General features: G+C 30.7%; 3 protein-coding genes, 2 non-coding genes and 1 pseudogene across 6 annotated transcripts in view; 1 reads left to right on the top strand and 5 right to left on the bottom strand.

The window, feature by feature from the left end:
• Positions 1 to 4,910: 4,910 nt before the first annotated feature.
• Positions 4,911 to 6,556, bottom strand: LOC118048738 (7-deoxyloganetin glucosyltransferase-like; annotated as a pseudogene).
• Positions 6,557 to 26,996: 20,440 nt separating this feature from the next.
• LOC118048767 (small nucleolar RNA R71) lies at positions 26,997 to 27,103 on the bottom strand. Its single transcript, XR_004687522.1, has one exon. It is a non-coding gene; the product is annotated as a small nucleolar RNA R71 (small nucleolar RNA).
• Positions 27,104 to 35,725: 8,622 nt separating this feature from the next.
• Positions 35,726 to 39,441, bottom strand: LOC118048737 (uncharacterized). Of its 2 annotated transcripts, XM_035058544.2 has the most exons (7): positions 39,129 to 39,441; positions 37,987 to 38,199; positions 37,542 to 37,637; positions 36,917 to 37,062; positions 36,595 to 36,814; positions 36,273 to 36,484; positions 35,726 to 35,936 (listed from the first exon to the last, which is right to left on the bottom strand). In XM_035058544.2, the coding sequence occupies exons 1-6, from the start codon at positions 39,261 to 39,263 to the stop codon at positions 36,296 to 36,298; spliced, it is 999 nt and encodes a 332-aa protein (XP_034914435.1). In that variant the 5' UTR covers positions 39,264 to 39,441; the 3' UTR covers positions 35,726 to 35,936; positions 36,273 to 36,295. The 2 variants fall into 2 exon arrangements, with proteins under 2 accessions (XP_034914435.1, XP_034914434.1); XM_035058543.2 differs by lacking the exon at positions 35,726 to 35,936 and having other exon boundaries at positions 35,996 to 36,484.
• Positions 39,442 to 49,459: 10,018 nt separating this feature from the next.
• TRNAL-AAG (transfer RNA leucine (anticodon AAG)) lies at positions 49,460 to 49,540 on the bottom strand. The gene has a single exon. It is a non-coding gene; the product is annotated as a tRNA-Leu (tRNA).
• A 19,191-nt stretch (positions 49,541 to 68,731) lies between these two features.
• On the top strand, positions 68,732 to 69,964 carry LOC118048736 (protein EXORDIUM-like 2). Its single transcript, XM_035058542.2, has one exon. It carries the CDS (start codon positions 68,820 to 68,822, stop codon positions 69,708 to 69,710), a length of 891 nt encoding a protein of 296 aa, XP_034914433.1. The 5' UTR covers positions 68,732 to 68,819; the 3' UTR covers positions 69,711 to 69,964.
• Positions 69,965 to 72,025: 2,061 nt separating this feature from the next.
• The window catches only part of LOC118048735 (polyadenylate-binding protein 2), a 2,768-nt gene continuing 2,704 nt past the window's right edge, over positions 72,026 to 72,089 (bottom strand). The window contains exon 6 of the mRNA XM_035058540.2: positions 72,026 to 72,089. This exon is cut by the window's right edge and continues 300 nt beyond it. The gene's annotated coding sequence lies outside the window, so the exon portion shown is untranslated.

Below are 72,089 nucleotides of genomic sequence, written 5' to 3'. Positions count from 1 at the left end.
TACCATCAAGAATATCATAAAGAAGAGGAAGAAATTGGCGAAGAGGAAGACAAAAGAGAGAAGGGAGACAAAATCCGATATGATCTCCCTTTTTCTCCTTTACACATTTTTTTTGTTTCCTCTTTAGAAGCCTACAAAATCTTCTAAAATACTCTCTAGTAATAACTACCAATCTAAATATTCAATGGAATTATTAAATAATAAAATAGAGTTATAATATAACAAGAAAAGTGATGTCTTCATCTATAATTCATGCATCAAGTTTGGAAGCTTCCGAAAATAAATATCATCATATTAGATTTGCATGCTTAAGGACATTCCAGCATGTTGGCAACATAGGTGCAACGTCTTTATAGAATTTGATCCAAATTTGTGGATGGAGGTTGGATTGTCTGGTGGACCCGAAAAAAATCGGCTGATAACTTGCAAGCGGCTAGTAGTGTTTCAACCGTTGGGAGCTCCCAATCAGTATCAAGCACCCAATTTACAGAGTTCGTGGCCTTGTAGCAACACACGGCATAACTCACCGAAAAATACGACCATCTATTAGCGGAGTATGCACAACTTAAAGCGAAGCATGCACAACAAAAAGCGAATCATGAACAGCTTCGTGAAATGATCATGAACATGGCATCACAGAGTGGAACATGTGTGCCTAATTCTTTTTTGTCGTATAACCACCAGCCTCCTCCTCCTCCAGCTCCATCTTTATATTAATTTGTAATTAATATTATTTACCTTTAATATTTCATTTAATATTTTTTTTTAAACACATTCAGTTTGTAATGAATATTATTTAATTTTATTGTTTTGTTTTTTGATGTTTAATAGAAATTTTATTTGTATAATTAGTTTTTATTACTATTAATTTATATAATTTTATATTATGTATTCTAAATATTTTTAAAAAAAAAAATTTAAAAATATTACAAAGGGTTTTACCGACGAAATTAATCCGTCGGCATTTAACAATAGCTGCCACATTCATCAATGAATTTACAAACGGATATATTCGGTCGGTATTTCATACACTCACCGATAGATTTACCGACGGAATTAATCAGTCGGCATTTGACAGTAGCTGCTGCCATAATGATCGATGAATTTACAGACGGATACTTTGGTCGGTATTTCAACCACTCACTAACAAAGTTACTGACGGTATGTGTCCGTCGGTAAATCATGCTATCACCGATGGGATAAAATCCGTTGATATATTTCAAGTGGGAAACTTTTTTTTTTTCGCGAAATTTCCGTCTGTAAAACCATCGGCAAATTTTTTTTGTGTTGCCAACCGATATAGCGACGGAATGTGGAATTACTGATGAAAGGAAAGCCAATGGCGTATTCCGTTGGTGAAGATGTTGGTAAATAAATTACCGACGAGCTCGTAATCACACACCAACATAATATTTCCGTCGGTAAAACTATAAAATCTTGTAATGTATTTTTTAGTGTAAATTCCGAGGGATTTATTCAACCTTAAAGACCAGGTAAAAAGGGAATGAATTTAGCATTATGAAGACTCTTGATCAACTTAAGAAAACTTGACGATTTTGGTAGCAAATGGAAAGGTAAAAAGAGCATAAAACAACTCAAACAAGGTTTCAGAAAAAAAAAAAAATGTTTCTCTGCTTTTGTCAATCTTACGAACATGAGCTAAACTCCTACACTCAGTTCAAAAAAGGTATACACCGTCTCCAACACGTGGAGTTCAAAATTGAGTAACAACAAACGTAATGGATACACTAATAGAAATAGAAATACCATTATATTATAGCAACCATAAATAAAGAAAAACAATGCAGCTTATCTCAAGAAAGGCATACTAGAGGTGTTAATACCATCCCATTACACAACTAATCCCTTGCCTATAATTTCTAAAGACCAATTAGGGTTTTTAGTAACCATAATACTAGATGGCGACTTCTTATTCAACCATATACCTCTCAACTCGTTTGGGAATGGTTGCCGCAATGTCATGCTCTCACGAAGGGTATGACAACCCTAATTCATATTTTATTTTTGAATATTTTCTGTAATTAGATTTTTTTTTATGAGGTTTACAACTATTTAATGATGCCAAATTCTAACATTTATAATGTTAGAAAGTTAGAATCCTAATTTAAATAGAAAATACAACATAAAAAAAATAGCTAAAAACTTGAAGATAAAAAGAAAAAATAAAGAAATTGACTCAACAACATCTTCCACTCCTAATTTGATTATCTTTCAAAGCTCAACTTGTTACAACAATTTAACCCTCTATAAAACTAATCCAGTGATGAGATCTGAAATTATGGGCTCTTTTTGTTAGGCTATTCATAATGAGTGTACTAAACTTTCTGTATAATTCACTAATATTAGATCCATAATTATCTATCCAGAACTATTAGATTTTTCAAACCCAACTAACTCACTATCGGAGTGTCTTTGTCACAACTAACTCGAATGCCAAGTACAAGAGGGAAGAGGTCATATCACATCTATATATATATTCAAGTATAAATACAATTTCCTATTGTCCGGGTTTGCACAAGGTTTGTTCCTTCTTTACAATATACGTTACAGACACTTGAATGAGTGGGCCACCCTAGATGCCTTTGAGAGCTACATGAGACAGTATGGGAAAGAGTCATTTCTATATCCGGGAGTGAAAGTGGGCCACCCGAATTTATGGCCTATCTCTATTCGAATGTATCTTCGTGACCAATCATCACTAATAGTTAAGACATATCTCATAATCAATCTCTATTTCACATGAATTGCAACACCAATGGTGGAGGTTTTTATGTGGCTGATGCTTTTTCAAAAGAAAGACTTCTAGGATTTCTTATGGAGGAAAGGCGTGATTGATGCGACAACAAATTTTAGCATGGAATTCTGCACATAAGGAGTTATAGCTTGATTTTGAATCTGTATTTCTTTGTTATTCTTAATGGTTTCTGGGTCATTAGTCTTGCTTGTTATTAGTTGCTTGTCTTTAGTTTTCTTTTTGGATCTTATATATTTGTTTTGATTTTGAAACATAAAAATAAATTGAAATGAAATATTAGGGGATAAAATTAAAAATAAAATCTAATTAATTAAAGGATTAAAAAAATAATAAAAAGAATCATAATAAGGAATGAGATTGAAGAAAAAAAATAATTAAAAGAAGATAAAAAAAACAAAACAAATAGCTATCAACAAACAAACCAAGAAGAATAAAATTTGATATGAAAAACAATTGGCATGACACTCCCATACTTTGGCATCTTTTTTTTATTTTTATTAATGAATACTTTATATTTATCAAAAGATTAAGTTGCCTCTAACTCAACATGAATATATCAACAAGACCGAAGAAAAATATAAATAAATACACTAGAAAAAAAATATTTTTTAATTTGCTTTTCATTGCAATTAAGTAATTTTATTAGGCTTAAAAAATAAAATTGTCTGCAAGGCTCCTAATGCAAGTTAATTTTTTTTTTCGTTTAATGTTAGTTCAGTCATTGTATTATTTATAATAAAAGTTAAAAGTTAGATTTGCCCCTAATAACAAATGTATCCCTATGAAAAGATTATAACACCCTTTATTTTCTAGGTAAATGAAATTTTTAATTGGGAAAAGTTGAGGAAAGTATTGTTCATTATTATAGTACTTTCCCTAAATAATTTAGTTTATGTTAATTAATAATAATAATAATTAATTCATCATATATTGATTCTGACCTTTTAATTATTATTATTCAATTTTCTTCCCATGCTCATGTTATTCGAGTGAGGTTAGGCTTACTGTTTATTTACGAAGGAAGAGATGAAAAGGAAGAAAATTATTGGGGTAACTTTTTTGAAATATCAAATCTAATATCAGGACGGACGGCTATTCCCAATTTGTTAGACACTCCAATCCAGTTGGACCATCTCTTTGTATTAAACACTTATTCTATGTACGCTGAATTAAGCACTGCCATCAGCTGCGTTGGGAATATAATATCAAGAACTTCCAGAAATTTTGCTTGATTAGTCTAACAAGCAATCCATGTCTGGGTCAATGAAACTGCGATTAAGTGTAGAGTACAATTTTGTTACGGATTGTTTTGAAATTATGAAGGTCAAGGGTGGCAATGTAATTGCTTTTTAATGTTAGAATAATAAACAATCAATAGACAATGTAAGAAAATTCTGAATATCAATGTAAGAAAATGTCAAAACGTAAAGACTTAAGAGCAGAAACTTCTCGTTAGTGACAAGCTGACAAAACTAGTCAGCTGTTGTTAGTGAATATTGACGACAACAGGTTAATTACCTGGTTGTTCCAAGTAATGTGGTGAGATTACTTTGTTGTTTAGGAGCTCGTGAATGCCTGTAGTTGCTCAACAATTCATAAAAAATGACCATGGTTTTCATCTGAAAATGTCATTCAAGAAAACAATTATGGTGTTTTCATCTGAAAAATGTCATTCAAGAAAACAATTATGGTAATAAAGTCATAACTATTAATACTTAAAATATTTAAAAATATATAGATATAAGAACAAAAGAGAAATTCAAGTGAGAAAATTATATATTATCCCAAAAAAAAATGATAAGAATTCTTTTTTCATATTTATCTCTTCTTCTTATATATCTATTGTAATACTATATAGTATAGCAAAGTACTATATACTATATAGAAAAGTTTCTCGTTGGCATTAATGTTTCAATCAACGCGTGAAAGGTCACACACAGCTTATGGACATATTTTCCTGCTAAGATCTTAGCCAAAATTATGTTGAATGTAATAGAAGCAAATTAAATTAAGAAAATGTACCAAATAATAGATGATTTTATTATATCAAGATATTTTTTTAAGAGATTATATTTCTCTGCCAAAAATAATACAGTAGGTTACTCAATGCTTGAAAGTTATTTGCCATTCAGGCTTCTAACGTATTTGCTCGCTTGCAAGAACTTTTACCAATCGATCCAGATTCCGATGAGAAGCATCACCGGTCCAAGCTGCCTCCTCTGCCTTGGTTTTCCATTCCATTGCCTTCCTTTTCATATCTTTTCCCTTCTCTCCCTCCATTAACTCCCTCACAAGTTTTTCCACTTCATCTCTTTTCACGTTGCTTTCTAACTCCATTCCAATACCCCACTTAGTACAAGCAAACCAACAGTTGGTCTGTTGCTCACCGAAAAATGGCCAACAAACCATTGGGACACCGCCACAGATACTTTCCAATGTCGAGTTCCACCCCATGTGACTTACAAACCCTCCTATGGAAGGATGCTTCAAGACTTGTTCTTGAGGACACCAGCTTACTAGCATACTTCTATCCTTTGTTACAGATAAAAATTCAGGTGGGAACATCCCGGCTTCACCTTCAATAAGATCAGGCCTTATTATCCATAAGAAAGGTTTGTTGCAGTTGGCTAGTCCCCAAGCAAATTCAATCATTTGCTGTGCAGTTTATTACAGTGATGCTACCAAAAATTTACATACACCACGGAGTTTGGTCCTTTTGAATCAAGCCATTCAATGCACTCTGGATGATCTTTCCAAAGATTGGAGCCAATATTTTTCAGATTACCATTTGGAATCTGATCAACAAGCAACTGGAGAGGACCAAGTGTGTAAATTGGAGGAAACATTGGGGATAAAGCATCCAAAACATCTTGTTCGAAGGAGTCAAAGGTGTTAATAATGACAGCAGAAGCTTTTGAGGTTCTGTCTATTTCTCTTATCAGGAAGTGAAGCATGAAGTCGTTTATGTCTGTAGTTCTGACAAAACTTGGAAGATCCCTCAAACGGATATTTTTCATTCCTGGAATCCAATCTATGGATGTTTCTAAGTACCCATTTGTTAGATCGGTCGCGTCTGCAAAAAAAAATTACAAATGAAGATTAATTTTCATTCTTGGTAAATTATGCAGGCTCTGACCTTCCGAGTCTTGGTAAAATTTTAACTTCTAATGAACTAAAAAGAAAAGGAAAACTTGATCATAAATTCATGCACCCACATTTTGAATTTTCCGTTTTAAAAAGCTGTGTACCTTTCAGAGGTGTCAAGCCTCTTTCGATAAGAGAAAAATATTGTGCGTAGCCCAAAACACCACAGGCGCTAGGTGTCCAAAACAGCGCTTCAGGAATTCCGAACTCTTCAGCTGCGTCAAGAGTGAAGCTCATGCAAGCATCAGAGATAATACATGTCACCTGGGGCACAATACTGGAGGAGTTGAGGTTGGCAATAAGATCACGAAATGGGGCTAAGCAAGTCGTGGAGGTGCAGTCACAGAGAGATGGGATGTCTTGAGTGGCATCAGCAATATGTGATGGTGGAAGACCATCAGGAATGGTCTTAAACTGGAAGTCTGGCAAGCCATCAAGAGAGCTGCTGCGTCTAGACTTGAGTAAGCGTCTGTGGTTATACTCCGTATTAACAAAGGTTATGTGAAAACCTTTGAAGTGGAGTAGTTTTGCTAGTTTTAGCATTGGGTTTATGTGACCCTGGGCTGGAAAAGGGATACACACGGCATGGGGTTTATTTGCCAAGTCTATGGACACCATCTCTCCGATCACACACAAAAAGATTGGATGTTGAGGAAGGAGAGAAAGCCGTGCCCCTTCTTATAGATATAAAAATGGTGAGTGCCCCCTTTTGGGAATATTATTATTACTACAAGATTTCATAGTTTTACCAACGGAACTATTCTGTAGATCTGTGATTCAGAGTTTGTCGATGATTTTTTTACCATGACATCACCGATAGAAATCGTCTATTTGATTTCCTTTCGTCGGTAATACCTATATCCGTCGCTAAATTGGTCGCTAAAAAACAAACAATTATCGATGCATGCAAAGAAAAAAATTCTCGCTTGAAATATACTTATGGAATTGATAGTGGCATATCCAGTAAAAAAATTTCAGCTCCTGGTTTAATGCCAACAGACTACAACCCTCGGTAACTTTGTCAGTGAGTGTGTGAAATACCAACAGAATATATCCGTTTGTAAATTTATCAGTGATTGTGGCATTTTTCCCAAGCTACTGTGAAATGCCAACGGAAACACTCCGTTTGTAAATTCGTCAGTATGATTGGCATTTCCCGCTCTCTTTCAAATGCCAACGGATACAGTCCGTCGGTAAAAATCCTTGGTGATTATTTTAAAAAACATTATTTAGAATACATAATATAAAATTATATAAATTAATTGAAAAAAACCAATTATGCAAATAAATTTTTATTAAACATCAAAAACAAAAAAAATAAAGCTAAATAATATTCATTATAAATTGAATATGTTTCAAAAAAAATATTAAATTAACTATTAAAGTTAAATAATATTCATTACAAGTTAACATAATGGTGGAGCTGGAGGAGGAGGAGGCTACTTGTTATACGGCCAAAAAGAAGGAGGAGCACATGTATTACCAATCTGTGATGCCATGTTCATGACCATTTGGCAAAGCTGTTCATAATTAACCGAGAGTTGTTCATAAGTCGTCGATAGGTGCTCGTATTTTTTGGTGAGCTGAGTCATGTGTTGTTGCAAGGCCATGAACTCTTTAGATTGGTGAGCTCCTAATGGTTGAGACACTACGGGTCGCACGCAAGTTCTCGGCCTTAGTGTTAGAGAGCCTATACACCTGATTTTTATCGAGTCCATCGAACGATCCAACCTCCATCCACAAATTCGGATCGAAATTGAGATGGGTCGAAGGATTGTCCCCATATCTCTTTCGTCTCTCCCTCAACCGGTTATTATAGGTCTCTTGAAATGAAAAAAGAAATCATCATATTCAATTCAATAAAAATAATAACTCCCAAAATAAAATGGTTGAACAAACATACCATAAAGTGTTAAGCAAGGTTATCAACGAACTGTTGCCCCCTTTTTTGGCGGTCTTGACTGCGCACTTGCGTCTCAACAAACAACTCCATTGGGCTCGGCTCACGTCCAAGAGACGTAGCTTGTAATGAAAAACATTAATTAACAACAAATAAATTTAATGATATATTTTATTTAAAGTAATCTTACCATTTGTTTCGCATGTGCAGCAAACGGAATAGAGCAGCCGGTATGCATTGTCACCGAGCCATGAATTGGCCGATTCTGGTTGCCAGCATCAAACTGTGAGTGTTGTCTGAACCGCTCAGACATCACGTGCTCAAGATATTGCAGCCAAATATCTTCCTGGATGTATATCAGTTTGAAATCCCTCCAAACCGCCACATCATTCTAGCTTTGGAGACCATTATATCTCGCATTTGTTTTTGCCTTTTTTTGTGTTTCATATCAAAAATCACGCAACCTACTTCCGTAGTGAGAAATTAGATTTTGAAACAGAAATTAGAAATTAGATCTTGTATTATTTTTTATGTTACCTAGTTGTCGCGTGATTTTCCCACACCCTCCTCACAACAGTGTCATGCATACTATCCAGCGCACAAAACAATAACAACTATGCTTAAACAATACAAACTTATAAAATAACTATTTCATGTTACAAAATATATCATCCATAATATATATTACATGAAAAAAAAATATTTTACACATGGCTTCATTCTGATAGTTAGTCAGAATTTTCTTCTTCTTTGTCGTCAATTGAATAGTCATCACCTTCATCGCAATCTTCAATATGGATATCATCATCTTCATCGACATTTGTGGAGATTGAAACAACATTCAACTCCTCCGCGTCAACATCAACAAGACTATCATCGAAAACACAAAATTTGAATTTTCTTCCAAGTTAATCGAAGGAGTAACTATATATGGTCTAACCAACTCACTAACTTGAAATACTTCATCTCGCACACTTGTGTCTTCGTTCTCATCCTAAAAACCTCGACACAATCCCTAGTTTTCATTTTTAAAACAGATAATCAATCAACTATTGATTGATCCTTTCTAAAGGAAGGGGTGTATATGTAATAAACTTGTTGACATTACTTTGCGATAACAAAGACATCGTTTACGTTGCGGAGTTTAGCTTTTGAGTTGATTTCAACCAGACCAGAGTGCGGATCAACTCTAATTTCTCTGTCAGTCGTGTCATACCAATAGCATTTGAATAAAAACACTCTATCCTGCTCGCTATAATATTGCAGTTCTACGACTTCTTCTAATCTACCATAGTAGTCAACTTTTAACTCACTACTAGTCGATCCCTTAACACAAACACTGTTGTTGTATGTCTTTCTTCAATGCCTATATTCTTCAATATGGAACACATATCCATTGACAAAATACCCGTTGTAGCACTTAAATTTTCTTTCAAGGCCCGGGCGTAATGAAGACAATAATGACTTAGCAACATTCCTTCCCATTTGATAAACCTTGTATGTAATATACATCAATGAATAGTAAACAAGAATCTCGTAATGACATTCTACAATAATTTTGCAAGTAATAATAAGTTTGTGATAGTACTTACATGTGTTCTGAACCATGGGGCAAATTGTTCATCTTGAAATTGAAAGATCTAGGATTCGATCAGCTGTGAGTTATTAGACAACAAATATTGTTGATGTTGCCTATAAGTGATAATAAGTGTATGATATTACAATATATAAACAATATATTATTAATAAAGTTTAATTATTATTATATATATGTATATACACACACTCACACTTACTGAATAAAAGGTCTCAACTCATCATAGTTAAATAGAACATAATTGTGTGCTTGTTTGAACTCTATTTCCGATAAATATCTTCCTCTTATGGCATTTTTAGGTATGGGTCGTCCAGGATTGGAGAATATTGACAAGTTCCCACTAAAAGGCATTTCACTGCCATCATCATGCCATGAAACGCGATTGATTCTTGTTCTCATATGAGGCTCGAAATAGTACGAGATAAATGTTGAGATCTCCTCAACAATATAGTCCTCACATATCAAAGCTCAACATGCACCTTGTTCTTAACCTTTTTCTTGAGATTGAACATGTTCTTGCATTGAAATAATCAAATATTTTCAATTAAGAAAAACAAAGAAAATACTTTTATATATGAATTACATTGCAACTATAATATCTAACCATTCAAATGAGTACATCCATCTATACTAGATTGGTCCTCCAACTTTTGCCTCGAACGATCGATATATGAGGAGATGCTCCATTAAGTCAAAAAAAATGATGGAGGGAATATCATCTCAAGTTTGCATAATGTCTTGACGATATTCATTTCAAGCCTCTCAATGTGATCAACATTCAACTTGTTGGACCATATATCTCTAAAGAAATTATTGATCTCTGTGAGTGCATCTCATATCCCCTTTGGCAACAAATCACAAAAAACTAATGGGATGAGTGTTTGCATAAACAAGTGGCAATCATGACTCTTCATTCCATACAATCTGTATTCCTCCATATTAACCAGTCTTGATTGTTCAAGGCATATCCATTGGAAAACCATAGACTCTTAAGCCACTTGTAGACTAGTAGTTGTGCGTTTTTCTCTAACACGAAGATTGCTCTTGGTTTTGCGACCCATGACTTATCACAAACCAACTCCATATTTTTACGGTTATAGAACAAAGTTATATCCAATCTAGCCTTGATGTTGTCCTTTGTATTCCCCTTCACATCCATGACGGTATTGAAAATGTTCTCAAACACGTTCTTTTCAATGTGCATGATGTCAAGGTTATGGTGGAGGAGATTGGTCTTCCAAAAAGGAAGCTCCCAAAAGATACTTCGCTTTACCCAATTATGGGTCAAATCAAAACTAGGAAACTTCCGCTTACTTGATTGAAGATCAAACACAATGTCACCGTACTCTGATACAACATCATGCAATTCTTCACCAGAAAGACGCGGGGGTGCAACATCCTTTTCAACTCTACCAACAAATAAATCTTTTCTGTTCTTTTTGTACCTGTGATTTGATGGCAAGAAACGATAGTGACAGTAAAAAAAAAAGAAGCTTTACCTCCGTTTGTTAGCGTGAATGCCTTGTTGTTTTCCATGTTGTATGGACAAGCTAGTTTTCCATGCGTGTTCCAACCATAAAATATTCCATAAGCTGAAAAATCATTAATAATCCACATCAAAGCCGCCCTCGTAACAAAATTATATTTCCTCGATATATCTCATAAGTCAAAGCTTCAGAGGACCAATACCGCGTCAACTCATCAATCAATGGTCGAAGACAAACATTTACATCATGGCCCAGGCTGCTTGGACCGAATATGATAGTAGATAAAAACATGAACTCTGGCCTTAACACATTCTCAGTGGCAAGTTATAAACCATGAGTATGATTGACTAACAAGAATAAAGAGCAGCAAATGACCCAAATGGGTTAAATCCATCTATATATAACCCTAGACACACATTCCTTGATTTAGCTAAAAAGTGAGGATGCACACTACATAAAAGTATGACACAAATACCAACAGTGATACCAACGGTTGTGGCCTTCAGTATTTTACCGAGAGTTGCAAAATATTTATTGCAAAACATGTAAGAGAACTTATATGCTGCAAAGTTCATAATAAAACCCCTCGGTTTAGGATACTAGAAAATTGACATGTGCCATAACTTCTGCATGTTATACTACCTTGAAAATGCTGAGCTAACCGAGCAGATGACATATAGGCATTCTCGTTGCAAAATCAGAACTGGCAGGGGAAAGACTCACTTGGCATATAAAAAACTTAGATATATCCCAATCACACCTAGACTACAAAGGTTATTCATGTCACCAAAGACTGCTAAGCACATGACAAGGCACTAATTATATAAAGCGATTGATGGAGTGATGGTGCAACCTTCTGACAGTGAAATATAGAAGCACTTTAACAATGTGCATCCTCACTTTTCAACTAAATCAAGAAAAGTGCATATTGGGTTATGTACAAACGAATTTAACCCATTCAGGTCATTTGTTGCTTCTTATTCTTGTTGGCCAGTCATACTCACAATTTATAACTTGCCATCAGAGATGTGTATGAGGCTGGAGTTCATGTTTTTATCTATTGTCATACTTGGTCCGAGTAGCCCAGGCCAGAATGTAGATGTTTGTCTTTGATCGTTGATTGATGAGTTGACATGATAGTGGTCCTCAAGAGCTTTGACTTTTGATATATCGAGAAAACATAATTTTGTTATGAGGGTGGCTTTTATATGGACTATCAATGATTTTCCAGCTTATGGAATGTTTTATGGTTAGAGCACGTATGGAAAACAATAAGGCATTCACGCTAATAAACGGAGGTAAAGCTTCTTTTTTTTACTGCCACTGTCGTTTCTTGCCACCAAATAACATGTACAGAAAGAAAAAAAAGGATTTCTTTGTTGGTATAGTTGAAAAGGATGTTGCACCACTGTCTCTTTCTGGTGAAGAATTGCATGATGTTGTATCAAAGTACAGTGATATTATGTTTGATCTCCAATCAGGTAAGTAGAAGTTTCCTGGTTTTGGTTTAACCCACAATTAGGTAAAGCAAAGTATCTTTTTGGAACTTCCTTATTGGATGATCAATCTCCTCCGCCATAACCTTGACGTCATTCACATAAAAAAAAACATGTTTGAGAATATTTTAAACACCATCATAGATGTGAAGGGGAAGACAAAGGACAACATCAATGCTAGATTGGATATAACTTTGTTCTGTAACTGTAAAAATATGGAGTTGGTTTGTGATGGGTTACAGGTTACAAAACCAAGAGCAAGCTTCGTATCAGAGAAAAATGCATAACTACTAGTCTACAAATGGCTTAAGAGTCTAGAGTCTGCCTTTTCCAGATGGACATGCCTTAAACTTGATCATGCCTTGAACATATCAAGGTTGGTTAATACAGATGAATGCAGATTGTATGGAATGAAGAGTCATGATTGTCACGTGTTTGTGCAAACACTCATTCCATTTGCTTATTGTGATTTGTTGCCGAAAGGGATATGGGATGCACTTACAGAGATCAATCATTTCTTTATAAATATATGCTCCAACAAATTGAATGTTGATCATATTGAGAGGCTTGAAACAAATATCATCGAGACACTATGCAAACTTGAGATGATATTATGTTCATCATTTTTTGACTCAATAGAGCATCTCCCAATACATTTACCGTTCAAGGAAAAAGTTGGAGGATTGGTCGAGTATAGATGGATGTACCCATTCGAACAGTTAGATATTACAGTTGCAATGTAATTCATAGATAAAAGTATTTTCTTTTTTTATTATTAATGAAAAATATTTGATTAATTCAATGTAGGTACTTGTTCAATTTCAAGAAAAAGGTTAAGAACAAGGTGCACGTTAAGGCATCAATATGTGAGGCCTATATTGTTGAGGAGATTTCAACATTTATCATTTAAGAACGAGAATCAATCACGTTCTACAGCAAGATGATGGTGATAAAATGTCTTCCAATGGGAACTTATCAATATTCTCCAATCATGGATGATCCATAACTAAAAATGCCATAAAAGGAAGATATTTGTCGGAAATAGAGTTCAGACAAGCACACAATTATGTTCTATTTAAATGTGATGAGCTGAGACCATTTATTCAATTAGTATATGTACTACTAATTAAACTTTGTTAAGAATGTACTATTTATATATTGTCATATCATAAACTCATATAATTTGGAACAATCTTATAGGCAACATCGATATATTTACTGTCCAATAACTCACAGCTGACCGAATCTCAAATCTTTCAATCACAAGATGAACAATTTGCCATGTGGTTCAAAACACATGTAAGTACTATCACAAATTCATTATCTCTTGTAAAGTTACTATATGTCATAACAAAATTCTCGTTTACTGTTTATTGTTGTACATTATATACAAGGTTGATCAAATAGGAATAAGTGTTGTTAAATCATTGTCTTCACTAAGCATGGGCCCTAAAACAAAAGTTAAGTGTTACAACGGGTATTTTGTTAATAGATATGTGTTCCATACTAAAGAATACGAGCCTGGAAGAAAGACATACAACAACGGTGTTTGTGTTAAGGGATCGACTAGTTGTGAGTTAGAAGTTGACTACTATGGTAGATTAGAAGAGGTCGTCGAACTGCAATATCATAGCGAGCAGAATAGAGTGTTTTTATTCAAATGCTATTGGTATGACACCACTAACAGAGGAATCAGAGTTGATCCTCACTATGGTCTTGTCAAAATCAACTCAAAAGCTAAACTCCGCAACATAAACGATGTCATTGTTTTCACAAAACAATGTCAACAAGTTTATTACACATACACCATTTCCTTTAGAAATGATCGATCAAGAGTTGATTAGTTATATTTTTAAAAAACAAAACTCATGGGTCGTGTCGGGGTTATTCAGGATGAAAACAAAGACACAATTGTGCGAGATAAAATCTTTCAAGTTAGTGAGTTAATAAAAAAATTACCGACGGAGTCTGAATCTTATACTGACAAATTATATTTGTTGGTAAAACTGTGAAATTTTATAGTGGTAATTATATTGCACTGAATTATTTATCATATAAGTTTATGCAATCAAGGTAATGAGGAGGAATCCTCACCAATATCTATGTCCTGGCAGGTGATTTGCATCATATATAATCAAGTGACTTTTTTTCCCCATATTTTCCGGTGGATATACTAGAAGAGCACTCGAAATAAGGTGGATAAATTATTGTTACTCTTATCGTTACTCTAATATAATAAAATAAAATAAGAGCTTGTAAATTATTGTTACTCGTAAGAGAATAAGGTGGATAAATTTGTAGCCTGTAACATTCCACGTTATCAAACTTTTAACAACATGAGGTGGATAATTTATAAAATCGTGAAGGCAAAATTATGCTGACGTTTGATGGAAGAGAGAATAGTGTTGGTCTGGGTTTTTGTGGTTGATATCTTGTTTATTATTTTTGTATTTTAAAAATATTTTTAAATAAATTTAAAAAATTTTATTTTTTTCTTTGCTTGAAATTTATATTTATTGGTATTTTCAAATATTTTAATGTATTGATATTAAAAATAAAAAAATATTATATTAATATATTTTTAAATAAAAAATACTTTAAAAATAATTATAATCACACTTTTTAAATACGCTCAAATAAGAGTTAATTAATTTGATAAAAATAATAAAATTTTAAAAATTATATATTTTTTTATTTTTTATAATAATAATAATTTATAATGAACTCGTTTATGTCGTCGAATTGTTTTTGGTTGCTGGGGACCTTCCAGCCACTCACTGCTCTCCTAAACGTCAAAGCAAGCTCACCTAAAAATTGGGAACTACCTGCCAGGACGTTCCTGGTAACCTGCTATCGTTTCAATTCACTAACAACAGCTGGCTAGTTTTTGTCGCTAGCTACTACATGACCTCTATAATTTCAAAAGAATTAATTTCACGTGCTTTACAGCTATTTATTTTTTATTTTAAAAATATTTTACAAAAAATTTAAAAGTTTTTTGTTTTTTAATTTTAAATTAATATTTTTTTAGTATTTTCAAATTATTTTGATATATTGATATCAAAAATAATTTTTTAAAAATAAAAAAATATATTATTTTAATGTATTTCTGAGTTTAAAAGCATTTTGAAAAGTAATCACAACCATACTTCCAAACAACTCTTAAAACAGTTTATTATTCATTATAATTGATCCTATATTGTTTTTTAGTTAATTTATCTATGGTTTTGTTTCAAGATAGGGTGATCTTTTTTCCATAAAATAAATGTCTTTTAAAATTGAACAGGATTATTTTAGTAATTGTATTTTAAAATGTTAGCTTTGAATAAAATAATTCAATGCTTTCTATACAAGGGTATTTTTACATTTTCATGTTTGATAGAACAATGGAATTACAACATTACACATGTCATTCTAGCTTTTTAGCTATGGATTTAGGGGTTTGATTGTAATTTTCTCATGGTTTATATGTTATTGTTGATTGGTCTTAGGGGCATTTTTGGTTTTGTCAAAATAAAAAGAAAAAAAAAAAGTTAGCATGTCAATGCTCCATCAATTTTGGATGGCACATGCAACTGACTCTGGTGATTGTAATGGTGCTTCTGTCACATTATTTGAATTGTCTCAGCGTCCTTTTCTTTCCTGGATTGAACATATTTGGTGGTTCGACAAGGTTTGACTAGAATTTACTTTGTTTTTTTTCTTTCTTTTCCTTCTTTTTCTTCCTAAAATCACGTGTTGGCCATGCAAAAAGTCATATAAGCCTTTCAATTTAATTTATTTCTTTGGATTTAGTCATTCTTCTTTTATTTGTATTTTTTTGTATTTACATTGATTATCTCTAATTGGATTTTACATTTGATTTAATCATTGGTCATTTGATTTTTGAATTTATTTTTTAAATTTGGTACTCATTCTTTGAATTGCTATTTATTTTATTTTGAATCATTTTCTTGATTGATTTTATTTTACAATTCTACCCCTAGCTATTTATTTTCATTTACGTTTTGCGTCAAATTCAGTCATGCTTTTTTCTAATTATTTTCTTAAAGGGTTGGTTTTTTAGAATTCCATCCATGAATATGTAATTTCATTTGATTTTTATGTTGAATTTCGTTCTAATTAATTTAATTGCTATTTTTTTTTGCATCGTTCTTTTTTATTGATTTTTTTTTCAATTTCATGCTTCGATATTTGTTTGGTTAAGAACCTGGCTTCTTTTTGTTTTGGGTTTGCATTTAATGAGGTCACACCAGTCTCATGACCTGATTCATAAATCCAAAAGATTAGCCGAAGTCGACTTTTGTCTTTTTTTAAAGCATTTTTTTTAATTTTTTAACTGGTATTTTTTAAGCTTTTGTGTTTATTCTAAGTCACATGTTCTCGGTCATGTATTGGGTTTGTTAGCCTGGGTTGGCTGTCAGGTTCGCTTTAGGTTTTTTTTTTTGTTTTTGGCTTTGACAAGTTATTCAACTTTATATTTTAAAATTTGCAATTAATAAAAATTTTAATAGGATTTGGATTCAATTTTAATAGGATTTGACCGTATTTAAGATGTTTCTCTAGGTTTGCTTGGCTTGGCTTTTATATATGTTTTCAATTTCACCCTTTATGAATTTTGTTATCTTTAAAAGTTGACTCTAAGCCCCTTTTTTTTTGTTACTTTTGCAGGTTTTTTAATTAATATATTTCTAACAATCTCATCCTTTATAATTAAAGGGGTGTTTGTTTGATGGAAAGTGATTTCATGGAATTGATAAAACATTTTAGTTTGTTTTCAATAATTTTTTTCTATTTCACCCCCTTTTATTTTTTAATTTATAAATAATCAATCATATTACAAATGATTTTTTATTTCACCCCTATGATCGTTTAATTGCAATTTTTTAGGGATATTTTTAATTTCATCTTTAATGGGGTTTTTTAAATTTGACTTTAAGCCCATTCTTTTTCCCTTTTTTTTTTCCTACTTCTTTTTATTTTGCAAGTTTTTTTATTAGCATTTTTTTTCAACGATTCTATCATTTAAAATTAAATTGGATGACATTTAAGTTTTTTTTTATTGAACTCAACTTCATAATCTAACAAGTTGTAGGTTTTTAGATTAGATTAGGTTTAGGAGGTTTGTCTAATATTGCTTTGTTTTTACCCCCTTTTTAAAGCTAATATTATCTTTTCGTTTTTTCTTTTGATGTTTAACTCTATTTTTTCATGTTTTTCTTTGTTTAGGTTAGCATCGATTTGTTTGATAATCCAGATAGGCTCATGTATGTTTGTTTCTATCGTTTTTTTATTGTTTTTGTGTTCAATTTATTTATTTACTTATTATGGTCGTATTTTTTTTATTATTATTATTTAAATGACCACATTAACCAATAACTTGAGACATGAATGTTTTTTTACCCATCACTTTTTTTACATAAAAAATATTGTTCCACCTGCAACGAAGCGCGAGTAACATGTCTAGTGTTAGACTAATCAAGCAAAATTTCTAGAAGTTCTTGAGATTGTGTGTGTGTGTGTGTGTGTGTGATGTTTAGTATTTTATACTTATTTTGTCGATACACGACATTGCTTGGTGGCTCCACTTTTTTCCTTATTAACAAAAAGATTAATTGGAGAAAATGAAAATTTTATTGGAGTCGCCATCTAGTAATTTGAAGGAACTATAAATCCCAAATTAAATACTGGTTCCAAAGATTCAGGTACTAAGTTATAATTAAGGGAAGATAGACATCACCCTTAAAACATCATTTCAAGAGAAATATTACCCTTGTGTTTTTATTTTATTTTATTTGGTACTAAGTTATAATTAAGGGAAGGTAGACACCACCCTTAAAACATCCTTTCAAGAGAAAGATTACCCTTGTGTTTTTATTTTATTTTATTTAAATGCTATAATATTTTGAGTTTATTTGTAATTTGTTCTGTAAGAGGGTTAATGATAGTCCTTAAAAAATAAAAGACATGTCAAAAAATGATATCAGTTCTTAAAAATAGAAGACTCGTCTAAAATATTGACATTTAATCCTAAAAAGGAGAGTTATGTCCAAGTTACAAAAAGAAACAATGGACATAATCCATATTTGTTTTTAAACCTTTGACATCGTTCTTTTTATATAAAAGGAGACGTGTCAATGAATAATATTCATTCCTAAAAAAGATCATGATGAAAATGCTAAAAAGGCATAACCTATATTTGAGAATTGGTCTTTGGACGAGATAAAATAGGTGTTAGACCCGCATCGTCATTCTTCTTTATATTTATTTCGGGTATTTTACAAAATACAAATAAAATTTTACAAATACTTGTATTAAAAAACCAAATAAATACCCCAAAATTACATGACTAGCAATGTATATGAAAAAAACTGAAATACCCCTGAAATTATGAAAATATCCCTAGTGACGCATGTAGTTCATGTGCGGCCTTGTTGGAGGAGTGAAATTATTCAGCGAGATTCCAAGCCAAAAAAGGCAGCTTTTGGTAGATCTAGCGGAGAGGATGATGAGAGAGAATCCACAATTTGAAGCTTCGGGTGTCCGAAGATGTTGCGGCCTTTTTCTGGAATGATAAAGTGGATAAGTCGATGCAAACCACCTAAGGCTTGCTCGTGAGGAGAAGATGAATGTTTCTATGGTGATCCAACAACTTGATGTGGCCGAAGTTGGGAGATCAGAGGAGAGAAGGAATTGCTAACATGAGTAGAGAGGGAATTGCTAACGAGAGGAGAGAGAGATCTCTAAGATTTGCTATAGTGCGAACGCAAGCATAGTAAGCCGATGCACCTAAAGCTTGTGGATCGCTGATTGCTTATGAATTGGTCCTTTGGCTGCAATTGGCTTGATCTGACGGTCTTGATTAAGATATATTGACTTCGATGTGATAAGCTGCATTGTGTGCTTGGTACACTCTGTGTCGTGGTAAGATTGGATCAAAGAACAAATGTTTTCAAGGTCTGAGATAGATTTGGATTTTAATCTAGTGTAGTAAGTTGTATTATATCAAATCCAATCAAGGACTCTAGAACTAAATACTATTAGATTTAACTATAAGGATATTTTTGGTATTTTTTTAATTATTTTTTTAAAAAAATCAAAATCTTACTCCCATGAAGAAAAACTAAAAAAAAAAAAAAACATGAATAGTTATTAACATTCGTATTCATTTCTTCTATTCTCTTCTTTCTTCTTTTTTTTTTTTCCTTTTTTTCAATGGATTTTATAGCAAGTCGAGAGGATACACAATATTTATGTCCAGGAAACACAACATGACACACATAGTTGTCCTGAAGAAGAATTTCACCTGCACCAACTACTCCGTTGACAAAAAAACTTCTGCATTATTAATTTTGTTTTATTATTTATATATGGGTAAAACTAAAAACTCAAATTAGTTTTAGAAAAAGTTCGTTTTAATCGCTAAAAAATCAATTTTGATTACTAAAACATTAATTCCAAACATCAAAAAATATTTTTTAACCAATATCAACCTAGTGGATCGGGTTTTCACCGAAAAATAACAGTTTTGACCTAAAATGGCTTGAAACTCATTTTTTATCCTAGTCGACATGGTTTGACCGGTATTAACTCAGTGGAATCAGTTTTGATTGAAAAATGACTAGTTAGAACAAAAATGGCCTAAAACTTGTTTTTTACCCTAGTTGACATGATTTGACCTATATTGTTTGGTGGGATTAGTTTTCATAAAAAATGACAGTTTTAACTCAAAATGGCCTGAAACTCTTTTTTTACCTCGATCGACAAGTTTGACCCATATGGATCTAATGAGCTTGTTATTGTTTTATGGAAAAAGGTGGTTGGCACGAGAAAAATATATTTTTGAATTTTAAACTTTTTCTTATTTTTTTTTGGATTTTTATGAATAAAAATAAAAATAAAATAACATTCAAGAAAAAATTAGAGAATCCAAAATTGAGCTATTACAATTGCTCTCTCTTTACAACGCTTACAATGCAAAGTCTTGAAAAAGACTTTGCATAGGAAGCTTGTAAGTAAAAGAAAACGATGGAGTTAAGAAATGTTTTATATACTTGAAAATGAGATACTATCGATCCACTAATCTACCTGGATTGAGACAATATCGTATCATCTGAGTGATTTACCATGATAAAAAATAAACAAAAAATCAAGAAAAGAGTCGTATCATCTTAGTGATTTTTTTTCGTTGATCTAAATATCATGGGCGACCTGCCTAGGAGTTGAAAAAATACAAAGATTTTTTAGTTAGTCTAATTCTTATAAGCAACCTGCCCAGGTGAAAAGAATGAAAGTGTTTTCAGCATTGCTCTTATTTTCCAAGTGACCGACTCGTTTATGAAATACATGAAAATGATTCTAACATTGGTCTTATTTTCCAGGTGACCAACCTGTTTGTGAAATACATGAAAGTGATTTCAACATTGGTCTTATGAAATACATGAAAGTGATTCCAAGATTGGTTTTATTTTCTAGGTGGGCAAACCATTTATGAAGTACATGAAAGTGATTTCAACATTGATTTTATTTTCTAGGTGACCAACTTGTTTATGAAATACATGAAAGTGATTCCAACATTGGTCTTATTTTCCAAGTGACCAACCCATTTGTGAAATACATGAAAATGATTCTAACATTGGTTTTGTGAAATACTTGAAAGTGATTCCAACATTGATATTATTTTCCAGGTGACCAATCCGTTTGTAAAATACATGAAAGTGATTTCAACATTGTTCTTATTTTCCAAGTGACCAACCTGTTTATGAAATACACGAAAGTGATTCCAACATTGGTTTTGTCAAATACATAAAGCTTTAACCATGTCTTCCTTTTCTTCCAATGCTAACCCAAACCTTGTTCTTGTAGTTGAGCCTACAATTTAGCACACTACCTCTGAAGTGAATGATCGTCTAGTTACAATAGAGGATACTGTAATGGCAATAAAGATACTGCAGTGGTCGTTGCTAGAGGCATGGTCCTTTCCTTTGATGAAACAATGCTAGCAACCAAGACCAACATTGAAATAGTGAATCAATCACTTGCTCTTAGTATTATAGCCACATCGTCTTTGGTTACCATTGTAGAGCGTCTTCATGCCAAAAGACTTAAGTTGAACACTCAGGTTCATGATCTCCATCATTAGATATAGAATTTAAGGAATAGACTCTATGATGAGAGATGTCATAGAAACAACTTGGAGAGGAGAAACCAAGAGCTAAATGCACATGTTGATTTTTAGAGGGACTATGTTCACACAAGACACCACGAGTTTGAGGAAGAGATGGAGTGAATGCATAAACAATTTGAGGAATTTCAAGGCATGATTGATTATCATGATGGAAATGTCCCTAATCGTCCTCACATTGTTCAACATTTATACTTGTAAACCCTTTTTTCATGAATAAATATCCATCTTTCTTGTCTTCATTTATTATGAATTTTTCTTTTTGTAGAATTGCCATATTTGATGTGAATTAGAAGAACTTTAATTCATTTGATTCTCGTTGGATTCCATTGGGAATTTGTTTTTCCTGAAATATCTACAAAACAAATATACAATGCTCATTGGGTTAAATGACATGCAATGCATCTTACCTATTTTTAAAATATAGATATCCATTTCTCCTCAATCTCCTCATTGATGAAGTCTTGCCACTTTTGATTTGGAGTCCTTTTTATCATTTGGATTCTAACCTATTCGAGTTGGCTTATATAGGTCTTTTACAAGAATATTTGCAATTATTACCCAGCTCAACTTTTATGGTGCCCATCACGACCCATTTACTTGCTAGATATTCTTTATCTCTTTGATCATTTTGTGAAGATCATTTATTACTCCTTTGTCTCTCTGCTAAAAACATTCAATGTCACTTGTTGAAAGGATTAATGGCGACATGAAATCCCTCCAAACCTTCACGTTATTCCAGCCTGGTAAAAGCGTTATCTCTAGCATATTTTTTTTAGCTTTTTTATGCGCTTCATACCAAAAGTCATGTAACCTACATGATATAAATTTATTTTATATGAGTTAATGACAAATTAGATTTTAATAATATATATATATATATATATATATATAATTTATTTTCTAACTATTTTTATTTTATATTGAAATTATTGATTTATTTTTTATAAATTGTTTATACATAGAACAAATTTTGAGTGGGATAGCGCAAATGATAATGTTGCGAGAAAGGTGCGGGAGATCGTATTGTTTTCGATGTTACTTGGGTTCAGGTAACATCAAAAGTGAGTTATGACAGTTGCCCCCTCTTTATAATGCTTACAGAGCAAAGACTTGCATAGTAAGTTTTGTAAAGATAAACAAAACTGAACTTTCAAAATTGATCTTCTTAAAGCTTGGTTGATCTGAAACTCTGTCTTTACAACAATTCCTTTCAACCAGAAACCAATGATCAAAACCATAAACAACTTGGTTATTTTGAGATCCCGATATGGCGATCCTCTAAATTCTATCTTCGGTTGGTTTAACCTAAAATTCATCTAGCGATTCCCTTTAACCAAAACCTAAAATTGGTCTTCAAGATGGCAGGGCCTTCTTTTTTCTTTCTTTCTTTTGAGAATTTCCTAATGGTAGGGTTTTTCTCTTCTTCTTTTTTCAACTTAGATAACGTTGGCGACTCGGTTAACCTGAGATTTCATATGGCGATCCTTTTTTACCAAAACCAAAGTCAATGTGTAGCTCAATCATTTTGAAATCCCATCTAGCGACTCCATTCAACCAAAGCTGGAATTTATGTGTGGTTGAGCTAACCAGAGATCCTTTGTGGCAATCCCCTTTAACTAGAACCAAAATCTGTGTGTAGTTGGGCTAACTTGAGACCCCTTCCAGCGATCCCTTTTAACTAGAACCAAAGTCTATTTGTAGTTGGGCTAACCTCAAATCCCTTCCAGCGATCCCTTCAACCAGAACCAAAGTCTGCACGGAAAGTAATCTCATTGTAATAGGTGACCTACCTAGATGGAAAAAATATGATGGTTTTGAAAGTGGTCTCATTGTAATGGGTGACCTACCCAAGGGGAAAACAAGAAAAGTGGTCTCATTGTAATGAGTGACCTATCCAAGTGGAAGAATGGTCTCATTGTAATGGGTGACCTAGCCAAGTAAAAGAAACATAGAGAACGGTCTCATTCTAATGGGTGACCTACCCAGGAGGGAAAAGGGAAGAGTGGTTTCATTTTAATAGATGACCTACCTAGGTGGAAGAATGGTCTCATTGTAATGGGTGACCTGCCGAGGTAAAATAAACATGGAGAATGGTCTCATTGTAATGGGTGACCTACCTAGAACAAATTATGGTCTCATTGTATGGGTACTAACCTACCTAAAAGGAAAAAACAAAAGAGTGGTCTCATTGTAATGGGTGACCTACCCAAGTAAAAAAAAACATGGAGAATGGTCTCATTCTAATGTGTGACGTACCCAGAAAAAATAATGGTATCATTGTAATAGGTGACCTACACAAGGAAAAAAAGGAAAGAGTGGCCTCATTTTAATGAGTGACCTGCCCAGGTGGAAGAATGGTCTCATTGTAATGGGTGACATACCCAAGTTTAAGAAAAAAATGGAGAATGGTCTCATTATAATGGTAAATCTTCCCATAAAAAATGATAGGCTCATTGTAATAGGTATTGAACTACCTAAAAGGAAAAAAGGAAGAGTGGTCTCATTGGAATGGGTGACCTACCCAAGTAAAAAAAAAACAAGGAGGATGGTCTCATTCTAATGGGTGACCTATCCCAAGTGGAAGAATGGTCTCATTGTAATAGGTGACCTTCCCAGAAAAAATGATGATCTCATTATAATGGGTACTAATCTACCCAAAGGGAAAAGGAGAAGAGTGGTCTTATTTTAATAGGTGACCTACCCAAGTGGAAGAATGGTCTTATTATAATGGGTGACCTATCCAAGTAAAAAAAACATGGACAATGGTCTCATTCTAATGGGTGACCTACCTAGAAAAAATAATGGTCTCATTGTAATGAGTGACCTATCCAAGAGAAAAAAGGGAAGAGTGGTCTCATTTTAGTGGGTGACCTACCCAGGTGGAAGAAGGGTCTCATTGTAATGAGTGACCTACCTAGAAAAGATAATGGTCTTGTTATAATGGGTGACCTACCTAGAAAAAATAATGGTCTCATTATAATGGGTGACCTACCTAAGGGGAAAAATGGAAGAGTGGTCTCTTTGTAATGGGTGTCATACCAAAGTCGAAAAAATGTGAAGGTTTTAAAAGTGACGAAGGCTTAACAGCGCACTTGAAAGGAAGTATGGTTAAAAAACACATTATCTAAAAGATAAGGGCTCAAAGGCGCACTTAAAAAGATGTAGGGTTAGAAAATGCACTACTTGAAAAATAAGGGCTCTAAGGCGCACTTTAAAGGATATAGGGTTAAAAAACGCATTACCCAAGAAGTGAGAGCTCAAAGGCGCATGATGCAACCATATTATTCGATAGTTTCACCCATATTTAACTAATGTTTTGCCTGTGTTTTATATACAAAATGCCTTGATATTCTTTGTTTTATGTTTTGAAAGCACTTTTGGATGAAAGATGCAAAAAGGAGTAAATTGAAGGTAATTGGCAGATTTAACCTTCAGTCGATATTTTATGAAGAGTGTGAGCTCTAAAGGTCAAAATAAATTGATTCTAGTGGCACAAAAAAGCTAACATCCATACCTTTCTAGACATCTAAAGCAAGAAAATAAAATAAGAAAGAGCATGGAAATCGCAGCCTTCAAAGTCAAATCTCGCAATCTGCTAATGTTGACCTTCGGCCATTCCGACTTGAATATCTGGAGCTACAGAAGTCTAATTTATGTAAACTAAATTTTTTTGGATTTTTTACTCAAAGACCTATTAATGCTACAAATTTCAGCCAAAAAGGATGGCATGTAATAGAGATATGAGTTTTCAAAGATGACAACTGAATTATGCCAGCAAACAGGTTTCGTGAAGAAACGAGTCCAAATTATGTTCTGAAGCATCTAAACTGACATCCAAGTTTTTATTTCAGCAATTTAGCTACTCTAAGTCAAAGCTTGAAGATTTCATGCAAGGTTATTTCTCCTTTTTTAGAAATATAGTTTTTGAAGTACTTAAATGTAAATTGTCTACTTAAGGGAGGACTATTTTGTAAAATAGAGACTGAGGTTTCCTAGGATATAAAAAGAATGAGAGAAGAGAAGGGGGGTAGCCAGCCAAGAAGAGAAAAACACCCCCTTCCTCTAAAATACCCAAAATCATGCATTCCTCCTTCTTTTTGAATACTTGTTCAACAAACATGCAAGATTAAACTCTTTTTCTTAGTTGCAATGACACAGAAACCTTCAAATTTCAAGAACTGTGAGATTTATTTTACCTTTTCTTTTCAGTTTATATGATAAATATGTTTGTTCTCCAATGCTTATTTTTCTATGATTGTTTATTTTAATTGCTAGAGCGGCCTCTAAGTTATTATTGTAAACAATCTATTGCTAAGTTTGATATCAAAACCGAAGTTGTGGTATATGAACTTGTGAAGCAACTGAATTTAATAATTCTGGCGAATCTACATTTTTAATCTTAGGGAGAACATTGAATCAAATCAAACATAGATTGCAGACATTTATGTTTTCTTGATTAATCAACTTACCTAGTTCTTAAGGCTGCCATTGAATTAAATTATTAATGTGGACATTGTGGTTATTTGATGGTTATGATTAGTTATATGGCGGATTCGTTAATTAATTAATGTTATGGGAAGTAATTTTAGTTGATTCTTGTGCTATTATTTTTATTTGCTATGATTGTTATTTATTTTTTAGAAAAAAAAACAGAGAGAGAAACATAATTTTTGCTTTTTGTGGTACTATTCATTTACGATAGCGGTACTATTTAAAATAGATTTTTTGGTGGAATTAGGTATCAGCCTTTTCTTTCCTAAAAGGAAACGACGTTTTGAACAAGACTATTGGTTAACCATTAGCCCTACCTTATCGAGGCCAAATTCCATTGTTTTATAGGGTTTTAGGCAGTTTTAGTTTTCTAGCGTAGGATTTTCGTACAATTTGCATTGTTTTCGATCTCTTATGTGGTTGGTTTCTTTTAAGTTTTCTTGATGATTTATGCATGTAACCCATTCTACTAACCAGAGTCAAGTGCAGGTGGATCTCGAAATAGAAAACACTTTACGCAGGTTACAAAAGGAAGCTCGCGTCAACACCATGGCTATTGCACGACAACAAACACTCAAGGAGCTTGTTGCTCTTAACGTCAAAAATCAACCATTGTGCATAATCATCGACAATAATGTAAACTTCGAGCTCAAAACTAGTTTTATACATTTGCTATCAACATTCAATAGTCTTGCATGAGAAGATCCTCATACCCATCTCAAGGAGTTCCATATGGTTTACATAGGCATGAAACCGAATGGATTTAATGAAGAACAGGTTAAGTTGAAAGCTTTTCCTTTCTCTTTAAAAGGGTCAACAAAGGCATGGCTTTTCTCTATTCTCCCAAGTTTCATTGGAACTTGGAATGCCATGAAGAAGATTTTATTTGAGAAGTATTTCCCAGCATCTCGAGTTGCTAATATAAGGAAATAAATATGTGGGATTCAGCAATCTCATGGAGAGACACTCTATGAATATTGGGAAGGATTTGAGCAACTATGCATTCAATGCCCTCATCATCAAATACTCGATCAGTTGTTCATTCAATATTTCTATGAAGGATTAATGCCTACTAATTGTAGTACCATTGATGCAGCAAGTGGAGGGGCATTGGTAGATAAGACACCCGAGGCTGCATGCCACTTGATCTCAAATATGGCAGCCAACTCGAAACAATTTGACACGCATGGAGATTTCCCAAGCAAACGAGTAAATGAGGTAAGTATTTCTAATCTTGAGAATAAAGTTAATGATCTTACTTCTCTTGTGTGTTCTTTATCTTGTGGAAATATATAGCAAGTGAAAGTCTGTAGCATATGCTCCTTACAAGGACATACCTCATATATGTGCCTAACAATGCATGAAGATTACATTGAACAAGCTCATGCAATTGATGGAGGATTCAATAGACAATCTCAGCATAAGTATGATCCTTTTTCCCACTCATAAAATTCTGGATGGAGAGATCATCCCAACTTACACTATGGGAACCAGCTGATTAGTACTTAAAAGTGCATTTTTATCAAGGTTTTATATCATCATTTTGCACTTGAAGTATCAATAACTCCTTAACTAAAGCATGTTTTATAATAACAAGTCTAATACTATAAAATGCCTTAATATATGGAAAATATTCATCTTAAATGTAGGCCTATCACAAAAATCAAAGGATTGATTGATGAGTTCAAGTATGGAAATTGAAAGGACAAAGAGAGGGCCAAACTTAGAAAAGAGATGTTGGTGCAGTCCAAACTGGAACACTGTTCGGTAATTAGGTCATATATTGAGTTCTAAATGTCAAAATGATCTCATATATTTACACAGATTCAGTAAGACATAGGCCTACAACTTTCATGTGGACACCAAGATCTAAGAAGGCCATTTGCAAGTCCAAATTATAGCAACAACGAAGAAGTCCAAATTTGTCCTGCAGCCCAAACATTGTTCAGTGTTTGACCCATATCTAGAGTTCTGGAAAGCTGAGACAATTTCCTACAACTTTTATGTTTTCAAGTGGTCCCAATTATGATGCTAGCAATTTTGTTTTATTCAGACAAGAAGATAAGGATTTTCACCAAGTCAAGAGTTGGCCACCCACTCAACAATTAGTCATCAAATCAATAATTCCGAATTTTGGCCTATAAAAGGAGGCATTTGCCATGCATTTAGGGGCTTGATTGTGTAGATCAAGATCATGCTCTTTATTTCTCTCTTTATATTTTTTTTTGTAATTCTTAAGTTTTGCTTTCATTAATATCTTGTTTATGCTTTTCATTTCATTTCCTTTCCTTAGTTAACTTGTATCTTATTTATGTTCTTGTTTTATTTATTTATGTTTCTCTTCTTCATTATGTTTAGCTAAGTTTATTATGTCAAGGTGAAAAGGTTACACTAATGGTGTAAGAATAAGTATAGTGTAAACTCAACATGGACCTTAATGTTTAATATTAACATATCTTATCTTTTTATCTTACTAATTCTTAATACCTTGCTTGTTAAATGGTTAATCTAGATTTGTGTTGTATAACACTTGGTACAACAAATGCTTGGCACTCTCATAGCCCAACCGTATGGTATTACCTACACCTGTGCTATGAAAGGAACTTGATTTGTTGTTAACATAAGTTAGCATCATGAATTCCTGACAATATTTAAAAGTTTGGTGTTACGTAAATAAGATAATTAATATGATCATGTTAACAATTTATAATGAGCTATTAATGACAAATCATCCAATTGGAACCTCCTTCGTGTGTGGTTTCCAAATTGAGTAATAAGAGTTTATACTATACGTGTTTGAAATACAATTAGTGGATCCTCTAACCTTGACATTTGTTTTTATCATTGTTTAATCTTTACAGTAATCTTCCATCTCAAAGTTCTCATTAATTTCTTCCTCTTCTCTTTTTTTATTACTACTACTACTATTATTATTATTATTTACATTCTTGTCATATTTTATGTACGTTAAGTATGCTCTGTGTTTGATCAAGGATCCTGACATTGTTGGTCTTGCCTTGTTCATTCGCATCAAAAATCTATTTATATTATATAATATATCTCTTTGATCTTTTCATAAACTCGGTATATAGGCTGGAAACCTGTGACCCGATCTTTTAGATCATTCTCATGTATAACAACACCACGTACTGAGTATTATTATTATTATTACTACTATTAATATTATTATTACTATTATTATTATTGTTAGTATTGTTATTTATAATTTATACAATTAACCTCTTTGTAGTACGACCCCGGTCTTGCCGGGTTATTTATTACTTCGACACTCCTGCACTTAAGAGAAGATATTAATCTTTTAGTCGTGTCACCAGCCTCAACAAGGCAATCAAGGTTGATAGTTCCATCCCCATGTATTTCAGCCCTAACATAATTATCAAGCGAGACAGCCCCATCCATTCACAAACTCCAATGTTATAGGGTCATCATCCAATAATGATCTTTATGAGATGATGAAAACTTTAGCTTCTAACATTGTGACCTTGCAACAAAATTTAATGTCTTTTCAACATGAAACAAGGTCAAGTAGTCACAACTTGAAGAAGCAAATGGGGCAAGTAGCTTCAAGTGTAGGAAAATTAAAAGCATAAATAAATAGAAAATTGTCCTCCCAGACATTGAATCCAAAAGAGAATGTTAGTGCCATCATGCTGCGAGTGGGAAAGAACTTGAAGAGTAAAGGAAAAAAAAATTAAGATAGAGAAAGAAGAAGAGATAGAAACCGAATTAAGTACAAAGAAGAAACACCCTCCTCCTCCATAAATTGAAACAATGACCAACACTTCAAAAGTAACTCCTCACTTAACGAATTACAGTTTTAAAACAATTCCACCCTTTCTTGTGAGTTCTTAAAGGTCAAAGAAAGAGGACAAAGAAAAAGATATTTTAAAGGTTTTCAAGAAAGTAGAACTCAACATTCCTTTACTTGATGTTATCAAACAAATTCTCAAGTATGCTAAATTCTTGAAGGAGTTGTGTACTACCAAGAGAGCCTACAAGATAAAAGGTCATGAAATGATAAGTATGGGTGACGATGTATATGTTGTTATTCAAAATAATATGCCTTTGAAGAAAAAAGACCCAGGTGCATTTATTATCTCATGTGTTATTGGTAATATTAGTTTTAAAAGGGCTTTATGTGATTTAGGTGCATTCATTAGTGTTATGCCTAAACTTGTTTATGATTCTCTTAGTATAGAGCCTTTGAATAAAACTAATATTGTACTACAACTTGCGGATCGTAGTTTTGTTTATCACTTGGTGTGATAGAAGATGTCATAGTCAAGATTGATAGTTTGGTTATTCTATGCGACTTTTATATTCTTGATATGGAACATGATTCTTGTGATTCATCAAACAACACTCATATATTATTTAGGAGATCATTCTTGAAATTTGCCAATACAAAAATTGATTGTGGTAAAGATACTTTGTCTATGGAGGTAGGAGATGCAAAAATTAAATTTAATTTTCATGATGCAATGACATATTCTTATAGCAATGTTTATTCTATCACATGCTATGACCAAGTTGATAAATGTGTGTAGCCAATGACATATTCTTATAGCCAATGACATATTCTTATAGCAATGTTTATTCTATCACATGCTATGACCAAGTTGATAAGTGTGTGTAGCTAGTTTTTTATTTTGATTGTGGGGATGGATTAAGTGTAGCTTTGAGCTATGGCTATGATTTTACCAAGATAGAAGAGATAAAGAGTCATATATATATGTTTCCCGAAACGAGCATGAATCAGCATTGGCTTTGCAAGCTTTGCAAACTGTCCCCTATAATGCAGGAGTCATTTACCCCATCACGGACAGTTAATATGCAGCGCCTATCCTTTTGGTACCCAAAAAGAATGGAACCACATTATAAGAGATACATAATGATGCTTATGAGAATGCAAGGATTTGCAAAGAAAAAACTAAGAGTCTTTATGACCGAATGATTAGAAGAAAAGAGTTTAATTGTAGAGATAAAGTCCTTTTTTATCATTCGCGTTTGAAACTTTTTCCTAGAAAGTTGCGCTCTTGTTGGATTGAACCCTTTGTTGTTTCTAATGTTTTTCCTTATGGTGCAGTTCAAATTACAAGTTTAGAAACAAACAAAGTGCTCAAGGTCAATAGGCATCGCTTGAAACCTTTATATGAAGGTTGGACGGCAGAACTCACTGTTTATGTGGAGTTAGCTGAACCAATCTATGAAGAATGAGCATGCCACATGTTGAGCCAATGACATAAAACAAAAGCACTTACTAGGAGGCAACCCGGCACAAAAAGAAAAAAAAAATCAGATTTGCTTTCTTTTTCCCTTATCTTTTATTTTTTGCATTTTACTTTATTTTTTCATTCTCTTATATTCCTTTTCTTTTATTTCAATATTAAGGACAATATTTTTGTTTGGTTTTCTTTGTTTAGTTTTCAAAAAAAAAAATCTATGTTGAACTCCCATTGGTTTATAAGAATATGAGTATTATGTATGAGAATTAATTGAGATGGATGAAGATATAAATTGAATGAATGAGTGCGCATGCAAGTTTTAATGTTTAATTGGTTTAGGGATTAACTTTGAAAATATATCATGTTGATTTTATAGTGTTACACCAATGCAAGCTTTTGAGCCTTCAACATTATATTCTTTGATTGTGCATTCTTTCAATGATATGTATCTCTAGAACTTACTTCATATCTTATTGAGATTACATTCGCATTACATATATACATGAAGATGATAAAGGCATTAGAAATTTTAATCACTTGAGCCAAAAAGCCAACCTAAAGCTTTTGAGCTTGTTTATCTTTTCTTTGCTTTATCCATATATAAGCCTTAACCTTTTATATATTTTCCGTTTCCCGTAGCCAATGATTAGTAGAGCATATACTTGTGATATCTCATGGAATTATAGGTGGAAATTAAGTCAAAAGAAAGAAGAAGTGATGCTTGATGAAAAGATGGGCAAAGTTGCCAAAGGTGAAAAACCAAAAAAAAAAAAAAAGGTGTTTCTTTATGCTCTTAAGATTTTATGTTGAAAGAGCTTGAAATCAAAAGAAGTTAAACTTTGGTGATTAAAGATGAAAAATTTATGTGCTTTGCTAGAATATCTTGTTTGAATTATTATTTTTCATAATGCTCTACCTTTTTTGGTTTGAACCTTTTTTTTTACTCTCTTTTACCTCACCTTAACCTTAGCAATGTTACAACAGGAAAATAAGACCTTTTGATGCATGCATTGCTTGTAATATGTTAGTAATGGAGATGAAATTGAAGAGCAAGCTTATGGTAAAACATATTCATTGATTGAATTTGATAGATTTAAACATATAAGCCATAAACATGTGAGTATTGGAGTACATATCAATGAGAGGACCTATCACTTTGGCATGTCATGGATTTCATTTAAATCCCGACGATTAATTGAGTTTTGAAGTTTGCACATAGATAAATTCATGAAAATTCATAATCTTTATACTTTTTGATTGTATTCTTATTTATAATGCATATATTCTTGGATATTGATGGGAGATTAGGAGATTAGTCATAGTGATTTGATTTGATTTAATTTCAATTTGATTTTACCTATCCTTTCTCGAGGACAAGCAAGAGCTAAGTGTGGGGGTATTGATGCAATTATATTATTTGATAATTTCAACCACATTTAACTAATTTTTTGCATGTGTTTATATATATATATATATACATTGATATTCTCTGTTTTATGTTTTGAAGGCACTTTTAGATGAAAGATGCAAAAAAGAGTAAATTAAAGGTAATTGGCAGATTTGACCTTTAGTCGATGTTTTGTGCAAAGCGTGAGCTCTAGAGGTTGAAATGAAGTGATTCCAATGGCATTAAAAAGCTAACATCCATACCTTTCTGTAAATTTAAGGCAAGAAAATAAAATAAGGAAGAGCATGGAAATCACAGCCTTCAAAGTCAAATATCTCAATCTGTCAATATTGACCTTCGGCTATTCCAACTTAAATATCTAGAGCCACAGAAGTCTAATTAATGCAAACTAAATGTTTTTGGATTTCTGACTCAAAGACCTATCAACGCTCCAAGTTTCAGCCAACAAAGATGTCATGTGATGGAGATATGATTTTTCAAAGATGACAACTGAATTTTGCCAGCAAATAGGTTTCATGAATAAACAAGTCCAAATTATGTTCCGAAACATCTAAACTGACATCCAAGTTTTTATTTCAGCAATTTAGCTCCTCTAAGTCAAAGATTGAAGTTTTCATGCAAGGCTATATCTCCTTTTTTAATAATATAGTTATTGAAGTACTTAAATGTAAACTGTCTACTTAAGGGAGGATTGTTTTGTAAAATAGAGACTAGATTTGTGTATTTATTATCTTACTCTTAGTATCTTGCTTGTTAAATGGTTAATCTAGATTTGTGTTGAAAAACCCTTGGTACAACAAATACTTGGCACTTTCATAGCCCAATTGTATGGTATAACCGACACCGGTGCTATGAAAAGAACTTGATTTGTTGTTAACCTAAGTTATCACCATGAATTTCTGACAACATTTACAAGTATTGGCATTACTCAAATAAGATAATTAATATAATCATGTTAATAAATTATAATCCGATTAGAACATTCTTTGTGTGTGGTTTCCAGTTGAATAATAAAAAGAGTTTATATTATACTTATTTGAAATACCATTAGTGGATCCTCTAACCTTGATAATTGTTTTATATTTGTGTAAATCCTTACATCAATATCACATCTCAAAGCTCTCTTCAACTCCTTTTATGTTATTATCTTTTTTTTTTTATTTGTAGTTTATACAGTCAACCTCCATGTGGTTCAACCCTGGTCTTGCTGGGTTATTTATTACTTTGACACTCCTACACTTGAAAAAAAACATCAACTCTTTAACCGTGTGAGTACAGATGTGAGACATGACATTGAGAATCATAACCCTAAGAGGTGTCCCCGTCATAAAAATAGGTGGTGGAAGCAGAATCCCACACTTGTTTTGCTACAATGAACCTAATAAAATTTCCAATTAAAGTTGAATCCATGGAGTTGATCAGCCATCCTTCGATAATGGTGTTGTTAGTACGCCATTTTTAAAAGGACAAATCAATAGGAGAAGACATGGTTAGTTCACTATTGATGTAACCCAACTAATCTTTACTAGAGATGTACGTCTCTACAAGGTAGGACCAAATGCCATAGTTGAAACCATCCAACTTTATGCCAATCAGTAAACCATAGGTTTAGAGATCATGGTTGGGGTCTGAGCTTTGGACAAAGCTTCAACCATTTTGAAGGTGACTAATTTAGAAATAGTCTAGTCAGTGAGAGATTCATTTGTATGGGTTGGTGTTCCAATGGTTGCCATAGGCGAAGGTGGTGGTAGAACAAAGTCTAAACCCTAATGATGGGCGTGAACAAGAAGGAGGATCATACATTGTTTGGACACCATGATAACTTTTCCTTTATTTCTTATTTATTTATAGTGATATTGTGTACATATATATAGCTATTAACAATTTTATTCTTGGATATACAAAGTTTAAGGCTAAAATCAAGGTTGAGATTTATTTTTATATTATATATGATTGTTTCCCAAAATCACTCTGATTTGTTCCTATCAATTTACAACTCACGCCAACATTTTGATCCTACCTTAATTCCAAGTGAAAAAGGATAATTTCAAGATAAATTAAATTATTGCACCAAAACTAGAAAAAATAAATTAATCTTGGGGGCATTTGTAGACATTATAATTTCTACAAGTCTGGCCTATGATTCAAAGCTTTTTTGACAAAACAAAATGAATTTATTGAGATTTGGGTCTATACTAAATTTATTGTGGTTGGGCCCAATTTAAATTAAAAACTCAATTCATATATATTTTATGGTTTTTACTTTAATATCCTTCTAACTAAGGGTGTTTCAAGTCATTTTCATGTTAATTTTTCTAAAATACACTTTAAATAAAGGATATTTGAGGTAAATTAAACATAATTTATCTATAAATAGACAATAAATCTATCAAATCAAAGAGAATGACATAAGCAAAGAAGACAATAATAGCAAGACAAAAACAAAAGACATAAGAGAAGAAAATGCATAAACTAAAGACCAAGCACAAATACTTGAAAATTCTATAAAAAAAAAATTCAAATAAAATCAAGAAGGAATCAAAGTCCATTCCTTCATCAAAACAAATTAAAAAAAACAAAGGATCAAAGTCCTTTCTTTTTCCAAATCAAATCTAAGATCGAGCACAATTAAAACTTACGAACTCGTGTGAATATCTTCTTATTCGAAACAAGTTCTAGATTTAACCATTAATCAAAGAATTTGTGCAGGTGAAGAGCATGTCATGAGTGCTTTAGACAGATGAGAGATGTGAGGGTATCAGCATGGGGTGATTTCCATTTTTTTCTTGTAATCTAATTTATTGTTATAATTTTATTATTATTATTAGTATATTTTTAATATGGGAGATTTTATTTGTTCAATACTCAAGTCATGAGTGCATTAGACAGTTGAGAGATGCATCAGTATGGGGTGAAATCCAGGCTCCCTGTATCCTGATTCCTGAGGATAGGGTTTTTCAAATGTGGACCAAAAAGGCAAGTACGATATGGTGTAGCATTCCCAAGTGCAGACGAAATAGCCACTATTGTCCAATAAAGCCAGGCCATTCATGTCCAAATTGAAGGATTTATGAAAATTCCAAATTTCGCATCAATGCAGTCAAAGACAAAGGAATATGAACTCATTATTACAGAGTGCAGAGAAAACGTTTTATTGAAGGAATATGAGCCAACGTTAGCTCCATCCACTGAAGCTTCGTCTGCCTGCCAAACATTTAGTAAAGAAACTGATGTTAGAGAAAAAAAGCGTCTATGGAGAGCACTTGAGTATGAAAATGTAATTCCACCATTGGACGACTCCTCCAAACTTATTACAGAGTATTCTGGTGAACAAATGGCCTTACTGAGAAATCAAACAAGCTCGGAAGGAATTGATAAAATTATTGCTACACTTTTTTGTGGAAAGGGTTATTACATATCAGCAGATTGCCAAACATTTTCGTGCATTATTTCAAAATGGTTAAATTCTACATCCTTGCAAGCTTGAGTGAGTAATCCATCAATGTAAGAAACCAGATCAACCAATATTTGAAAGCTAACCAGGGCTTTGTAACTTGGTTGAATTACAGACCAGCAAATTCTCCACGGATCAGTTGTTGAGCTCCTTCAACTAGCCTTTTAATCACTTCAGATGCAGGCCAAATTTCTTTGATAAGGCCTACTCCTTGACCTGCATACATTGCCATGCTCTCAATGTCACCTGTCGTGGTCATATTAGGAACAGGACCTCCGAAACGCCGAATCTCTTTTTCCTATTTGTGAAGATAAGATATTAACAAGAAGGGATTTATGTTGGCCTTGAAAGCAATGGTAAGTGTTTTGGATTAAGACCTCGAATCACAGAAGGATCGGAAAGACTCACCTCTCCATTAATTGTTGAACGACCAATGACTGGTTGGTTGATCTCATTTTCATGAGGTGGAAGGGACTTCCAATCATTGAAGAAAGGAGTAACCAGAGCACGCTGTGGTGCATTCGGCCACCTCGCCCGACCAAATATATTTGTATATTCAGTTCTATCAAGCTCAACTAACTTCCTTTTGTATGTGGGATGAGCATTGCTTTCCTCAGTCGCAACAAACCTGTGCATATGATTTTAGTTTTAAGACGGTAAAGATAATAACGAACATGAAAGACTGTAAACTGCAAAGTTTTTAAGTATGTGAGAGGATGGTTCTTCATACCTCGTGCCCAGACAGACCCCTTTGGCTCCAAGAGCCAAAGCTGCGACATAGCCACGTGCATTAACAATACCTCCAGCAGCAATTACAGGTATATCGCGATCACCAACAAGGTCTACTACCCTCGGCAATATTGAAATTAAACCTTCCTAAAAGTATATCAACAAAAAATTCAAAGGGATTCAACATTCCTGAACAGTCAAGGTTAGAAAGGCATTCAACAATATAAGATCATAAAAGCAGTATGAGAAGTAACAAACAAGGAGAAAAACAGAATAGCAGATCGAGAAATTATATACAGATTGACATACGTTGTGCTCAAAAAGATCTCCAATATATCACAATGTTTTCAATTATGAGTAATGAAGTTTGCTGATTTGTGAAACCAGCTAAGTTGAATCTCTGGTAACACTTTAATCATCAGATCATCAAAATAATTTATTTGGGAAGAATACATTTTGATGGCAGAGAATTCTAGAAGGGAGTAAGTAATTTTATCAGCCTCTAGTTTTACTACTTGATCATCCCTGCCCCACTATCATCAACTCCCCAAACAATGGCAAGCAATAACCATACAATCTCTGAACAAATATAGTAATTAAATTATGAACAGCAGAAACTCTCATACCTGACCAATTACATGCCCTCCAGCTTCACGTCCTTGGACAATAATTCCATCTACACCAGCATCTATTGCTTTTCTTGCATCTTCAAAGCTTCCAACCTCCAATGGATTTACAAATGATTTGTTAGACATCAACAAGAAAACAGAGGAAAGCAATGCACGTAATATAACTCTGTTCCTCTGAATTCTATAAATCACATTACAGTATGGCATGTTTGGAATATTATCTCCTTTTAAGCTGCATCTTAGTAGCCTGGTTCACGATTCACCATTAAGCATCCAAAAAAGCATGATTATTGTGCTGGTTATGAATACAAGGGTGTCTAAAAATAAGATATATAAAGATCATGACTGTGTCTGTCTAAGTGCCTCTTTGATATATAACCAATCAAGATTTGCAGGATAGAGAAATCTTATTCATGCTGGCCAAAATACATGTGAGACTTACTTGTGGAACAACCTTGACTCCAGCAAGATGAGCCTCAAGCACAAGCTCTTTTGAACATTCACCCCAATAAACTTGCAAAACGGCTACTTTCTCATCCAATATAACTTTTAGATTCTCCTCATGTGGAAATGCCAGAACAAGACCAACCCCAAATGGTTTGTCAGTTAAGCTTCGTGTTTTCCTTATCAGTTCCCGTAAGTAATCAGGTGATTCCTGATAAAAAGAAATTTGAGACTATCATCTACTGTGATTTGTTTTTTTTTCTTTTCAGTGATAGATTATGTGCTAAAAATTAGAATACATAGTAAGTAATCTGCAATATTCAAACATCTATTCTGCGTGTAATGCTAAGAACGTAACTTTTTTTTCAAAATACATGAAGAATTTGAAGCTGGACCTTAACTCACTCCCCCATTACGAATAGGGGCCCATGGCAAATGAGATACAGTTACATCATCTGCAGTGCTGTTATTTGTAGGATATGGAAATTTAGAAAAATAGGATGCATGCTAGAACAAACTTCTAGACATACACTGCATAGCCACTATAAAACTCTTCCAATTTGTTGTACAAGTAGAGACATCCCAAATAGTACAACTTTTTACATTTAATCAGCAGTTTGGCCATCTAAAAGCTAATAACCCTACAATCACTTCCAGGACTCAAACCTCAATCTTCCTTTCTTCATGAAAGATAATTGTCCTATTTGTATAAAACTATGAAATAGTCTCGTAGTTGGTTTTCTGCGCGAAAAACTTACGGCCATTAGATGTATATAAATTTGCTAGCTCTCCTTTCCTTTTTTTTTAAATTGATAAGCTCCTTTATACAAGTATTCATCAAAGTTCATAATTTTAGACCAAGAGTGAATTCCAATGCCAGGATGAATCAACCTAGGTAACCAATCACAGTCCATTCCCAGGCTGTTAGTGTCTGTTCACTCGCTATCCAATGAAAACCCAGCTCTATGCTCTCTATTTTTGCACTTTCATAGCTTAAAAGACAAATTTCAAAACATAGTTCAGGGCATCAGCAAATATCAGAAGACAAAAATTAAACAACACCATTCACTAAACACCATTGATTGATCATAGAACACATTTCTTGATAACAGTGATTACAAAACAAAAGAAGAAACATACCCAATCAGGAGCTCTAAGCAAACCAAGCCCACCAGCATTAGCAACAGCAGCAACAAGCTCTGGACCTGAAATATCAGGTCCTAATGGTGCCTGTACAATCCCATATTCAAAACCCAGAATCCCTCTCCAACCCATCTTTCTCACTCTCTACCACTCTCCAATTATTGTTCTTGAAATAAATTTATCAATCTTAAGTTGAATTCACTGGTATATTTATTTAGTGGTTAATAAATTAATAATATTTGCACTCCAAAGGAGCAAATGAAATTTGTCTGCCTGGGGGGACTGGCTGCTTCGTAGGAAGTGTTCAAGCTTAGCTTCTCCTATTGTCTACACGTAAGCAGAAAGAAAATTTTCTTCTTAGTTCAGAGTAAACCATTCTTTAGTCACTGATGTTTTAATCATTTTATAATTTAATCCCTCCTTTTTTACTCTTTGTATCATTTGAAAATTAAGTTCTTGAAGAAAAAAAATCATAATGGGACCTTAAACAAACATGGAGAAACATTTTACATGAAAACCGTCGTCAAGTGCTAAGACGATAAGGGACTGATATGTAAGTTGTTAAACAAAAGGGATCAAATTATAACATTATTTTAAAACAAGGGATGAAATGAATGATTATATTCATTAACCCATGTGGCTTTTTAACGTAGGCGAGGACGTTAGATTCCTTGGCTTTTTTTATATTTAAAGCCGCGGCCGCCTCCTGCCGCATCTATTTTGGCTTTTCTTTCGTTTTGGATCAGCCTTAGCCCTGGCGGAGACGTAAGACTTTTGATTTGAACAAGAAACTACGTCCCCATCGGCTTTAGGAAGGGCCTTAGCCTTAGCTCCAAGATCTCAGATTTCAGTTCTCACCAGGAGCCGATTGCTCTTAAGGATAAAGGCTTGGCTTATTCTCATTTACTTATTAGTTTTGTCTGTTCAATTTGCTCTGATCGCACAGCCTTTTTTTTTTTTTTTTAGCTTGCAATAAAGCTAGGTCCTAATCAAGGAACTCCCATTGTCGACTGGAACTCTCAAAAGAGACTTTTGTTTTAAAGGTGATTTGTTTTTGTGTTTTAAAAATATTTTTTTATGTTTTTAAATATTTTATATGTTAATGTCAAAAATAATTTTAAAAAATAAAAAAATATATATTATTTTTATATATTTTCAAGTAAAAATTATTTTTAAAGATTATCATAACCATACTTAATACGTATATATAATTGGAAATTAATTGGTGTTTTTAGAAAAATTATATATATATATATATATGGATGTAATCATAACTTAGTTATTATAGCTTGGTAAAACAACTTGATTAGACCCTATATTTTATTGAACGCATTTATAATTTAATCATTTGTGTCTATTCATGTTTTTTTTTTAATTTTTAATAAATTAAACAATTAATAGATAAGATGAAAAATTGAGTTAAAGATATTTTTAAAACAAAATATGATTGATTTATATATAATAACAATGATTAAGAAATAATATATAATTTGGTAATATCATAGGGAGGGACAATCTGATTAAACAATTAACACACAAAAAATCTCATAACAAAATTATTGTGAATCTATTTACAAAAAACTATTGATTATAATAATATAATAATAGATCTGTCCTTCAATCATGAAACATTTGAACTAGTGATTAGGAGCAATATTATTATTTCACCATAATTCAATTGTTATTTTCAAATTATATATAGATTAGTCTTTTTAAAAAAAAAAAAAAACATTGCAAAATAAAATGACTTTGTTACCTCAAAGGAAAAAAAAATTACATTCAAAGGATTTAAAATCTTTTCAATTTTTTAACATTATAAAATTACTTAATTATCCTTATTGGAAAAATATACAAAACTATCTTAATGGGCTTTTTCATCATTTCATTCAAGTTTTTTGGTTAATGTCAAGTTGACTAAGGGGAATTTTTGTATTTAAAAAAAAAATTGAATATTATTAAGAAAAACACTACCTAGCTCATTTAACGCATGCGCAAATAAGTGGGTGATACCTGTATCTTTTGAGTAGTGCGCGCAAGGTTGTCTCGCAACCAAACGTCACCCTCCACGACAACATTTAAATCATCTTTGCCTTCCCTCTATAATGTGGCGGCGCATGTGGCCAACAGACCACCGGTTTGGAGACGACAATCTTTTTTTATTTTTTTTTATTTTTCTCTTTCCTCCTCGATTTTGTCTACCTTTCAAGATTTCAACTCAACTTTTCAATTTGTTATTCTTTCAAATTTAGTTCATGTTCTTTTTATTATTATTTATTTTATTTAAAATAATTTATAAAATTGAAATTCTTTTTCAATTTCATCATTTTTTTCATCTTTCAAATTTGGTATACATTCCTTTTATTTTTATTTTTTTATTTCATATAATTATTTAAATTGATTTTTTTTTACATTTTCATCCCCTTCAAGTTTTTTTCCTATCAAACTTTATTCATTCTTTTTATTGATATTTTTTACTTTAGTAAATTTTTTAAATTGATATTTTTTTTTAATCATATTTCATCCTTCAACATTAAATTAGTTAAAAATTGAATTTCTTGATTGAGTCCAAGTCTAGAAATTCATGAATTGCAAGTTTTAGAGACTAACCCATGTTTTTTAGATTTGTCCAGGTTTGCTTGGTTTTTTTTTTAAAAACTCATAATTTTTTAGTTTCATCATTTTATATTTATTCAATTGGAGATTGAATCTGTTATTTTTATTTATTTATTTTCTATCGAATTTGACACTAATTTTAAAAATGACGTAGGTTATCTCAGTTCTTTTCATTTGTTTTTCTTTGTTGAACCTACTTTGATAGCTAGATTCTTAAAACCTTTTTTTTTCAATTTAATTATTTAATAATAGATTGGTTGGAGATTAATTTTTCTTTTTAGTTCAATCATTCAAGGTTGGAGTTCTTTTTATATTAGGCTTCATGATTTTCATCAATTTCTTTTATATTTGTTTATCCTTGTCTCGTTACTTAGATTGCGAGTTTGGCAAACTAGTTTATGTTGCCTTGAATTTTTTTTAGGATTGTTTCTTTTTTTAATTTAATATTTGTTGTGTTTCTTGCTTTAGTGTTGGATTGTTTTAGAATTAAGATTTGTAATCTTTTGCAATTTATTTTCTATTAAGTTATCTAATTCACATGATTTGGGTCGTAGAGTTTAGTTGTCTTACCAATGGCCAAATAGTGTCAAAATGCATTTATGAGAAATTCTTGTATTTTTAAAAAAGAAATTGATCGAAATGAAGGTTAAAATTAAGTTACAACACAAAGCTAAGATGGGAAGTGTGATTAAAATAAAGTGTTCATTTGCAACCTTGTTGGTGAAAATAAAGACCATCTTTTGTTTACATGTCCTATAACAAAAGGCTTTGTTCTTTTCTAGCCTTAACAAACAATTAGGTGCTTTGAATGATGGATTTTTCTAGGCTATAAAATTCAAAGGAACTAGAAATTTGACATTATTCTCTTATAAATCAAGAGTTCACAAGAACATTTCTAACTCTTTCTCTCTCTCTTCTATTTCTCACACCATCTTCGATGTTGAAATCGACTAGCCACCAACATTGTGGATAAGGGCTTGACCACCACACCACAATCATTTTTTAGTTATGACAGCCCCTTATTCTTTTTTATTTTGACCAAAACAGCCCTAATTATCCACCATCACCACCTTTTTTCTAATTGGCTCCATAAAAAAACACCCGAGCAATGGTTCTATCATTAATATAGATCTTCACAACAATAGTAAGCAGTAACACTCATCGATGAAGAGAGAGTAAAGAGAAAGAATATTGAAACTTGATATGGCTTGATCTCTCACCTCAAAGGATGGTGAGCTTCACAACCAATAAGGAACAAATATGAGGTGAACACCAAAAGATTATTTATTACTTTAATAATCACCCAAAACATGCTCCATCCATCACTTTAGCATGGATCCATACGCCAATAGCCTTATATCTTATATATGCATGCTGGCCATGCGCCACTATGAATTGAAACTATTAAATTAATCTCAACAACTTTTTTTTTCCTATTCCCTCCATTTTGTAAGGATGAATTTGAACCCCAAATGATTATTTATTACTTTTGAATTATTTTTAATGAATCATTTATTTATTGTGAATGATTGTGTTTAGAAGTGTTAAGGTACACATTGTTATGTGGTAACCATGAAGTTATGAAGCCGCCAAATATATATATATATATATATATATATATATATATATATATATATAATAAGGTTGGAATCAATACCACGTTATGGAATTGGGTGGATTGGCTCAAAATAGGTTTATTTGAGGCTTGATGTGAAAATTTGATATGTTGATATTATTTTTGATATGTTATATTATGCTTGATTTGTTATTTTGTGATGTTTTTTTTTATTTTCTGTGTTAACGTTGCTTTTGATTTGTTATGTTATCATTGTTTTAATTTGTTATGTTTTGTGTTTAGAGTTTTAATACATTATTTTGTTATGTGTTAAAGGTTTTATTATCCAGATATCAACAATGATAAATGCATCATCAACTAGGATGTTGACCTAAAAGATAGTGAAATTGCTTGGTGCCTAACTTTATTGCATGCAAATATTTTCAAAATATTTTTTTTTCTTGAATGATAAACAACTTTATTGGTGATGTTTTTATTTTCTTGAATTTGTTTTTAGTGTATATTGAGGGTTTTATTAATCATGGATCAACCTATGATAAATGAATTGTCACTAGGTATTATTCTTGGATGTTGACCAACAAGATAATAGAATTTATTAATACATAATTTTATTTTATTTTTTTGTGTATTTAAACCCTTACTTTATAATGTTTTTCCTTGTAATTTTGGTTGCATATTAATCAATTTTATTATCCAATATAAACATATGATAAATGAACTATCCCTATGCATTATCCTTGCAATCTAGTTATGTATTAATTGAATTTATTATAAAAGCAATCTAGGATAAATGAAATACCACTCAATGTTATCTTAAGAAATTATCTAGCTTGTAATAAAAGCGATTAATACATTACTCTTTATTTTGTAAAATAATGTATGTTTGTGTGTGTGTAAAAGAATAATAATCGTTTTTCTTCTTTTAATTTGTGGGTAAGAGGCTATGGGTTCAATGGTGCCTCAAACAATACCCTTCTAAGCTACTATTTTATTTATTCAATTAGCCACCTTCATAAAGCAAAGTCACCTATGGTGACAAAGTTATTTTTAAATTTATAACAATATAAATATTTGTAAAACCTTAAAATTATTGTAAGTATTCATTTGTTACTTGATGTTGGATTTTCTATGTTTATATTGGTATGTATGAATTTATTTTCATATTCTTGTTTTTAGGATATCTTTTTTTGATGATAGGAGCAAATTTAAATTAGATTGATACAGTTTCAAATAGGTCAACAAAGTATGAGTGATGACATTTTGATCTTATTTCAATCATATAATTTTGAACAAGTTTATGCCTATCATTTGTTCACATCCTCTTTGATCCAATGCTCATATTTTAGAATTGAGGATTGATCCTTGTTACCAGTCTTGGGTATCAAATAATTGCCTTACGCCTTAGTTCTTTTATCTTTAATAACAAATACACATTTATATTATTTTAGACAAACATTTAGCATGTAAGCATGTTAGGTACTTTTATCATTAAAACAAACAAAAATTCAATTTATTCAGATAGCATATATAAGGTTGTTATTTTGCTTATTGTTTTGCTTATTTTGCTTATTGTGCTCATGTATAATAAGAAAGTCCTTCAGCATATGAAATCAACACATCTATATATTTCCATGATTTCATCATAAGATGAGTGCCACATTGCAAACACTAAATATCATAGTTTTTAAACCCGGCCCGGTCCAAGGCCTGGGTTTCAGGTTTTTACCGGGTCACCGGGTTTTGACTGGGTCATCAGGTCGACCGGGTCAATTTTTATTTTAAAAAAATTCAAAATGACATCGTTTTAGTTAAAAAAAAAAAACAAAGAAAAAAAAGAAGTCAATAGATTGCAACCAGGTCGTCGGGTCATAACTTTTTCTGTTTTTTCTTCAACCCGGCTTAGTTCTAGCCTCGGGTCCCGGGTCAACCCGCCGAGCTGGACCGGGTTTCAAATGCTTTGAAAAATAAAAACTATCATATAGTATCCAATAAATTGACACTTTCTAGTCTGAACTTTTCTTGCTAATAATGTCCATTTCTAATTGTTGTCCAATAGCACTCTGCACATGTATTGGCATGGTATAAGGATGATTTTCCTTCCTCTAGTTTTTTTTTAAATGGTTAAGGTTTTTTAGGCTATGATGTTTTGGGATCAAATCCTGTTTTGATGGGATTCTCAACAGATAATTCACACCCATACATACATTCACGAAAAAAATTTATTTCTTAGCTTGAATTGAAATCCAAAATGATATAAATGTAAAAAATATATCAATTTACAAACCATAATATTTAAAACCAATAACTTGAAAGTTGTTTAAAAATACGTTGGGAAAAGTCACATGTTTAGTGGCTATTTAAAAGTGCAGTAATGGTTACTTTTCAAAGTGTTTTTTTTACTATAAAATGCATCAAAATAAAAAAAATAAAAAAAATATTTTTGGCATTAGCACATCAAAATGATCTGAAAACACCAAAAAAAATATTATTTTGAAACAAAGAAAATAGTAAAAAAAAATTTAATTTTTTTCAAAAACGCTTTTGAAATGTTAAAAAAAAAAAAAAACAAGGCCTTCGACTTTCAAATGCATTCAAAAACACAAATTCTATGCTTTTTTCTCTCTCTACATGATTAAAAATAAAATGTATAACCACACAATCAATAGATAGATTTTTTACATTGTGAACAAAAAAAACCACAATATAGTCCACCAATAATTTTTCACCACATCAAATAATAAGATTACAAAATTTTTTCCCTAACTTAAGTATAAGATACACATAACACTATCTAGCCATTAACTTGAATCACCACAATAATAATTAAAAAAAAAAAAAGAGCTCATTACTAAATAAAACAAATACCAATGAAGCACTTAATCATTGTGTCATGTTTGTCAATGGCTCAAATTCATAAACTTAAAATTCGTCAGTCCAACTCTAGTTCATCATGTTAGGCTTAGTTAAGAATTTTAGATCTTCAGGGAACTTGTAAGGCTCTCTTTACCTCTCCTGTTGTCAGGTAAGGTCTTCAAAAGGCACAAAAAGGTTTTTGTCAAAAGAAATCTAAATCTTAACGTATAAAACCAATTGACCCCTCACCTTTAAATGATTATGTGTTTTTCACATTCAAGACAAAGCCTTCACCATTTATAATGATTTTATTTTTTTTTCATTAATATTTCCCTGTATATTCCACTAGCTAGGACTTCAAGCTAGTTCAGAAATATATGAGATCTAATTTCTTTTTAGTTGCAATAAAATTTAGAGTTCATGATCATTTTGAAACAATTTTTGTAAGATCACTACAAGAAAATTGGTAGATACAAATAGACACATAGGATGAAATATTTTGTTGGTAAATTGCGTTGAATTTTGCCGACTTAATTTGCCCTCACAGTAGCTATCGGTAAACACTAATGGAAATATTTTTTCAGTAATTACAATGGAAAACAATATCGGTAAACACTGGTGGAAATATTTTTTTGGTAATTACAGTGGAAAACAAAAGAATGAAAAAAAAAAAGCCAAAAAATATGATGACATATTATTTTTACAAACAGAATTATCAATATATTTAAATTCATCAGTAAATCCACTTATAATATTTAATTTATGACCTAACATGCAATACTCCTCTCTCCCTCTCCCTCTCCCACTCGCTCTCCCGTTTCTTCTTCTTATATTTTTCTCTAGGGGCTAAATTGAAAAAAACAACAACCAAGGGATCCAATTTGGTTAAAATCTGGGATGAAATTAAAGTTCATCAAGGGAAATATTGCACAAAATTAAAAGTTTAAAGCCAATCAAGGGTGTAATTAAAAGAAATCACAAATCAAAGGACTAAACTGATTTTTACCAAAACAACGCCGTTTTGGTGACTGTTCATCTTTTTCTTCATGAAAATACTGCTCTTAGTGGACTACTTTTTAGGGGTATTTAATGCTTCATCTCTCCACCAAATTTGACAAAACTTACACAAAATGATGTCCTGACATTTGACTACACCTCAATATGGTCCTTTCCAGCCGATTGACACTATAACAGTCGTGGCACCGACCCAAAAATGCCAACTTAGACAACTTTCAATTGCCAAATTTGAAAGTTCATAATGGCCACTTTGAGCCAATAATTTGGATTAGGAGTGAGCAAAAAAAATAAAAAACCGATTAAGCCGAGAAAATAAAAAAAAAACATAAAAAACTGAATCGTGAAAAAAACCCGATTAGAATATTTAAAAAAACAACCGATTCGTTTTGGTTCCATAAGCCTGAAACCGAACTGAATAGAAAATAAATTAAAAAAACAGGCCAAACAAAAAAAAAAAACTGAGTCAAACAAAAAAAACCGAGCCAAACCAAAACCAAACCCATTGGAATTTTAAAAAAAAAAAACCCAAAAAATAATATAGTTTGTTTCAACCCAGCCCATTTATTTCACCCCTTGCCAGCAACCATGTTGGGCTGTGGGGTTTTTATTTTTAATAGCAACACATAAAAATAATCTAACAACATATAAAAATTTTATTTTAAAAAAAAAATTTTTTTTTTAAATACTTTTAAAATACAAATACATGTTGTCGTTTCGTTTCCGTTTCCATACCAAACCAATGCTGAGGACGAAATGCCGAACCAATGCTGTGGTTTTGTATTATGATCAGAGTCCTCAAAATTGCTCATAAAAAAAAAAAAAAAAAAATCACATGCCTCGAAATAAAATTACGGTGATTTTTGCCAGTTTACTTCTTATGATTCAACTTGTGATACAACAGCATCATCGGAAACTTTTGGCACGTGAAAAAGGCATTTCACATGTGTTGAGATTTTTCAAAATTGTCCGTGGGATGATGGTTCCTTATTGTTAATAAAATTGATGGCAACTTTACGACAAAGTTTTCCAAGTGATATGATATCTGTTTGCAAAAAAACATGTTGTCGATTAACTTGTTCACATTTCAAAATAAAATATTGTCTGTTCATTTCACTTTTTCGTGCTCTTTTTAAGTTAGTTCTCAATAATTTGATAATTTAAGAACAATTTATTTTTATATTTCAAAAGCATTTATAAAAAAAAATTAAAATTTTTTTATTTTTTTCTTTATTTTAAATTAATATTTTTTTAGTATTTTTAGATTATTTTAATGCATTAATTTTAAAAAATAAAAAAATATATATTATTTTGATACATTTTTAAATGAAAAACACTTTAAAAATCAACATATTTGAAACACACAAAATGATAAGCATAAGTCTAATATTTCATAAAGTGGGAAGGAAAATCTATACATGTAAACAAAGGATGAATTTTAAAGCATGCTTCAAAAAAAAAAAAACAATTTAGTTTTAGTGAAAATTTATTAAAAATCATTTAAAATATCAATTTAATACTTTTTAAATTAAAATGTATTTTAAAAGATAATTTCAAATAATAAATAATTATAAATGATTGCAGCATATTATGATCTCCATCATGTGGGGCTATTCTGCTAATTATTTTGTTCGAGATGTCCATTGCTTTGTACGGCATGGCCGACTTGCCAGAGCCTAAAAATTAAAATAATTGAATACATTGCCTTCGCGGAAAAGGAATTGCAAATTGATATATTTATTAGTGGTAATAAAATGACTTTCATGTAACTTTTTTTTTTTTCATTTCAAAAATATTTAAAAAATTTTAATTTTTTTTCTTCAAATTAATATTTTTAGGTTTTTTAGATTATTTTGATGTGATAATATCAAAAATTATTTTTAAAAAATAAAAAAAATATTATTTTAATTATTTTTTCCAATAAAATACACTTTTAAAACTAATCACAACTATATTCTGAAATATCCTAATAAAATCCTACAAGTAGCCGCTGCTTGCAATTATCACTGAGATTATAGAATTAAATCGTGCATATATCTTCAGACAAGCTAATACCTATAACATTAAAAAAAAAACAAAAAAAAACAAAAAAAACAAAAAGGAAATTTTTTAGTATGAATTAATATGTTTGGAAGGAATTCTGGTTGTAGATTTTATGAAATCAATTTAATTGCTACTTTACTACTCCATATAAACTATGACCATTCATTAAATAAATCATATATATATATATATATATATATATATATATAATGGAAAAAGACAAAACACATGTTGAGAGTGGGATTTGAACCCACGCCCTTTCGGACCAGAACCTTAATCTGGCGCCTTAGACCAACTCGGCCATCTCAACCTTGCCTGCCATGTCGGTAGAATAATAGATTATATTGATATTTAATGTTTTGCCTGAACCCTAGCTTGCAGACAAATCCTATTTATCATTGAAGTCTAAAGACTAGTTAAATCGCAGGTCCTAAATCTAATGGCAGGATTTAAAAGTTAAAATGTCTTGCTTTTTTGCTTAAAGCCCAAAAACTACATACAAATCAAGCGTAGTAGGATTGCAACCCCTGGTATAATGTCTCGATTGAGTTTTAAGGATTAGGTATATTTCTAATACTCGATTTCCATCACTTTTAGACATAAACATAGATTTTAGTCCAAGATTTTCTCAACAATTATAGAAATTGCTTACCTGTGACACAAGTTTTAATATAAAAAAATATATTAAAATAATATTTTTTTTATTTTTTAAAAGTTATTTTTAATATTAGTACATTAAAATAAATTAAAAACATAAAAAATATATTAATTTAAAATATTTTTAAAACACAAAAATAAAAAAAAAAACTTTAAAGATAGCACATGCCAAAGAAAAAACATGAAATTATACTAGTTGACTTCGAGCTTTTTTTTATATATATTTCAAAAATATATTTTTAAAAAAATGAAATTATAAATAATTATAAATGTTCCACGTCTCGTCAATTCAATTGAACAAGGACTGCGCCTGCTAGAACCACAGTATGCAGAGGATCTCCTCTTCGATCATATAATTATTGCTAATTTTGAGTGTTCCGTCCGAACACCGAGTACAAAGGGGTTGCTTGTACGATTCGCTCGCTAGTAGGAAAAGGAGTGTATCAACTAGCTGTACACCTTGCTGGAAGCTGTGTGATGTGACTAAAGATGCTTGAGTATGCGTGGGGAATAAAGTGATCGTAGAAACAGGCCATGCAAAATAGGCAGTGATCACAAAGTCGGCAACTTTATTTTGGGAGCCAAATGAATATGTTTAGATGGAAAAATCTTAGCTAGACACCCTTATACTTTTAAATATTTATAATTAAAAGAGTAATTTTTTTCATAATTTATAAGGTATTAAACCATTTTTTTTATAAGAAATTCAATTTTATAAGTGACAAGAAAATAGCTCCCCTTCGTAAATTATTAGGTGCTAAAGAATTAACTAGCATAGCATTTATTATTTATTTTAAAGTTCTACCTTTTCTTTCGACTATCCCATTAGACTCGGATGACTTCATGTATTATACCTTCTTTCTCACAATAGTTATTCATCATAACATATTCACATTTTCTATCGTATCTAACTCTTTTAATTATTATTTTTTAGTTGATTTTTTACTTTTGTCTAATATAATAAAAACATGCTATAAGTTTCATCTTTACTTATATATAGATAAATTTTGGTATATCTTGAAAAATCATCTAAGAAAGTCACATAATATTTTATACCTCCTCTAATCATAATTTGTTTTAAATCTTCTAAGTCCCTATGTATTAAGCTAAGTAATTTAATTTCTCTATTAACATATACATATATTTTCTTAGTAATTTTAGCTTTAACACATATTTTATATTTATTCATGGATGAAGAATTCAAGTAAAAAATTAAACCAAATGAATTCATTTCTTAAGATAAGATAAACTAACACGTGCTAATCTAGCATGTCATAGATCAATAGAGTCAAGTAAATAAGCAAAATAAGATGCATTTTCATTCATTACATTAGCAATATTGATTACAAAAAGTCCATGATTACAATATCATTTCCCCACAAACACATAATTTCTAGTCGTTACAATCTTATCAGATTCAAATGACACTTTGATCCTAAATTTTCCCAACAAAACCAGTATCCTATCCGAAGTCAATTACATAAGAATTTTTCCTTTATAAAAAACATTTATAGTTCTTGAGTCTCCATGGAAAAACTATTTATTCTCCTTCCTTAAAATGTATATGAGTGAGAAGAATTTTTTATTTTCATATATGTGCCTAATAGCACCATATTCTACAATCTAGTTTTTATAATCAGTCATCATATTGACTTGAGAAATAACTATATCAATGATGTCTTCTCCCTCAACCATATTGACCTTAATTTTAGGAGGATTGTTGTCTCTTACTCTATTTTGAAATTAACATGAGAGGTGGCCATGTTTTCCACATAAAAAAAAAATTTCTTAAAATTATTGGGTTTGGGTTTGAACATAATTATTACCATTGAACTTATAATTATTTTTAAATTTATTTTCATACCTTTTCTAATGTGAACTCCCTTCTACTAAGTTTGCTTTGGTGGTTATTTCATTCTTTTTAGTAGCTTGCAACTTCTTTTTATTTGTGTCTTTAATGATGATGGAGGTAATGAGATCGATCGAAGATAATTGTCTATGTTTGTTCTTCAGTTGTTTTTTGTAGTTGCTTTATGAGTTGAGTTGTTTTTTCATTAATATTTCAATGATGAGTCCTTCAAAAAGGTTGATATTTCCAGCTTTCATGTCTTCTAGCATTCTATGATATTCGTTAATTTGAGTTTTGATATATTTATTGTCTATAATTTCGCATTGGTGAAATTTTCCAACGACAAACTTTTGTTTTCTCACATCTTCAGCAGTATACTTTGTTATTATATTGCTTCATATCTCCTCCGCTTTCTTGTAGTAATAAAACACATCAAATAACCCATTACAGAGAGTGCTTAAAATGGAATGTCTACAAACTTTATTCTCATATGTTCATGATTTGACATTGTCATTGGTTTTAGGATGAGTAAGAACCTAAACAACTACATGCATGTCAAGGACATCAAAGATCCTCTCTTGCCACCTTATGAAGTTTTCTCTAGCAAAAAGTTCAATCTTTAAAATATTAGGGAAAGGCTTAGCATACGACACAGGTGGAGCAATAAAAGAGGTCACAACAGGAACCATGAAAGTAGAGATTGTAGCATCATTGTTCTCAAACAACAGAAGTGTTATTTGCGACAACGTTACTAGCGATAGTGTTTTCATCAATGATACTAAATATCATTAAGATTGTTAAAAAATCATGATGAATAGAAACAACAAATAAACCCATGGCATTTATAAACACTATTCTTAAGGATATTTCTCTAACAAAAGGTTATCATCCCCTAAGATTCAACAGGTTCCTCCTCTAAATAAGGGATCCAGAAACAACAAGCAAAAGAATGAAAGAAAGCAAAAGGCACAGCAATGTTTAAGAGGCTAAATATTTCTTTTCTTGGTGTTGTTTGTTTCCAATAATGCAGGGTTTATATAAGCAAGAAAAATAAATGAGAGAATTAAAAAGTTGTTAGAGAATGAATTCCAAAAGCTGTTAGAAAATTAATTTACGAGTTTAAATATAGTGGCTTCTGTTTAACGAAAAAAGAAAACTATTAGTGAAGATAAAAAGTCTAGAAAGTATAGGCATTGTCTTGTATGCACGAAGGGGGACCAAAGGTTTTCTGCTTGTTCAGCTCAACCTTATATGTATAAGCCCACCACCCATTCCTTATTGTTTCTAATCTATATCAAAGTTTACTATATAAAAACTAGAAGAATGTTTTATTTTTCTAACATGGTATTGGAAGCCTACTAGGATATATATTATTTGTTCACAAAAAGAAGGTTGTGTTTTTTCAACGTGGGATAAGAAATATTTTTGGTTAAACACTTTAACTTAAAAAAATAAGATAATATTATTCCAATGTGAGATTAAAAATTAAAAAAAACTTTTTGAAATAACTTTTTGAGCTTCATTATTTATAACATAATTTAGAGGAATAATATAATTTCTTTCAGAATCTTAATACTAATCAATACAAAAATCTAAGCTATATAATGGTTACAAAAATTACTATATATTTAGTTTGAGTTGATAATTTTGACTTCCACAAATAATGTTTATTTTAGTTTTATGATAAACCTTCCTTGAGGAATTTTTTTAGTGTTTATTTTGGCATTACAACTTGTTGTTTTTTAAAGTATTTTTAAAATTTTTTTTCATCAAAGAATACTAATTTATTGTTTTTCATATGAGTTTTAATAGTGATGTCAAAAAATAAAATAAAATAAATTATTATTATTTTAATAGTATTTGGTGATGGGAATTGCTTGTAGGCAACTGTAGCCTTTATCACAATGAAAACTCAATGGTTTTGTCACAAATAATTAAAAGAATTCATTTCATGGATCCCCACCCCATCAGCAATTCATATAAAAATGATTGTTGTTTGCTTGTGCACGTTCATGCTTATCTATCCAAGTAAACAATAGTCGAAATCTTGGAAAATGAAAGAACGTATGAATCATAATTTATATAGCCCATGGATGCCTACTACTTGAATGAGCTCATTTCACGCTCATATATGCTTATCATTTTGAAAAAAAAAAAAAAAAAAAAACACGAGGCAAACGTTCATAGATTGTCCCCGAATTCAATACAATATCCTCGTAGAAAAGTCTTCTGATCCCTGCCAAAAGTGATTGCTCTTTAATCTAAGCATCCGAGTTTTTTTTTTTTTTTGATGTAGAAGGGGATTTGTTATTATCTATTTTTGGGTTTATATAAATAAAATAAAATATAAAAAAATTAAAAAAAGCTGGAAGAAAATTACAAAAATATATCATTAAGAAAAATATACTAGAATGCCTAAGGAATTGCTAATAACTGGTTGACGAAGATCAAAATATACAAGATTAAAAAATTTGATAGTGTATTTTTTACTGATGAAGACCCTGTTAGCAGAGGAGAATTCAATTGAGCAGAGAAATTTAAAATTGGATATTTAAGGACTCAATTGGAATTTTTCAAGGTTTAATTGAATTTATTAAGAGCTTAATTGCAAGAAAAAATGATTTTTGAAGTCAATTTAGGCTTTAATTAAAAAAATTAAATATAAGGGTCGAATTGTAATTTTAAAGAGTTAATTTGGTCAAATTAGAGCTTAATTGCATAAATATTAAAGTTTGATGGGCATTTAGGGACTTGGTTAAAAAAATTCAAAACTAAAGACCACGCTGAAAAAGACACCCAAATATAGAGGTTAAAATTGAACAAATCATGGGCTAAATTAAAGAAACTAAAATTTTATTTGTCAATTAAGGGTTGGAATGCATAAATTTAGAACCAATGACTAAAAAGAAAATAGTAATCGACTTTGGGGCTGACAATTAAGTTTAACAATGATAAAATTGCATCAAAATTAAAAGTCTTAAAATAATTATGAGTACAATTAAAAACAATTGGAATAACAATGATTCAATTGAATTTTGTCAAATCCTAAATAAAGAACCAAAAGTAAGTTCCTTGTGGCCTGTTTTTATTTGTTTTGGTTTACATTTATAGTAAAAAGCATAGAAAAGATATTTGGAATGTTTAACAAATGATATTGCATTCACTTCTTTGTTGATGTGTTGTTTTATTTAATGATGTTCTTTTAAAGTTTTTGATGTATAAAAGTTTCTATTTAAGTTTTTTTGATATATAATATTGTTTTAGTTTTTATTTAGCATAAGATATGCATGTTAAAGCAATGGTATTTATCCTAGGTTTGTTGGGCTGTTCATGCACAAAATGGGTATAGAAAACTAATTTTTAATCCATTTTTCATGAACATATAAGTTGTTTTAGGTTGTTGATTTTTGAATTTAGTACCTCATGCTTAATTTTTTATGTTATTGTAACTTATTGGGATAGAAAAGGCATATTTTAGAAGCCAAAAATACTTATTTTTGGGCTTGACAGTGGCTAGGAATTTCTAGGCATGGCTAGGTTTTTTTCTAGGTTTATGGGCAATCTTCTTTGTGTTCTTGGGAAGAACATTGCCTTAACTTCTTGATTTTGACCTATTTCAATCCATTTCTTTGCACACAATCCTTTTTTATGTATGATTAACCAATAACTAATGTTTATTTGCATCAATAACATATTTATAATGATTTTTAACCTTAGGGTTTTCGTTTAAAACCAAAACTAATTTTAACAAAATTGTGATGTCTAAGAGGTGGTCAAAGTGAATGGATTCTAAATTATTGATCCTTTCATGTTTTCTAACATGTATATGCCTTTATTTTGACCAAATATGGTTTGTTGTTGTTGGGTTTGTTTTGGTTGTTCTTCGTGTTTTTTTTTTTTTTATGAGTTTGATTTGTTTTGTTCAATAATTTTTTAGTTTTTTGTGTTTTTCAGGTGTTTAATCTTTTTTTTTTTTTTTGCTTTAGTTTTGTTTGTGGGTTATTTTTCAGGTCAAACTATTTTTTATTTGGTTTGTGGTCATACCAAAAATTTCATGTTAACTTAGTCAAGTTAAAAAATTAAATAAAAAATAAGGTGGGTCAAAGGGTTTCAGTACTCTGTTTGGCTTTCCATAATTTTTGTCAAAGGGTTTTTGGGTTTAAAGATGTATTTGGCAAACATTCTTTAAACCTATTTCTTATAGTTTTATTACAAAGAAAAATGAGTTTTTTTCCATCAAAGCCTAAAAAGGTATATATATATATTATATATATATACTTTTTTTTCTTGCATATGGCTAAAAATCATAAAGTTATTTAAGCATTTAAAAAAAAATCTAAAATATTTTGGCATGTTTTTTTAAAAAAATATGCAAGGATTTTACAATAGGTTTGTAGAATTCCAATTGATTTTGGTCTACATTTTAAAAATATTTTGTTTCTGTTATTTCTTTTGAATATGCAAGATTATGAACGTATACGTAAGATATATTTTTAATATTAAATAAAAAGACAATTCATTTTATTTTTTATATTGGCATTAGAACAATTAAGTTTTTAACATGATAAGATAAGAACCTCCTTATTGGAGAGAACTTTTCTTAAACCTTAAACAAACCAATAATTAGAAAATACAACATTTTCTTAGTTTCTATCAGAAAAATAGATAATGTAGTTGACCTAAGTAAGACATATTAGGGATACTAATATATTTTTTTACGTAATTAGTGTCATTACCCAAACCATGAGATTAGTTAAAGTTTTTAATGACCAAAATACTAAGTAACGACTCTCATTCTTCTTCTTTTTTCTATTAATAAAGGACAAGAATTCCTTATCTTTTCCACCTACATCATTCTTTACGATCCTTGGTCCGGAAAGATGATTATCACGACACTGCATACATACAACAAGATATATAAAAATAAAACCAATAGGAAAGCAGAAAGTTGGAAACTATTTTCCCTTATGGAATTTCCAAGAAATTATGCACTAAAATGTTGTAGCTTAAGTTATTAAAAAAGGTCTCAATATATAATTTATATAATTCTATAATGTTTTTCAAGTGAAAGCTCCATTGAATTTGAAATTTATATAAATTTGCATTATCTTGTACTTAATTTTTATAAAATAGAATAAGTATAATGAGATTAAAACTCGTAATTGTTTGAAAAACAAAACTTCTAATATTATATTAAATAATCATTTCAGTTTAATAATTTAAATTATTAAATAATACTTCAAGATGTGATTAGATGTGATTTATATAATTTTTTAATAACCGTGACTCATAATTCAAGCTAAAATTTCCCATAAAATAAAACCGTGCACATCAAGGTTGCTATATGAATATGAAGATGATTTTTCACGGTTTGCGATGAGAAAGCATGGCTCAGTTATTCTCTATAACCGTCATTCTATTTCTATCCATTTCATGTTTCTTTTCTAGTTACAAACCAACCCTCGTCAAAGCTACCAAACAACATTTAGGCTCCCAACAAATCTCATAGTGTCTGCGGATTCAAGGCAAGATGTGGCCAAGTTTTAAACTAATATACTTAAATCACAACTTGTGATGTTTGTCTGCTGCTTTTTGCTACTTTACTTCGTTTCGAGTAAGTTCTTAGATTCTTGCATTTTAGAACTCGTCAATCCATGGTCTTTTTAGAGTAAATTTATGACATTAGATATTCTAAACATTAATTTAGGAACTGGATTCTGATGGTTTTTAGGTCTAGAATAATTGTTTGGGAGTGTGGTTATAATTATTTTTTAAAATGTTTTTCATGTTAAAATGTATCAAAATGATTTTTTTTATTTTTTAAAAAATTATTATTGAAATCGGTGCATCAAAACGATCCAAAATATATAAAAAATGAATTTTTAAATAAAACAAATTAGTTTTTTAAAAAAACACGGAGTATAATCTATATTTTCAAATACTCTCAATTTCTTTCTCTTTTCCCATTATTTACAAAAGAAATCAGCTAGTTAATAGAAAGTAATTTAAGGAGATAAGGAGCGCATTATACATTCTTTTATTTAATTATAAATAATATCTTTTAAATTAATTTGTATGTCGACCAAAGCTAATAAATCTCTTCTTGAACAATCTCAAAATAAATAATTAAACATATTTCGTGGAACATGTGCAAGAATAAATACTTGGCATGGTGAGTTGGATTACAGCCTCCAAATCGAAAAACCCAAAAAGATTAATTAAATCTTTTGAAAGTTCCAAAGCTGCAAAGATTACATCAACAGCCGTCAAACTGGCTGGAATCCTCTCTAGCGCCATATTGAAGGATTTTGGAATAATCTTTTCAACAATTTGATTAGTACTCTTTGATTTTACATTTTAAAAATATTTTTAAAAAAATTAATTTTTTTTATTTTAATTTAATATTTTTAGGTGTTTTTAAATTATTTAATAAGTTGATATCAAAAATAATTTTTAAAAAATAAAAAATATTAATTTAATATATTTCTTAATAAAAAACATTTTAAAAAATAACCGCAATTATATTTTTAACTGGCTCATATAGATATTTTTTCAAAAAAATGTAAAAATCAACTCCGAATTTGAATTACTAAAGTTCTTCGATAATGCAAATATTATTATATTTTTGTTTATTTTAGCATGTAAAAATTGTTTATACGAGTTCTTTATTTCATTTATCTTTTCTTATTTCTTCTAAAACAAAAGGATGAGAAGGAAAAGCAACTAAATCTTTGAATGGATGTCAAAAGTAGACATCCTGCTCTTATTATGATATCCCCTTTGGCGTTCACTATAGTTTGATCTCGAAACGGCAGGGGGTAAAAACACAGTAAACTATATTCTAATCTCTATAAATTCTGTAATTTTTCACTTCGGCCTTTATAGTTTAAAAGTTTCTAATTAATATCATTGTTTATCCTCATTTTTTCCCCAAAAGTTTGAATATAGCTACTTACTTAATAAAGATAAACTTCTTATGTATTTGTTAAAGAATTCGCTGTGGCTATATGATTATTTAAGATTGAGTCATTAAAAATTAATATAGATTATTTTAATTTTATCAAGTTAAAAAAAACATAGATAAACTTGGATTAATCCAAATACTATGTCTCCTTTTGAAAATTACATTTTATAAAAAAATTTAAAATAATTATTTAAAATTATTTTTTTAAATACTTTCAGATCATTTTAATATGTTGATACTAAAAATAATTTTTAAAAATAAAAAAATATATTATTTTAATATATTTTTAAATAAAATTTATTTTAAAAAATAATCATTATTACACTTGTAAACACTTTCCTTGTCGCCCAAACACTCCTATGTCTATGGGTAATCATCAATACAAACAAGTGGGGCACGATCTGAAGAAATTAGAAGCTTATCATACCAAACCTTCACGAGAAAAAATAATGGAATTATTTAAGATTGATTCATTATATAATATGAAGTTATTGCTTAAATATATTTTATAAGAAAGATGCGAGCCTCGTACAAGTGTTCAAATCACAAGCCAGCAAATGTAACAAATTAATTAATATAGCTTAGTTTAATTTTATCTAGTTAAAAGAAACACACACAGAGTTGGATTCATCCAAATACTATGTCTCGGTTTGGAAATGGCATTTTACAAAACAATTTAATTTTTTTATATATTTTCATATATTGATATAAAAATAATTAAAAAAATAATATTTTAATATATTTTTTAATAAAAAATTATTTTTAAAAAAAATAATCATTATCACATTTTAAAACACTCCAAACACTTGTCGCACAAACACTCCCTATGTCTACGCTCCCTATGTCTACGAGGGGTAATCATCAATATCAAATTCTACACTACTTATATTCCTTGATCATACCAAACCTTCACGAGAAAAAATAATGGAATTATATATATATATATATATATATATATATATATATATATATAAAACAAGTTCTGTGATAAATTATTATATCTTCGTGAGAAATTGTCGCTATCATAGCAGCATCCTTAGAGTTGTCATCTCACAGTTAGAAACCAAAACGTTCGGTACGAATCGAACTGGAAGCTAGCTAGCGATTAACAGTGACTAGTCGGCTGCATGCCAAACTAACTTTGATAAGTCATCACGTGGCTTGACTTTGAGTCTTTGACCACAAAAAAGGAAAACGCTATCGTCTAATGTCACAGTAAGAAATTATTGGGCAAGTTTAGCCCACATGACATCCACTATGTTCCATCTTCTAATAATTATTCATTAATAAGTATGTGTTTGATGATGAAAGGGAAATGTTTTTACAAAAATATATTTAATCTAAAACAAATCAATTTAATACTTATTTATTATTAAACAAAACCGTCATAAGTTTTGTTATGAGAAAACAACATGAGTGTTCTCTATTTTTTTGAATATTCAAGATGGCTTTAAATAGCTTGTAAATAGTCTTACCTTTTATCTAAGACTCAAATAGACCACTGAGTTGGGAGATCTTGGAATTTAGTATAGGTTTAGACCAATTATAAACAGTCAAGCATTAAAAAATTTCAATGTTGTATCTTTCTTATGAGCAACTATTTATAGATTTAGTGAGATATCAGATTCAATATTATTGGACTCAGCTACATGTTGAATCCAAGTACATAAGAGTTTAGCAAATTAATTTATTAAAAACAAATACTCTTATTCTTAAAATTTAAAGTTCATTCTATCATTTATTGTAATTTCTTATTAAAAGTCATTAACTTTCTCATCAGATGGTTCTTAAATCTTACAAAAATAAAATATTTTGCAAGTGTTAGGTCTTCTACTACTAATCATGAATTTTGTAAACTCTCAAAAATGAAATATTAATGTGAACGTGTTGATTATTCATTATCCAAGCACTTAAAAAACCTCAATCTTTAGCATTTTAAATTTTAAAACTTCATCAGATTCTTTAATTTGTATAATTTTCAATTCTTCTATATTATTATTAAAAGGGGCCTACTAGGGCTATTTCCCACTACATATCAAAAGGAATAGTCGAAAACTACTTGAAAACCTAAATGATTAAATAGTCGTCAATATCCAAAGCAATAAGGAAGATGAGTCGGATTATTCCTTGATTTCTTGACTTTTTGGTGCGTGGTTATGATCATAATAATCATCATACTTAGCTACTAATCCCTTTCTCCCTCGGGCCATGTAGCCTCTTATTTTCCAAGTCCAGATTCCTTCTTCAACCCATCCTCAATTTCTATGAATTGAGGCAAATCAATGACCAAGTTGGTGCCCTGTATATTTTCTTCCATAGCTGGCTGAGCTCGACCTAACCTTAACCACACAATTTTGTTAGTGGCAATGCTCATTGTATGTTGTTAGTGGGACATAAGTCCACTTAAGATGCCGTTCAACTTTTTATTTAATGTCTAGGAATAAGAGTAATTTGATTATATTAATTTCGGTATACTAAAGTTTTCCGAACATGTCCAAATTATCCAGAAAAAAAAAAATCTTTTAGTAATTTAATCTCCCTCGATAATTTGTTGATTATATGGCAATTTTTTCTTTACACACAAAAAAATATAATTCGTGATTGATATTATGATGTAAGTATTTTTTACTTGAAAATATATTAAGATAATATTTTTATATTTTTTATGTATTTAATATCATCAAATTAAATATATATTTTAAAAAAATATCAAAAAATAAACTTAATATAATTTGTTGATTATATTACAAATCTTTTTGTTGATTAAAATGACAATTAGTAATTTAACCTCCCTTGATAATTTGTTGATTATATGACAATTTTTTCTTCACACAAAGTTTAATATATTTTTTAAAAAAATATTAAAAAAAAAATAAGCACTATTTTGGCAAAACAATTTTCCACGGCACGACCCCAATTCGTTAAATGCACGTCACGACCCCAATTCGTTAAATGCACGTCACAGAAAAACATGTGCATGATCTTCAGTGCCTAAATTTCGTAAGAAAGTAGGGCATGGCTTCGCAATAAATATCTGATGTCTCGTCAATTCATTGAGGTCATGGATGCATATAAGATCAACGTTGATGATTTTGTTCTCATCTTCACCTCTCAAGCCATCCACTTGATGGTTTTGTTTTCATTTTGAAGAATTGATTGCACATTCAATCATTTAGCCTTCGATACAGTAACCACGAGAAATAGTTTGGTCACCAACTCTTCAACCATCTAGCAAAAATTTTCAGGTTATGATCAGACCAGTCTAGCTACTCAGTGTTTTTTTTTTATATATATAATGTTTGATGATAATAGTTGGTTTTTAAAATATTTTTTTATTTAAAAATATATTAATATAATATTTTTATTTTTAAAATTTTATTTTTAATATCAATTCAAAAAAAAATTGAGTTTTTTTTGGAAAGCAAAAGGTTGTGGTGCTTGAACAAACATATTTTAAGCAAAATCGTGTCTTTTTTTTTTGCAGTTGGACCATTTAAAAAAAACAAATTGAGCCTTTTTAGAGTTAAATTATTTTTTTTGTATTTTTGAATATTTTGAAATGTTGATATGAAAAATAAATTTTAAAAAATAAAAAATATATATTATTTTGATATATTTCTAAACAAAAATTATTTTAAACAATAATTTCTATTACAATTCCAAACACGCTATCACAATCACACTTACAACCATTAACTTTCACTAATTTTGGGAGTAAAATAGAAGTTGTGTTTCAAATGTTTTTTACTCAAAAATATATTAAGTTTTTTTAATTTTAAATTAATTTATTAATGTGTTTAGTTTTTTTATGTGTTGATATCAAAAATAAATTTTAAAAATTAAAAAATATATATTATTTTAATATATTTTTAAATAAAAATTATTTTAAAAAATAATATTTATCCCGTACTCTACGCTAATTGAAAATCTGGCCACACATCCAAGCTTATAAACCCTCGTCCACTCATAAATAAAGAAGGCCCTACCACTTGAATTGATTTCTGCATTCCTGACGTGTTCTTAAATTTATCATTAATTCCAATATACGGCTTGTTGATTGAGTGAACAATAAAAGATTTAAATTGAAATTTTCTTCTACAATTTCATAATGATTTTAAGGAATTTTAATTTTAGTCCTAAGAGTTTTAATAATTTTATATTTAAAGTATATTGTCTTTTACCAGTAAATAAATATTATATTTATCACAGCTATGATAAAGATAATATATATATATATATATATATATATATATTATATTTTTAAAATTTAAAATTTAAAATAACTTTTAAGAAAAATTAATAAATTGTTCCTGCCACATCTTTTCAAAGAAGTCGTACGGCAATACCCAAAACTCTAAAGTCACAAATGAAATATGAAATTTTAAAGTTGTACATAATAATTGTGATTTTTCAAATTATGCTATTTTTTAAAATAAATTAGTTCAGATTATATTAATAATTTATTGATTAATTTTCAAATTATCCTGAAACTTTTATCAACAGAAATTTAGTTTCTGGTTAGAATTTTTTTTCTGCACTGTCACCCTTCCGTCATATTCAATTTAATTAAGTTTTTAGTTTTTTCTTTTAAATTTTTAATCCTCGTATTATGTTATAATTGAAGGGTGTACGCACTCTCATACTTTAATATTGATTGTATTTTTTTCTAAAATTATTTTTGTAGTATTTTTTTGAAATTATTCTTGATTGCAATAGTTTTCTTTTTTGTATAATTTTTTTAAAATCAACAACGTGTAGGTATCTATAAACTCACGGTAACGCGCAGCATGGCATCTAGTGTTATAATTAAAAAGTGTACGTACTGTCAAACTTTAATTGATTGTACCATAATATCATAATATAGATGAAGGGATGGCAAATAGAAATTCAAATTAGATTAAACAAAGTTTAGTGAAAAAGTTCATATTGACTAAAGTTCAGGGTAGTTTTTAAAGATTTTGTTCTTATACTTTCTCGCCTTCTCTCAATACAATCGTTATTTTTTTTTTTAATTGGTTTCTTTAGTAAGAGAAAAACCTTCTTAGCATGATTCATTTATCCAATTATTAGTTTAATATATTTTATAGTAAATTAGTTGATAAGTTGGTTGTATGTGGTATTATTATTATTAATAAAGATTTAATTTATGAATTTAGAGTAAAGGTAAAGTTTATGAAATAAAAATATTTTGTAAATAAAATTATAAAATTATAATATTCATATTTATATCAAAGTATTATTTCTAAAATGTTAATGGTTAATACTCTCTTAAATACTAGATATTTACTAGTCGTAGAGACTAATATATATCATGTTTTTTTTTATATGAAATGAAACAGTCGTATGAGATTTTTCATTGATAGTTCGTGTTGATTATCATTAAAGATCAAATAATTAGACGACATGTGATTTGCAACAACACAACTTTTAAAAAATTATTCAAAATAAAAAAAAATAAGACCTTTAGATAATAAATAACTAAACAACACTACATCTGTTTAACAATGTTCTAAAAACTCCTAAATATTATTTTAAATTTATCATTTTTACTATATGCTCCAATTTAGATAACCCCACACCAATTTTACATTAATTCTCGACAAATGATCTAACCTATAAACATGTCTCCAATTTTTATATTTTGTCAAGAACTAGCAGTAAATTCGATAAGAATATGTGGAAGGACAATATTAAATAACTTTATCTACCTCTTCCAGTGATCACATTAAAAAATCATAAAGAGTACAGGATTACTGTTTGGGAGTGTGGTAGCGGTTGCTTTTTAAATAGCTTTTCATCATGTTTTAAAAATCATTTTTGATATCAGCACATTAAAACGATCCAAAAAGTATAAACCACATTCAATTTTAATAAATTTTTTTTTTGAATTTTGATGAAAAGCAATGCCAAACGTATAAGTGCAGCAGAAGCATGCAATGAATAGTGGAGGTAGAGAGGTACCCCAAGCAGTCTGGGTCTGTCGGTTCTACGTAATCACAAATCAGCTGATTATTTTTAACTCTGAAATTGACATCACTTTTTCCACCTTTTCCAGTGATTCCATCTTCTTTTCATTTTCTACTATTTGTTCGAATTTGGAAAATTAAGAAATGATAGAGTTTGGATTTTTGTTCACAAATGATTTTTTTTTAAAAAAAAAATTAATCAGGTAAGGTTAATGGTTTATTAATTATAATAATGTTTGTTTGTGAGTGGAGTTACAGTTATTTTTTAAAATATTTTTATGTTGAAATATATTAAAATGATATATTTTTTATTTTTTAAAAAAAAAATTATTTTAAGATTAGTGCATCAAAAAAATTTAAAATATATATAAAAAATTAATTTATCAAAATATAAATTTATTTTTTAAAAAATACAAGTATAACCATAATATGCTCTCTAATTATTTGTCTAAGCAATCCACATTTTTTTTTATTTTTTGAAACCACCTTTTAACTGAAAAGCTTTTCAGTCATTACTTTAATTTACCTCAATCTTCTTTCAGTTTAAATCCGTAGATGGTAATTGTGCCTTTCTTGTCAGAATTAACTAAATAATTAATTGACATAGGTCAATTTAAGTGTCAAACAATATTCAAGTTAATTTATACTGGTCAATTTAAGTATGAAATAATATTTCAAGTTTAATTATATTTTGTTTTATATATAATTAGCTAGATTGTTTTTGAATCAAATAAATTCACTATTGATATATCAAAGTAACTTTTATATAGTTTATTTTTAAGCCCTGACTAAGGAATAAGTTGGGCTAGGAAGTATTTTTATGTCAATTTGTTTTTTCAATTATACTCATACTTTTTTAATTGGTTAGATGATAGGTTTTTAGACTGACTAAATATATTGGATTACATCGAGACAACTCTCATATAATTTAATTTTAAATTCAAGATAAATAAAGAATCGAGTTAGAAGATTTCAAGATTAATCCACAACGGTTAAATTTAATAAAAATTTCAAATAATTCTGGATATTTTTATTATATTTAATTTTTTTTTTATTTGACCAATAGTGTTACTAAAAATCCGTGAATTCTGTAAGACATCTTAGATATCTTCTAAAATGTGAATTTTTATCCTACATTACCTCCGTGCCAAACGCAATTTACAAAATTAAATTGCAAGAGTTCAAACAATATGATAATTTTTTATATTTTTATTAATGATAGTAAAAGGAATGTCTTGGTGTTGAAACGAAAGGCAGCAATTGCCGATCAATGTGTAAAGTAGAAGTCACGTGTGACGGTGGAAAGAGTCGGCACCGGCACTCCATTTTGGCATTACTCGGGCATTGCAATATTGCTTTTCCCAAAAAGCAGAAAGGCAGCCTTTGGAGTCTTTCAATAACTATTGGGACGGCCGCAACCTTTGCCTTCCACACCACGAACCAAGCCCCACCCAAACCAAACTCCAAACTCCAAGCCTCTTGTTTCTTTTTCCTTTTTCATTTAATAAAAAAAAACAATTTGTACCTTTCCCTTCCACAAAATTATTGCATGGCCATGGAAGGTCGAGTGAGATGTCGTAATACATGGAGAATCCCTCGTTGAAGTTCATGTATTGCATAATTGAGCCATAATCTGACGTGTAAAACTATTTTTTAATTTTTACATAATTATTTTATCAGATTATTTTCTTAGTTGTTAAAACTTTCTAGATAGATTTTATTTGTCATGATACTTTCAATAAAAAGATCATTTTTTTTAATATTAGAACTCGGGTCTATAACTAATAAAAATAAAGTTTTTTTTTTTTCAAAACAAGTCAAAAAATTTTATTATTATTCAATTAATAATTTATTTTAAAAACTTTTTACTATTTATGTTTTAATTTTTAAATTTTAAGCATCTGTTTGTGTTTTCAAAAGAATTAAAAATATGTGCTATTTATCTTCTTTTTTTTTTTTTTTAATCAAAGCCACTTATTTAGAATTTCAATTATATCATTTTAGTGTTTTTTTATACCTAAAGGGTTGTTTCGGGCATATAATGATAATTCAAATAATAAATTGGGATTGTTTGGGCAAAAATTAAATTGAAAAGTCTTTAACTTTGTCTTTTAGCAACATATCAAGTTTTCTATCTTTTTATGAGTAGTTGATTTCTTACTCTGTATCTCTATAGTGGTGATTTAATCTATATATCTATGGATAATGATTATTTATATTTGTATCTTTTTAGTTTTATATTTTAGAGAATGATGAGCGACAATATTTATTTACATGAGTTGACTTGTTATTTTACAATATCCATATCTTTTTATAAAGTTATTTATTTGAATTTTAATTATATTATTTTAGTGTTTTTTTTATATTTAAAGGGTTTTTTAAAGTACATAACGATAATTCAAATTATGTATTAGTATCTGGATAATTATGTTTATCATAATATCATTATTAATTATTGATTCAATGTATAGGTATAAATAAGTTCACTTCATAATTGATTTGTTTTCCTAGCTAGCATTGGTTATCAAACTCTTGATAATGTGATTGCTACTTCAAACCTAACTAAACATTGCAGAAAAAGTGGTAAAAAAAAACATTTAAATTTACTTAAAAACATTTTGATGCTTGCTTTCATATGATTCCCTCGAAAGCAAAAACGTTTGTCCTTTCCTTGTTCTTTTGGAGGGAAAATGAAGAACACAGCATAAACATGGCTTTATTATTAAAGGGGCAATTACCCTCTCCTCGTGGGGGTCCCCCACGGGCCATAGCCTACCAAGACAAAGCGTACGGGACCGAGCCAAGTGGGTCCCAGTGAATATAAAATCAGTATTTTAGAGCCACTGCTCAGCAGAATATTAAGATAAATAAAATCCTTAAAAAGCACCGAGACACAACCATCGAACAGCAATAAGCAAGCTTTGTTGCAGTGTACTGATTCTTGATGTCATCAATCCTCAGAAACTGTGGGCCCTTTCAGCATTTATGAAGCGGTATCAGATCTTATAGGATAACCTTGCACTGTAGGGTACCCTGTAGGGTTATATGGATGCAATGTATCAGGACTTTTAGAGGTTTCATGATGACGGGGTAATTTTTTTAATTTTATTTTTTTTATGTTTTATTTTTTAAAAAAATTTTAATTTTAATTTTTTTCTTTAAATTAATATTTTTAAATTATTTTGATGGCTGATATTAAAAAATAATTTTTAAAAAATTAAAAAAATTATATTATTTTAATATTTTTTAAATAAAAAATATTTTAAAAAATAATTACTACAATATTTTTATTACCCCATCAATAATCACTTTTTATTTATGGGGATGAAAAGGACCTATGCAATTCTGTGTTTTGCTTGAGCTAAAATAGAAAAAAAAAATTAAGGATTTAAAAGAAATAAATTTCAAATGCTTGGATTTTAAATATTTTTTATTTTAATATATATTAAAATAATATTTTTTATATTTTATTTTATTTATATAATAAAATTAACAATTATATAAATTTTCAGTAAAATTAAAAGGATTCAAACTTGTTATTATTAGAGATTAAACTTAAGGTTTGAATAATTAAATTAATTCTTGTATTTTTTTTTTTGCATTCAGCTGTTTTCGAGATCGTGGTGATTTTTGTTTTTAAATGTGTTTTTTTAAAAACATATTTTAATTGAGAAATATGAAATTAATCTTTTTTAATGTCTCTGGTTTCCTGGATTATCTGATTTAAATCATCCAGGGAGACTTATAATACACACAAGTGTCTTGGGATTTGCACAAAAGAAAATCAATTTATGCGAGAAATCATCAGTGCTCGTGAGTATCCATCCACTCACACCCAAAATAAAAAAGAAAGAAAAAAACCATTGACAAGTCTCATCTTCATCTTCCTCTCTCTTTCCGACCCACGAGATGAAAATCTCCACAAACCCAAAAAAATCATCACTGTAGCCCATTTGCCACGTCACCATAGAAGAACCTTACAGCCCCCAACCACACCCTCCCACGTGTCCTTCTCACCAGCTGTCTCCCTTACTCGCCCCCCTCGTATAAATAGCCCACTAGCCCTTCATCCTTAACAATCCATCCCTCCGAGAAAAAGGAAGCCTTCACTCTCTAGTTTCTAGTATCTACTCTCTAGTATTTACCCTCACCGATGGCTTTTAATTACAACTTCGCCACTCTGGCTTTTCTCCTTTGTTTCCTTGCCCCTTCATTCGCGGCTCTGGTTCAAGAACAGCCTTTGGTGCTGAAATACCATAACGGCATCCTCTTGAAAGGAAATATCACCGTTAATCTAATCTGGTATGGCAAGTTTACACCAATCCAGCGGTCCATAATCGTTGACTTCGTCAACTCCTTGAACTCTAAAGGGGCCCCACTTCCTTCCACCTCGTTATGGTGGAAAACAACTGAGAAGTACCGTGGTGGCTCCTCCTCGCTCAGCGTAGGCCATCAAATCGTTCATGAAGAGTACACGCTCGGCAAAATCCTGAAGTCCCGACATCTGATAGCTTTGGCTTCGAAAACCCATTTCGCTGTTAGCTCTATCAACGTAGTTTTGACGGCAAAAGATGTTGTCGTTGATGGGTTTTGCATGAGCAGGTGTGGGACTCACGGGTCAACAAAGTCCGGGTCGGGTCGGGGCACGTACATTTGGGTCGGTAATTCTGACCTCCAATGTCCGGGTCAGTGTGCCTGGCCATTCCACCAGCCAATTTATGGCCCACAAACACCACCGCTGATAGCACCCAACGGAGACGTTGGTGTTGACGGAATGGTCATCAACTTGGCCACTTTGTTGGCCAACACCGTTACCAACCCGTTCAACAGTGGGTATTTTCAGGGACCCCCCACCGCTCCTTTGGAGGCTGTTTCGGCCTGTACCGGGCAGTTCGGGTCCGGGTCGTACCCGGGCTATCCTGGCCGAGTCCTGGTTGATAAGGTCACGGGTGCTAGCTTCAATGCTTATGGCGTGAACGGAAGGAAGTATATGTTGCCTGCTATGTGGGATCCACAATCAAGTGCATGCAAGACACTTGTGTGATGGGTCCCATCAAGGTAATCACACGTGGCGAAGGCAAGGCAAGGCAAAACCTATGTAGTTGTTGGGAAAATGTAAGAGATAGGGTTTTTCTTTTTTCTTTATTGTACACTCGATGGGGCCATGGGGTTGTTTGTCGTTTCGGGTGACATGTAAATTCTCCTTATGAAAGAATATGGAAAATGCAGATGAGAAAATAATATAATAAAAAAATGTTAAATAATGTATAAAGTGGGATTGGCTTGGATTGTTTTGCACGGAAGGATTCCCATGGAAGCTTTATTTTGTAACTTTTAGGAAAAGATGGAAGGGGGGCTGCATGCCATGATGCTGGGGGCTCGGAGACCATCATGGCAGCTTTAGAGGAATGATGAGAGGTTCATCTCTTTGCCACCGCCATAAACACGGTGGTTCGATCACCGATGATTTCAAGGGGGGGCCATCTGCACGGATTCCGACAAGAGGATAAGATCAAGCATTTTGTGTAAATATAATACAAAAGACATAAAAGTGGAGTCAATGGTAATCTCGGAATTTGAACACTTGTGCCAAGGAGATAGGAGAGGCTGGAGTTTAAAGCCTTTTTGCTTTTGGATTATTCCTGTTTTTAAGTATAAAATGGTTCATTCGAGGAAAGCTGTCTGCCGTGTTTCTTTGTATCCATCTGATTTTGGTCATCGGAGAGTTGAAAGAACTTCCAAATGTCACGGCAATGACATGAGCTCACGATGAAAGAATTTCCAAATCTCTACAAATAAGAGAACCCGAAACCATATTTTGTTTAAATTACTGATTGCTTGAAAAGCTAAAAATTATTATTATTTTTTTTTATATTTTTAGATAATTTCAGTTTTTTAATATTAATTATTATTTTTTTAAAAAAATATCATTTTAATACTTATATTTTTCTTTGACTAGAAAAGTATTTTCTGTTAATTAGAAAGTATTTTTCATTAATTGAAAAGTGTTTTTCAATTAATTTTTTTTAATAACAAACAAAAAACAAACATGAAATATGAGATTGAGGATAGCCTCATGTGCGGCACCTTAATTAGCTTTTTATATGTGTGCGTTGTGTATATGGAGGTTGGTGTCTCATGTGCGGCACCTTAATTAGCTTTTTATATATGTGTGCGTTGTGTATATGGAGGTTGGTGTTTGTTTTTGAGGAACAAAAATGTTATTTTTTAAAATAATTTGTTTTAATGTTTTTTAATTATTTTTGTATTAAAAATAAAAAAATATTATTTTAATATATTTTTAAAATTAAATATTTTGAAAAATTACGTTTAATTCTTTACCGTTGTTTCTTAAACCAACCAAATAAATTAAATCCATTTTATGCCATTGTTAATAGTGGTATGTACGAGAGTGTTGTAAAAACTAAAAAGCATTTGTCTGTTTCTCAAGCATGCATGAAAAAGATATTCTTCGCATGAACAAATCTTTGCCCTATCAGTAGAATGATAAGGTACTATACAGTACATGGTTCCCGTACAGATGATTTTATGTAAAATCTATATATAAAAAATTAATAATTTAAAACCAAGATATATATATATATATATATATATATATATATATATATATATGACACACACACACAAAAACAAACAACAAATGATCCTTACATAGGTTACCTAAATTATAGCTTTTAAGGTTTTTTTTTATATTTTGTGTTTTAAAAATATTTTAAAAAATTTTAATTTTTTTATTTTAAATTACTATTTTTAAATGTTTGTTAATTATTTTAATATGCTAATTTTAAAAACAATTTTTTTATAAAATAAATAAAATATTATTTTAATATATTTTTAAATAAAAAATATCACAGACTCCCTCACCCTAAGTTTCTAAGACTATTGTAGGGATTGTGACCTGTATGTTTCAAATATTCTATTCGGGTCAAGCCCAGCATGTATTGTTGAGCCATTTTTGAAGAGTATCAATTGTTTTTTTAAAAATATATATAATTTTAAAATTTATTTTTCCTAACATCACATCAAAACAATAAAAAAGATAAATTAATTTTAACCTAAAAAATTCATTTTTTAAAAACAATATTTGTAACGCAAAATCAAACCATATCTATGCCTTAGCACCCTAACTATTCAGACTTGCTTTATTTTTCACACAAACAGTCAATCTAACAATATACAGTAATAAGTTTGCATGCAAGAACTCAAAAATATTTTCCACCAATAAATTAAAATCATACCTTGTCTTCTACTAACATAATTCACAGGGTTTAAACTGCGGTGCAAAAAACAGTAAACAAAATCATAGCACCATCAGTTGAGATCTCAAACAGAAAAATCTCACAAAAAAAGGAGGCTTCATTAAAGAAAAGACAGAAGCAGCGAACGGACCTAACAAAACCTA

This window comes from Populus alba, chromosome 17, assembly GCF_005239225.2.
Source record: "Populus alba chromosome 17, ASM523922v2, whole genome shotgun sequence".
Lineage (NCBI taxonomy): Eukaryota > Viridiplantae > Streptophyta > Magnoliopsida > Malpighiales > Salicaceae > Populus > Populus alba.
This window is presented reverse-complemented; position numbering and strand designations above follow the sequence as displayed.

Bases quoted from the DNA above. Each gene is read 5' to 3' on its own strand.
- LOC118048737 (XM_035058544.2), bottom strand. From the start codon at position 39,263: ATGGGTTGGAGAGGGATTCTGGGTTTTGAATATGGGATTGTACAGGCA. The intron at 38,200-39,128 runs GTATGTTTCTTC...TCTTTTTATCAG, and splicing joins TGCTTAGAGCTCCTGATTGG to GAATCACCTGATTACTTACG. The intron at 36,485-36,594 runs GTGAGTCTTTCC...CTTCACAAATAG, and splicing joins GTTCAACAATTAATGGAGAG to GAAAAAGAGATTCGGCGTTT.
- LOC118048736 (XM_035058542.2), top strand. From the start codon at position 68,820: ATGGCTTTTAATTACAACTTCGCCACTCTGGCTTTTCTCCTTTGTTTC.